Raw genomic sequence first — 63,490 nt, 5'->3', positions numbered from 1 at the left:
CGTGGGGATTTGAATGGAAAGAAAAGAACAAAGCATTATTTAATTCACATTTAATTCTCACTCATACAATTTTAAGAGCTGGTGTTATTTGCATAACAGGGGAAAAAGGACTCTGCCTTTTCAGTAGCTAGGCTAATATATGCATATGCTGAGGGACAAGCGTTCTCACATGGATCAGCACACAGAGAGATTGTGTTGCTCATGTATATTGCTTTTTATCTACAGATTACTACAGATCTAAAGAGCTCTACATTTTTGGTTTTCCACAGTGAACAAATACAAAACTATTTTGCCAAAGAAATTCTGTCTTAATAGAAAAAAAATCACTTTCAAATATTTAGCAACAGTTATTGAAATCATACAAAAAATAACATTTATAAAGGAAATTAAGATTAAATTTGTTTTGAAGATTAAAAGACTGAATGAAAACACAAGCACGCTTTTTCTGACATTAATTTTGTAACAAAAGGCCTGAAACAGTTAATATTTACAGTAAAATACTCAGATTAAGAACAGATATAAAGCATTTATATGACAAATTTGCAGCAGTATGCAAAGAGTCTTCACAGAAACATTAACCAAGACCCAGAGACACCCATGAGAGACACAGGGATGTCTCTGGGTTAGGGATTCAAAACCACAACAGAAACAATATGAAGGACTCAAAAAAGAAAGACCTAAGAAAAAACTTGTCAGTGTCAGAAAATACACAGTACCTGTTATATTAATCAGGCACACCCCCTCTCTTTTGCTGTATCCCCACCCCTATGAAAAAAATTTGGAGGCACCCCACCAGACACTGCAGATTAGGACTTTAGATTTAGGTAAAGTCAGTGGGTCAGTATATATTTGCGCTTTATATTTAACCCTCTCGAGGCAGGCGTTGCCGATTTGCAACAGTTAAAAACTAACAACCTGATTACCCCACATACATATTTTATGAGTTTTCTTTACTCAGAAGTACCACTGCAGGTCTTGGTTGTGCATTAACATCAAAAAGTTTAATTTGAGCCTGAGAGGGTTAAATCTCGAGGCAGCAAAGGGCTGCAAGTCAGACTCAAACTCGGGCTGCTACCTTCTGGCCATGTGGCACATGTGTGCCTGCTCACCTGCTGAACTAAACTGGTGCCAACATAAACGCTTTAATAGACTTTACATTCATGACAAAAAAACTTCAAACTTTCAAACCACTTTGTTGTTACTGAAAAGAAAGGGAACACATCTGAGATTTCTTCTTTCCATGTATTTAACTTATATTATAAATGCAGATGAACAGGCTGTAAAAAGATGATAAAATTCTGATCATTATCCACAGTGTCACCTGGATAATTCGGATTATTTGAACACTTATTCAAGTAAAAATGACAGACACTACTATTAGCTATATAAAAGAAAGGAAAATCAACAGCTTCAAAACTACAGACTTCCACTGACACCCCAGTTTTAAGCGTCATAGACAGCGTACTTTTTTCTTAGTATGTCTTTTGTCTTTATGAGAAAACATTACACCGTCACATGAGATATTTGATGACACAGAACTTAATCTTTTCAGATGGAGCCTGGGAAAAAAACAAAATAAATTGACTGATTAATTTTGGACTAAACTATGGCAAGAGTTGTTTTTGGGGGGTTTTTTGGTTTTTTTTTAAGTTTAGTTACAGGTTTGTATGTTTTTTATGTTTTTAAACAGAAATCCCACCAAGAGTTTCCTTATCATCAAAAATAAATCTTTCATTTGTGAAAGGGGGATGTTTTAATAACTTTTGATAAGTGAAAAAATAAAGATTTCATTAAGTCCTTGGTTTCTTTCTGTCATTGGCTCATTATTGCAATAGTGTTCATAGCACCAACAAAACAGGCAGAATTTTTTGCCCTTCTGTGAAGTGGCACAGATGATTTTACTAAATATATTAAAATTGCATTTCATTTGAAATATTTAGTAAAATCATCTGGGCATATCTCAGGATCTGCCATGTATTAAAATGGTATTTCATTTGAGGGGCAACACAGTGGTTCAACCTAACTACCCCACTGACTCCAAGCTCCTTTATCTCAGCCATATAATGTTTGTGTACTGTGTTAATGTGTTGTGTTAGAATAATCACCCAGTCGGTTATTCCAACAAACAGATTTTCCTTTGAATTTGTAGGCTTGGATTTTCTTGGAAATAACCTTACATTTACATCTAAATACAAAGTATTGTTGTGATAATTATAGTAAAACCTTCCAGAAAACAAGTTGAAAATCCAATAAAGTAATTACTTTTGTATTTTGAATACAGGTTACAAAGCAGAAGATCTCTTCTGAGCACTGAAAATCATCTCCTCAAGCCCCCATGGCTCTTTCTAAAATGTCCCATGCCCACCTCTTTCACTCAGAACTAATCCCACCTTTGATTTTAACTTCATGTTTCCCTTTTGATCTGGCCATCTGTCCAAGCCTAGAAGGACTGAGGTGGGGCTGACTGAGTGACTACTCAGCTTCCCACCTCTCTCTTTTTGTTCTGTGTTGTTGTTCAGCCCTTCTGCTCCCTACATGTACATGCACATCTTAGCATATGCACAATAACCTCATATTGTGTAGGCACATATATAGCCGCATGTGTGGTTTGATCTGGTGTCCTGGTGTACAAAGGGCAGGGAACAGCTAATCCAGTCATATCCGGCCTAGTCGGAGATCTGCTCACATAATGTGACTGGACTGGAGCTTAAAATGTCAGAATTTTCAAACATAGAGCACTGACAAATGAATGTGTAATGGACACTGAGAATACAGTTATGTTAAAAAATGCATAATTTAATATTTTTAACATTTCAAATATTAAAGTAATATACAATGCCAAATGATGTAAGAAGCTAAGATTTTATGGTATAATTCAAATATTTTAATTAGTTATAAATAATAAATAAACAACTGCTATTTGGAAGGTTCAATCCTGGCCTCCTCCAACTGAAGTGGCCCAGGTGAAAGACACTGAGCACAAATTACCCAATCAAGTTTTTAAATTAACCTAAGCCCACTAACTAAAAGCATTTTGACTGTGGGAGGGAGCCAGAGTACCGTGGGAGAACATGCAAACTCCACATAGAAAGGCCCCCGCCAGATGGTGGAGTCAAAACTCAGGAGGACCTTCTTGCTGTGAGACAACAGTGCTAACCACAGCACCACCGTGCTGCCAAGATTACACTGTCATTTACAAAAAATAATAACAGTTATTAAGTATATTAAGTCTATAATATAGACTGAAAGAACCACGTTTGCTGCAAACAAATCAGCAATGTGTTAGGAAAAGCACTGTAATGCAAGATTTCTATGAATGTGTGTGCAAACATCAAGTGATTTAAAACTGCAAGTGCTGCTAACCTACAGGCTCAGGGAGGAGCGGCCATCTGCTGCGATTGGTTGGGGTGAGAGAAGGAAGACAGGATAAAGACATGATGTGGAAGAGAGACAGAGGTTAATAACAGATATGATTCAATGCAGAGAGGTCTGTTAATACATGGTGATTGAAAAAGGTGACTGAAAAGGAAAAGGAAAAACTCCAGTCCCCCAGCAGCCTACGTCTATTGCAGCATAACTAAGGGAGGATTCAGGGTCACCTTATCCAGCCCTGACTATATGATTTAACAAAAAGTAATCTTAAAAGTAGAGATAGTGTCTGTCTCCCGAATCCAAACTGGAAGCTGGTTCCACAGAAGAGGGGCCTGAAAACTGAAGGCTCTGCCTCCCATTCTACTTTTAAATACTCTAGGAACAATAAGTAGGCCTGCAGAGCAAGAGCGAAGTGCTCTAATAGGGTGATATGGTACTACAAGGTCATTGAGATAAGATGGGGCCTGATTATTTAAGACCTTGTATGTGAGGAGCAGGATTTTGAATTCAATTCTGGATTTAACAGGAAGCCAATGAAGGGAAGCCAAAACAGGAGAAATATGCTCTCTCTTTCTAGTCCCTGTCAGGACTCTTGCTGCAGCATTTTGGATCAACTGAAGGGTTTTCAGGGAGTTTTTTGGACATCCTGATAATAATGAATTACAGTCGTCCAGCCTGGAAGTAATAAATGCATGAACTAGTTTTTCAGCGTCGCTCTGAGACAGGATGTTTCTAATTTTAGAGATGTTGTGCACATGGAAAAAAAACAGTCTTACATATTTGTTTAATATGTGCGTTGAAGCACATGTCTTGGTCAAAAATGAAGGTTCCTCACAGTGTTACTGAAAGCCAAGGTAATGCCATCCAGAGTAAGAATCTGGTTAGATACCATATTTCTAAGATTTTTTTGAACACAGGTTTGTTATATAAAATGTACGTTGAGTTGGTTCCTGGGAAAAAACAGGCTTAAAATTACTGACCAATTATAGTTTTTCTGTATTGCTAAAACAATTTGTGAAACATCCACCCATTTTCTCAAAACCTTAAACACGAATACAAAAATCTTAATGTACATTCAGAAAACCCCAGACTTTTCTTAAAATCAAACTATCAGTTATCCTGTGTTCAAAACCAAACAATGTGTTCACATCATACACACAGTAAGTGAAAATATATTCACCACAGAACATTTGTTAGACACTACATGAAATAATTGAAGACACAGCATTCAGAGCATGTAGTTAACAGGAAATAGTTTTTGTAAGTGTATTTAACAAAAAAAACAAAAAAACATGATTAGAGTAATACGAAGAGCTGAATGTAGATAACAACAAAACAAAACCCAAATGCAAAGCACCACATCATCATGTCTTTGCACAAATGACACTCAGGACCTGTTCCCTGACCTGAAGGCACGAGTAACAAAGCCTTTCATCCACCAGAAAAATCCTTAACGTGCAGGCAGCAAGCCAAGGGGATACCAGGATACCGACCACGTCCCCAACAGGTTTATTGCCTAATTACTTGGTGTAATATGAATGGCCATAAGGGAGGTTTTTATCAGTTTTTATCAGAAAAGCTGTAAAACTTATGAAAATAAACCTATGAATGTGCTTGTGTGTGGTGATCAGCAGTTTAAACAAGTTAAGAATTATAAATGGCTTCAAGCGCACATTCAGGTCTGTGAGACTCATTTAGACACACTGAGCCATGCCTCTGTGCTACATGCACACATTTCTGCATCTCTGCCATTCAAGGACACTTTGCATATAGTTTATGTAATATTCAGTACAGAACTGTAACTTTACTCTTTTTCAAGAAAGCGATTTTTAATTCAGTGTTTTTATATGAGCCTTATTTTTAATGGATTTCCTACTACTAGGGAGAACACACATTAGGTTTAAGGCCTGGACTAGTCTGAAATCTTTTGTCACCCACAATGGAAAGTGACTGAAAATAAAAATAGGAATCACTTTATTCTGCTCCTAATTTTTAAATCCTGCACTCAGCTTTGCAGTCTCCAATATCACTGAAATGCAGTTATGGCCTGGACCACTACACTTGCTGTCTTGGAATGTCTGATTCCAGTCAGTCTTTGCATGTGATTGGCTGCATGGTGTGCCGATCAAAATAAAGTCCCACACCTGCCCTGGTCTCCCTTACTCAATTTTCCCCCAGGGTGAAGGTATCTGTTGATAATAATGTGGACTCTGGGTCCTGTTGTTAAATGAAAAGAACAAATTACACTTCTATGAAACCTTCTGCTGTTGTGTTTGAAACCTGTTGTTTTATTTAAAGTTTCCATATTACCAGGCAAGAGAGTGCTAAGTGTAATGGATCTTCAGTTTAAAATCATCTGCAGTCTAGTGTTAAAATCTTTATGGACAACATTTCATTTCCAGATAATAATGATATTTAAATTAGTGCTGTCAGCGTTAATCTCGTTAAAATGACATTAATGCCATAACCGCATTAACGCCGCAGATCTCCGTCAGCGAGTTAGCGCGCCATGTCAACTCGTTAACGCGGTTAGGTCATTAACGGGTTAGCGTCGTGCTAACTCGCTAATGGAGAGTTGCCGCGTTAATGTGGTTATGGCATTAATGTCATTTTAAAGAGATTAACGCTGACAGCACTTATTTAAAGTAACTTTGGATTTTTCAAGGACTCTGTGTCTCACCCCTTGTTCTCTCATTCTGCCTCGCGTCCCTCACTCTCTCCTCCCTCTGTTCCCTGGCTGGGATTCATTATTTTGCGTCTCAGTGTCTGTGCGTTCCCCATGTTTCCTGTTTTACTTTGATAGTCTGCTGTCTGGTGTGCAGTATGTTCAGTTTTGCTTCCACCTGTCTCATCTGTTAGATTGTTGCCAGCTGTGTTCCCCAGGTGTTTCTTCTTTGCCCTGATTCCCTCTCATATTTTCTGTCTGCGTCTCTGTCCTATGATCTCTCTCATTCTCCGACTGTGTGTTCTGCCTGTTATTTTACTTTCTTTCACACTGGTCTTTGTATTATTACATCCAGCATCTTGATGCATGCTCAATCATCCAGGTAAGTAAATCCCAAAAAGTTGGTTCTGTTGTGCAATGACAGCTTACATGAAAAGGGAAAGACAGTCTCTGAATAGAGGAGGGAGCCTAAGGGTACACCTTTCGCCATCTTACAATGCTGTGATTGCAGCATTTCCCCAACTCTCTGTGAATGGTACTCATGGCCATCGATCAGTGAGCTTTGATCAGTGGTTGTTGATCAATGGTCATGACGATTTGCATATTAATGATCAAGGAACTGACCTCACAGCCCATTGTTCCTTCAGTGGGCTGGTTTCAGTCACTATGAAAATGTACTGTTTATAAGATTGGGCAAACCTGCAGTCAGCTGAGACTGAAGAAGTCACTTGGGTGATGATGAAACATTTCTCCCACTGAAAACACTACGTCCAGATGAACACAATAAACTTTTTTGAGTTAAGTTCTGCTATGAGTCTGCGTTCTGGGTCCTCCAATCCTGCCCACTTCATACAGTACATAACACTCAAGTCACTACTATGCAGACTCTGGCTCCAAAAGTGCAACATGGTAGCCCACACAAATGGAAAATTTTAATATTGTAAAAAAAAATGTAAATTGTAATAGGAAGAACTGGAGTTACGCCGTCACTCTTTTATATTGTCATTTGCTCATTCTTGAGGCAATGCACAAGTTAGCATGTCCTATAAAAGGACAGACAGGAATATTATACAGGTCTCTACTTTTAAAAAAAAGAAGTCTTTACTGCCATCTCAATCCATCCTAGAAAAAAAGAGGCATTTTAAAATAGAAGAAAATGAATATTTTAAGGTGCTTTTTTTGCTCTGTCCTCTCAACACTCTCCCACTCTGCAGCTGCTCGCCTGACACAAACCCCTTATGGCCTTTTAACCAAGAGTTAATTAGTCTTTTCTTTATCAATGAATGGGTTAATTGATTAATGAGAAATGGTAATGGATTTATCTGTAAACAGCCTCTCATTTGCTTTCAGCACGCTCTTCTCTTGTTGAGGTTTCCCAACACGTTAAACTTCAAGCTAAACAAAGAAGAGGGTTGTGTAGAATTTCTTGGCCCATTCTAATTAAAACTCAAGAATCCGTTTCTTTTTATTATTATTCATCTCACATCTCACTTCATTGATATTAGCCCTCTTTCACGGATTACACTCCTTCACTTGAGCCACTTTTCCCTTCATCTGTTATGCTCAGTGGCAGATGGAGTGACCTTATCCCACATTCAGAGCTCCCTTATGTCCTGACTGCTCTCAGAATAAGAGGTATTAAACACAACAAGAGAGAAAGATAGGGCTCTAATTTCAATCCCCTCCTCCTCTGCGTTTTTACATCATTATGGTATTAGCTGTGAGTGAGCGACAGAGACACCAATAAAAGGACAGAAGAATGAATGTGGGACTTCAAAGTGCAGCAGCAGAGGCAGAACTCGAGAGGAATAATCGGTCAGCTCAGCGTGGCTTAGCAGGGATTCCACAACTTATAGGAAAAACTTCAAACTAAAGAGGCGACGTGAACAGAAAGGAAACATGAAATGAGATGGAGTTTTCACTGCCGTTGTTTAAATATTGTTGACTAAAATGAATTACTTTGAAACTTTTAAGGTATAAATAATGAAAGAAAAAATACTAATATTATAATATAATATAGTATTTTTGTGTGCATTATTTATACCTGTATTTTTGGGTCTGTTAGAGGAGTTTCTTAGGACATTAGTTAGATGGGGAGAAGAGAAACGGTAGCAAGTAGCCAGTTAAAACAGATATGGGCTAATATGAGAGAAATATGGTCTCTTTTTCTAGTCCCTGTCAGTACTGTAACTACAGAATTCTGGATCAACTGAAGTCTTTTTAAGGAACTTGTAGAACAGCCTGAAAAACAATGAAGGGCAGTAGTCTGGGTTTGGTGTAATTAACTAGTTTTTCAGACAGGATGTTTCTCATTTTAGAGATATTGTGCAAATGCAAGAAAGTAGTCCTACATTTTTTTTTTCAACATTATGTTTATTAAAGTTTTACATATATACATATATAAAGTACATACACAAACAAATTTACACAATAAACGAAACACAAGGTACATTCAATGAAAGCACTTAAGTCCATGAGACCTCTGACAGATTTTAAAGAATAATTTTCAGATTGCAGCATATGGTTGTGGTCCTGTACCGGGAATAGCTAGGCTGTCCCTGTCTCACACAGTAAACCAGATAGATCTTTATTCCCAATATACTGGATGTAGCGCCCCCAAATTTTCTGGAAAATTTCTTGTTTATCTTTTAGAGTATATGTAATTTTCTCTAATGGTAAACATAAAGACAATTCTCTGAACCAATGTGAAATACTTGGTTTGCCAAGACTCCTCCACGTTAGAGCTATCACTCTCTTTGCTTGTAGTATTCCCATGTTTATGAAGATTTTTTCAAAATGATCTATGTTACACCCTACAGGATATAATCCCAGTAGGAAAAGTTTGGGATCCATCACAAGTTTAATTGACAAAATCTCCTTTATCATTGCTCCAACCTCTTCCCAAAACTCCTTTATTTTTGGACATGACCATAAACAGTGGAGCAATGTGCCCTTATCTTCTTCACATCTATTACAGATATATGGAATCTGCATATTAAATTTGTTAAGTTTTTCTGGTGTTATGTACACTCTCATCAACCAATTAAACTGTAGCAATTTTAGACGTGTGTTCCCTGTCTGTGTTTGGGCTAGCTTACATGCTCTACTCCATTGTTCCACTGTCAAGTCCTCCTGTAAGTCATACCTCCAAGCTTCAAGCTTAGCAGCAGATGAATCAGGAGAGGATGTCATCATCAAGTTATATAATTCAGATATCATCCCTCTACCACTGGGGTTTTTGGTTAGGATTTTCTCTAATGTGGACAGCGGGGGAATATGTGTAAAATCATTATGATAAGACCTGATAAAACTCCTAAACTGTAGGTATTTGAAAAAGTGCTTTCGGGGAATATTAAATTTAGAGATTAGTTGTTCAAAACTTAAAAGTCTTCCATCACCCCCGAAAGCATCCTTCACCAGTCCCAGCCCCGAGTCTGCCCACATTTTAAAACCACCGCCCGCCCTACCCGGGGCAAAATAATTGTTGCCCCAAATCGGGCTAAAAACGGAGAGGGGAGATTTTACATTTAAATATCTTTGAGTGACATGTAAGATATAAATCATGTTTTTAACTATAGGATTAAGCGTAATGTCTTTGAGTTTAGTAGTCCTACATTTAATATTTAATATTGAATATTGAAGGGCATATTCTGATCAGAAATAACTCAAAGATTCCTGACAGTCTTACTGGAGAGCAAAGTAATGCCATCTAGAGTAAGTATCTGGCTTGATTTTACGATAACCTCAGTTTTGTCTGACTTTAAAGGCAGAAAATGAGAGGTCATCCAGCTTTTTAACTCTTTAACCCCCTAGGACCTGGCGTCCACATATTGTATGTGGACATCAAATTTTGGGTTTCCTAGACCACAATACTAAATTTTGCTCTACCATGGCCTGATATCCTCTTCTCAGAAACTACATCAGGTAAAAAGATTTGTTTTTACATTCATCAGGTCCCAATCAGCCCAAATAGCAAAGAGAAATTAAAAATGAATGCCATGAAAGAGTTCAGGTCTTAGGAGGTTAAGACATGCCTGCAATTTAACTGTAGTTTAATTGGTGTTCATTGTTTAGTCTCATATATAAATAAAGCTGGGTATCATCTGTATATGAAAATGTATCCAGTCTTTTCTAATAAACTTGATGCATGCTCAATCATCATAAGTAAATCCCAAAAAGTTGATTGTGTTCATCTGGACGTAGCGTTTTCAGTGGGAGAAATGTTTCATTACTCATCCAAGTGACTTCTTCAGTCTCAGCTGACTGCAGGTTTCCTCAACATTATAAATAGATTAACTGCTGCCTAAGTGAAAACCCTTAGTGATCCCGTATGTGTTAGGAGTATCAGAACAGTTGAGACACATTTTTTCTAAGTGGCCTTCAAACCCCAAAACACGCTGCGTCAAAAATTGGTCCCTCCTGAGGATCGGGTCCCCGATTCCCCTGCAGTTTGAATCACTACATATACTTCTTATATTCCAGACAACATTTTTTCCGATGGAGCCCACTCCCAGTCTGGCATTATTTATGTACTTTATATACAGTATATACAAGTGCAGTTCAGCCTCCATAGAAAACTGAGACTATAAAATATATGTTATGATATCTGATATGATATATGATATTTTGTCAAGTTAAAAAGTTGTCTTGTGAACATATATAACATTTATCCTGAGTTTAAACAGAGTGAATCAAATTGTAATAAGATATTTAACAAAACTCTTCTCCAACTGTGTGGAGAACAGATGATGAAGTCAAACTGGAGCTGGTTATGTAGGAGGGGCCTCTATCCATTTTTCTCTGTGTTTCTTAGGAAAATAGCACTTATGATTATGGAAAAAGAATGGGATAATTGAGAGAGGTAATAGAAGAAAGAGGGGATACAGCTTTTGATTGTGAAGTGAATGATGTGAATAATAATTTGAGGTGAAAGGAATTAATTGGGCATAAGGCCAAGTAGAGGAGGGTGGAGGGTTTTTCATGATCGTCACTCTATTTCAGGGATTAAAGAGGGTGGGAAGGCATGACACAAACATGCACTTATCAATATTATAGTCATATAGAAACAATCACATGCACTGACAAGTGATACACGTATTTTAAATTAAAGTGATCACAGGTATGAAATAACACATTTGGGGTCATTAACTGTAATTTATGCAAAATATATTGTAAATGCTCTTCAAAGACTTAGATGTGGTTGGTTAGGGTCCACCTTACAATAAAAAGTGCCATGAGGCACCTGTTGTTGTGATTTGGCGCTGTATAAATTAAATAAAATTGAATTGAACTGAATTGAGTTCCCTTGCTCTCCAAGAAGCACAATTAGAAAGACATTTAAACATGAAAAATCTCCAAGTTAGGAGATATGTTGACTCCATCAGCTTCATTACCTGCGTAATCCAATACCCACCTCCTGTTTTTGACCAGCCACAGCTTTCAGCTGCAGCCTCGCCACTGCTGCTTCCAGCACAAGCTGTCCAAACCCCGCAAAGTATTTACCAGACAGTTGGAAAAGGTTTTTGAAGGTTTAACTCAATGTGTTGTGGTGATTAGACAGCAGTATTGCACTTATGCCACTGACAGCTCAAGGATAGCCTTCATGGAGTTGTTACAGGATTACACACTGAGGTGGGTACATTTTGGCGAGGCATGCCAACAGGTGTTATAATAAAATTTTCCTTGTATAATAAAAGTATTATTTCAAAAACAATATTTGGAATGTGCACTTTCATACTATGAACATTTTCCAAATTACAGGTCACTGAAGGGTTGAAATTTCTTTTGTGTTTTTTAAACCATCTTATTTTTTCAAACATTTGGAGCTCTCATGTCTTGTGAGGTATAGGTGCTAGCCACATGAAATTATTAAGAACAGAAAAACCCCAAATAGGATCACAAAGGATCATTTTTGTTTGCCCGTTGTTACCCTACTATTACCCCTTTATTACCGAGGTGTAAAAGAATTATTATAATAAAATTATTTGTTTTAATCATGAAATAGTGTCTCAAAGGCTAAATTAAAAAGACTACTTTTTCAGAAGCAATTTTCAAAGCTGGATTAAAGCCAGTAAACAGTTAAGCTAGTGTCCTGCACAGTGTTATCCCTATGGCAATTTTATTTCTGCATTTTTCTTACGTGTTTGTTTGTTTTTAAATAGCAACTATAGATGATAATATATAATATAAAGTGTACACAAAGCTCATTATTTTCTAGGTGATCAGAAAATACTAAGGGGTCCCTCTTGTGGTACTGGGTGATATTTGCTTCAGCTTCACTGTTGCTGGATGGCTGCTCAATGAAAACACAATTCCAAATTAATGGTCATGTTTCTGTTTTTCTGCCTCAACCATCACAATTTGATGAGCCATATTTGGGGGTAGCTTGGCCATCTAATTTGTAAAATTGATAAGGCTTATGTGTCTTGCTATAGAGAAGAGAATCTATTAGAGTTGTTCATAATAGTTTAAGTGTTCACACATAGTTAGATTGTAAACCAACATGCAGCAACACATAGTTGCTGTTTTGCTTGTGTGTGTTTATGGGAGTTATACATCTTTGCATTTTCTTTTTATTTGCTTTCTGCACAGCATTCCAACTTTTTTGGAAACTAGGTTGCAAAATACGGCACAAAGGTGTTACAGAGGGAGCAAACTACATACACAACGGACACAGAAACACACTCGTCCAATAGTTTTCAGCTCATTAGGAAAAGAGTAGCATGTCTAATCAGGTTTTGTATGGATGTTCCAGGGTTATTATGATTTACCTTGAGTGGTTATTCATCACATAGAAAGTGAGGAAAGAGGAAGATGATACTGGAAGGATGGATGACCGTCCACCACAACAGTGTCATTCATGTTGCATTTGCAGCATGTAGAAGAAGAAAAAAAAAACTCAGTAAATTACAGGCAGACAGATTAATATTACCATGGCAAATTATACTCGATGGTTAAGATAAAGCCATTTTAACCATCATAAATGGAAAAACTGATATATGGAGTATATTTGATATATATAGGCCACCCCTAATGCAAACACCACACAGAAAGGCCCTGACAAGATGGCACTAAACACACTAAACATTCCCTAAATTGAAAAACCTGGCTTCAGACCGAGGGAATATGACAGAACATTTTGTTGCCTTTAGCTTTTTATATTCCCCAAATTAGAATTATGATTTGCCTTATTGTGAGACACGTAGATATAAATATATAATAACTATTGTCAAAACAGTGATCAGTTGTTAGACTTAGCAAAGCCTAACTAAAGGCAGATGAAAAACACGTCACCAAGTTACGCTTGTTAATTAAAGTTGGTCACCAACTAAAACAAGGCATCATGAGGAGCACAATTACCAGTTTTCAGAGTGGCTTTCACTAGCTTTCAGACTTAATAGTAATTTATAAGTACAAATAAGCAGGTGTTTTGTTGTTTTAGAATTAATAAAAACATCTTCCATCCTCCCCCTGAAAGAGCTCGTTACTTTTTCCATGTGTTTATGTGTACACAAACACCAGTACAAACATAAATGGTGACACTGCTCTGTGTCTATCACATAAGTAAAAAGAAAAATCATTAGTAATATTAACTTTACAAGACTTTAATATATAGTTATTCAAGCCAATTCAATTCGCTTTAGTTCAATTCAGTTTAATTTATATAGCGCCAAATCACAACAGCAGTTGCCACATGGCCCTTTAGACTGTACCTACAACAATAAAAGGAAAACAGAGAAACCCCAACAATCAGATGACCCCTCGTATGAGCAACAGTAACAGCAAGAAACCTCTGGAAGAACCAGGCTGAGGGAGGGGCGGCCATTGCTGCATAAAATAATTATAAAAAATATTATTTAAAACAAATGGTACATTAACATTTAATTAAACTTCAGTAAATATTGTTTTTCTTTCTGTTAACAACAATGAAATGATAAAATGTATATAAATTATTGCTAATATTATTTTTTATATTTATATGATTATTTAAATATATATTAAAAATATATATATTATTATTATTATATTATTTTGTGTGAAGTGTTTTGAGTGGTCAGTAAGGCTAAAAAGTTATCATCATTTTACTAAACCACATTTAATTTAGCTATGAATGTATTTTATTTAACAATGGTTGTTATTAAGCCTTCTAATGGACTGGCAGAATGCACCTGCCTTATGCTCTACGACCATTGTTGAAATGAAATTATTTGCTTTATATTAACTAAAATGCCATATAACCATATAGTGTAGGATTAAGTTGACGGCCCTGGGGGAAAAAAAGGCATTAGACCATGTGTCCTTGGGGGGTAGAATGCTGTAGACCAGAGGTAGGCAACTCCAGGCCTCGAGTGCCGGTGTCCTGCAAGTTTTAGATGTGTCCTTGATCCAACGCAGCTGATTCAAATGGCTAAATTTTCTCCTCAACATGTCATGAAGTTCTCCAGAGGCCTGGTAATGAACTAATCATTTGGTTCAGGTGTGCTGACCCAGGGTGATATCTAAAACCTGCAGGACACCGGCACTCGAGGCCTGGAGTTGCTTATCCCTGCTGTAGACTCTCGCTCATGCTTGCCTGGGAAAAAGTAGATAACAGGGGACCATCTTCTAGTGGAAAGTTACTGAGATGCTGTTGTTCAAACTAGAATGAGAGAGCGTCTGTAATAAAACTGTTAGGGGTACACCACCATTTTGAGATCCGCGGCAATGTGTCATGCAGGACGCATCTCCCTTCTAGAAGTAATTGTTTAAGAGAGTAAAGCATGAAATCGTTTACTGAGCAGTGTTTTGTCTTCCATCAGATGCCTCTGAGGAATCAAAAGAACTCGTTCAAGTGTTGATATTTAACAATTGGGGGCTCACTCCGGGATTCCAATAGGAAGCTAAGGAAGACAGATTGGGCGGTCTGGGGGCTTGATCAGCAAGGCGAACAGAGACCCGGGTCATTTTAAAATAAAGGTAAGCACCACCTGTTAAATCAAAGTGTGCATATTGGATATTATCTAAATTGTCTGTTCGCTAAGTTGATCGAATACTCAGTGTCAATTTGCTGCAGTAGACAAAGAGCCGGTGTGTGATCCGTCCCAGTGTGTTAGAGCAACGAAATTGTGGGTGTAATAAGTAAATAAGCCGAGTAAACTAATTGGCTGCTGTGGATAGCGACTGAAAAGTGTAAGAGTAATTATCCTTAGGCGTGATTGATCCACTTACTTTCATCTCAACAATTTCATCTCAACACCATAGATAGACTCCAGTCCCAGGATGACCCTGAACTGGATAACTGATTAATTTCAAATCACTTCACTTCAATTAGGATTTATTTGTATAGTACCAATTCACAACAGCAGTTTCCTCAAAGCACTTTATATGTTAAGGTAAAGACTCTACAATATTAGAGACAAAACCCCAAAAATTAGAGATACAAGCACAAAACTCAAACTATGAGAGAAGAAAAAAATGGCATATAATAGTAGAGCACTGCTTGATTGTTGGAATCACTATAAGATCAGCGGGTGTTTATGTGAGCACTACTTCAGTCATAGTCAGAATTTCAGTCGTGCCAGTGAAGTTGGAAACAGTACTCCCTGAGGACTGTAGTCTCATTCAGCAAGATAATGCAAGCTGACGCACAAGTTCCTTCAAAACTTTCATCATCTGGTCTCTAATGTCTCCACATCTCTATGAACCCAAGAATTATTCCTTGTACTTACTAAAAATGTTGTCAAATTTCTGAACTTGGCGGTAAAACACCATCAGTGTGGGTTTTGTTGAAAAAACATGGCAGTAAAAATAGCTTGCTGCTTCCTGCTCTGGTTATCAACCAGATCATCCCTTCTAAGACTTTCCCAGTAGGCCTCAGTGTGTTGCTTCCCTTTGTTCCATCTTGAAGTAGTGCCATTAATCTTTTGCAATAACACTTGAGAGCGTTTATTTTTCTATGCAAGCTACGATTGTATTTGTCTTTTCAAGTGCTTGAAGAAGACATTCACCACGTCAAACAATATAGCGCCACTACAAATCAAACCTTCTTCACAATGCCATTCTTTTGATGTTAAATTTCAGCTGCTTGTAGTCTTTGGGAAGCCTTTGGTACATCTGATTAGGAGATTAGAAAAAACCCTGAAAATTGGTCTGAGAAATATAAGAAAAGCAGCTTTGTGAGGTGTTTACAGATTTCAATTGTGGTTCCTAAGAGAGGGCAGGGTGTGTGGTCGAGCTCCTCAAGTGCTACTTTACAGCCTCGCTCACATGTTTGGCAGGATTGGAGCTCTGATCTGCTCACATCAGTGTACCAACAAAGTCTTTTCCTTGGAGCCACATTTTAAATGTGAAATGAATCTGCTTTGAGCTGTGAATCTGCTATTAAAGGAACTCTGGAGGTTTGGATGGCTCAGATGATAACAGAGTTTCTGGATTACAATGCAACACCAAACGATTTTCCATAATTGTGTGAAAGCTCACAGCAGCAGAACTTTTCCCATGATCCAGCTGCACTCGGTCCTGCCCCACTGTGTGTAAAAAGTTACAAACAGCCCCCTTTTATTGTCCCAGCCAAAGAAAATCCTGTAACGTTGACTCAAAACAGATTCTTCCTCCATCATACAGAACTGTTGTTAAAAACTATAAAATGAATTGGAAGTTATGGATGAAATGAAATATTCAGTTACAGTGAACATTTGCATGTTCACTGTAACTGAATGTGTCAGTGGTTTCACGAATGGTCAAATGGTCCATCACAATGAATTTTGGGACGGCATTTTCTCCTCCCTTTTCATAAACGATGGTTCAGTGTATCCTATGCTAACGGAAGCAATAAAGGAAGCGTTGAAGTGCTTCCTTTTTGCCCTAAATATTTGGAGAACTGAACAACTCTTACCACCATGCAGATACAGTCGGGTCACATCTCTCAGTCAGGAATCTTCCGAAGCAAAATGAACTTTTGGAACGCTCCCAATGGGAGCAATCTTTGTGTTATTTTTACTGTCATATTACAAAAAATATAGTATATGATTTTGAACTAAATGGAACTTATTACCTGTTTAATGGTCACAGAACCTGTACAACTAATAACATCAATGTTGCCATCTGTTAGAGGAGTGCATACATTTTCTGATGCTGATAATATTACCACGCCTTACAGGGTTTTTTATTTTCAAGGTATCAATTTTTTGCAGTCACTTATGTAAAAATTACATTGTTTTACTTACAGTGTGGCATTACCGTAAAATTAATTAATTACAAGTAAAATACTAGTAAAGTACTTAAGTATAAAATAAGTATAAAACTGCTTATAGAATGGGTTTATGTGTTTTCTGTAAACAGCTGCCAGGTACCTGAATCAGAAATATAAACAAATCTTTATAAACAAAAAGTTTTAACTAATGCAAAACTTCTATTAAGCCTTACATTTTATTGCTATATTCCTGCTGTAGCTCACCAGCAGGAATACTGGAAACAAAGAAATTATGTTAACACCCCATACTGCAAACATAGCAGCTATTCTCTTAGTGATTAACTTAGTTTGAGGTAAAATATTTAATACAGTTTTCAGAAAAATGACTGTGAATAAATTGGATCACTTTGATTCAAAATACATAGGAGATCTTTTAAAATAGAAGAAACTATTGACCTGTTGTGATAAGACCAATCACTGTATAAAACATGGACGACCTAACAGCTCTCCCAAAATGAAGCAAAACCGTTTCTGTCGCGCCCAGGTGTCTGGCTGCAGTATAGGTCATAAACCCTGACTCCTCCATGTTAGTGAATGGGACTGGGGTCGCTAAAACAAGTTCTTTACAAATAATTTTTTTTGCAGATATGCTTTCTCCCATTATTAGTACTCATGCTGATTTGTGTTCAAGGGGTCTCCTTTCTCATAAGTTTGATTGTAATTACTACCATAATGCTGTAAAACCGGGGTGCAACCTCATCATAACAGCTTTGACTGGCAACTGCAGACCGCCGTCCACATTTGAAAATTTACGCAATAATTTGCGCACCTACATCACTATGTACGGCTCATTGTGGGTTCGCTTTTCATGGTGCCTTTAGGTGCACCTCGTAAATTCTGCAATTTATACTCCCAAAGACACAAGGTTGTTTAATTTCCCTTGGTTGGGATAAGAAAAATACTGTATATCTGTAATCACTTTGTTGTTGATGCCAGGTTTCATATAATTCAGTGCTAAAATCACACTCATACAAATAATACACACAAAATACAAACTGATAAACGGTTATATTTACACATTTCAAAGAATATAACAACCAAGTTGTTATCAACAGTCATCAGATATCAACCCTATGGTTGTTCAAGCTGTCTTTGTGTGGATCATTGATCATTTTCAAGTTTTATGGTTGCAAAATTTTGACATTACATCCTAGAAATCACAAGAACTCCCACATTCACTGCTAAATCAGTACATACTTCATAATTCATTTAAAAAAATGAATTCACTGGTTTCATGCAAACACTGCCATATTCTTCTTAAAAATGTTTTTGTGTACATCTGTGATCATTTTCACATGATATGGCTGCAGAAGTGTGAAATTATTACATACAGAAATCAAAGTGTCATCCCATTCCGTGTAGGCAGGAGGAAAAAAAAAAAAAAAAAAAAAAAAAAAAAATTCCCAGCACTGCCACTGGATACTTTTGGGATTTTACATCGTGTTTCACATCTTATTGAGGGGCAAATTAAAAGGTCAAAGGTCTCTCTCTCTCTCTCTCACTTTCAGTGCTGCTAAATTTGAATTTAATTCCTCATTACACTCGTTTTGTCCTGCTGTGTGTCTGTGTCCAGATCCTGGAATGTCTCAATCTTTGTGTTGACTGTCAGGTCTACTTTATTTATAGCTTGTGTTTACATTTCAGGTCTCCAAAAAAAGAAGTGAAGCTCATCATTGTAAAATCAGTTATTTGGTGGTCACCATATATCATATAGTACTTTAACCATTTTCCCCTCCCAAAGGGAGGGCATTAATATTTTATAGACCAAATAACAATGAATTTTGGAAAAACCCAGAAGAACCATTGATGAGTCTTTTCACTCCTACAAATACAGAAGTTCTAAAACAACAAATTTTCTCCTTTAAGGGCAGAAAAAAAAAATAAAAAAAATTCCACAACATATTATACAAGCATGGCTAAGGAATTACATACTTACTCAGCATCTGTTTTTGTATTTAATATTAACTACGGAACAGATGACTTAACAGCCTTAGTTATCTTCATTGGCCGAGGGCTGGAAATAAGAGATGTAATAAGCAGTTTAATTGATGTAAACTTTATTTACAGAATAACATAAAAATCACAGGCTCATGCCATGCTCCTACAGCCTACAAACACAGAGTGCTTCCTTCTGCTGAACAACAGTTTGGACAATGCACTTTACAGTGGCAACCACGTTCACCCTGCAGTCTGGCTTCATGGCTGCGGTTTGTTAAGTGAAGGTTAATGGAGAGTTTTACATACATTATTTACAGCTGAGTGTAAACCCACAGCACAGCGCAACACAACTGCACACATGTAAGAAAAATTCTCAGCGGTCACTTCCTTCCTTCAACAAAATAAGCCTGTTTTTTTAAACTGCACCATTAATTGTACACCAGCTCCAACCCATTTCAGGGGGAAAACAGTAGCTTCTAGACTCTGAAGCAAGACTACAAAAACAGATGGAGTTACTAAAACAATGGATCTGATTCATTTAGTTTACAAAACCACTAATAAGTGGACTGGAGGAGTCTACTTTAGAGATCCAGACAAAAGGAGACCGTTATGAGATCAGCCCGTCCTTCAGTGCAAGCTGATGAGAGTTTGAAACATTTTCCCACTGTTTTCTGATGGGTCAACCATTGCATACACTAAAATGAGAAAATAACCTGCAGATTAATAGAGAACATCTAGTAGTTAAAACCCTATACCGAAGTGTGGACCAGCCAATGTTTTTGGTTACACTTTTGCTCTTCCTGTGATAACAAAGCTCAAGAAAAAGCTACAAAACAAACCAGATACTTTCTGAAAGCCCATCATCTGAGTATCTGGTTAAAGAAGATGCAGATAATCCATCAGAATCTGAATAAATGCAACTCAACTTACAATATTTTCAAGTCTGAAATTGACAAAAAAAAAAAACAAAAAACAAACAAACTTTAGACACGTTAATTAAAGTAGGTGCTGGAGTTTTACAGTGTCACTTAGAGATGCCAACCATGGGCCAGAGGACAGAAAGCCTTTATTATTATTACTTTGACTTCATGCAGCTATACAGTTGAAATTTAGTTAATGACCGTTAATGTGAAACAATGGTTTTAAGTACATTAATTTTTTGAAGGTTATCCTTTCAGCTGAATATAACATTAATTCCTATTTATAATCAATATGACCTGGACTCATTACTGAAGCTAAACTCTTGAGCAGTGCAGCAGTAAATCAGCCTGTCCCAGCAAATTTCACTCTCCCAGTAATGACATCTCCTATTCAGAGGTGGAGAATGAAACCTGACAACTGGATTCACATCAGAATATAACATGTTACTAAGGCAGAAAAGGGGAAAAACTAAAGGCTTTTGCAAATAAAATTTAAGAGCATCTTCTCAGATTTCCTGCTGAGGTAAATTTAATTCAGTGTGTTGAACACATTCTTTAAAATCATACTGAACTGATGCAAAGCTGAAATCACAGAAACTATGTATGACCAATAGGGGGCACTCACCTCATGTCACGCACCTCATTTTGGGCGTCTACCTGAATATTGCTACTGTTGTGTCCTTGACATTTTCCCCTGCAGCCAACAGAAGTGTTGAACTGTTCAATATATACAAAACAAAAAAACGAGCAGACAAGTGGCTGAGGAAGCTTCATAATACAGAGTGTACATAGAGGGCAAAGACAGAACAAAGTACATAATCCTAATTCTCTAACAACTACAACACCACCGGTGCCCCTCCTCTCATATTGCTGAAGGGCTTCAGCTTTTCACTCTGATGAACAATAACTCACATTCTGATAACAGTAGCTGAAAACACCTGTATGGTTTCTACAGGGTGCGTTTTATTTCTAACAACATACAGGCACAGTGGGTGGAGTCAGGTTCAAATCTGAGGCGGGGTCCTGTGTCCTTCCCTTTCCCTCCAGCAGAACATCAATATAAAGACAGCATGAGTTAAAAAGGTGGATGGTCCATTTCTTACTAGAGGACTCCACAAGGTTAATGGATGAGATGTGGTGCTCCTGCTTCACTGCCGCTTACTCTTTATCCTCTCTAGGCGTTTCTTCAGGTCATCCAGGTTGGCAGCTGGTGAAGCTGAGCGGGTGTTGGTGTGTGTCGGGGAGTGAACGTTGTGCTCCTGCATGTACAGCTCCCGCGACTCTTTCAGCTGTGACAGCTTGCTTTGCAGCATATCGGTGGATGATGCCACTGACGGCTTTGAGGACAGCAGGGAGGAGATGGTGGGTCGCTGCTGAGCCTCGTCCTCACTTCCCCCAACACTCTGTTGCTGGTGGAGGGAGACAGAGGGCGAAAAGACACGTTAGCTTAGGCTGCATACCACTACTAACAAACACTCATCCTGGAATTAGGGCTGTGCGATATGACCAAAATCTCATATTTAAGACATCTATCGTCCGATAACGATATAAATCACAAAAATGTGACATTTTCTGTAAATTCTGTGAATCTCGGGCAGCTCGACTTGCGTGAAGTGTTTCCTGCTGCACGTTGTATAGCTGGAGTCGAGTGTTTTAACCGATACATTTTTAGACAAGTTGTTACGGCCGCCGTTTTCTTTGTGAGTATTTATTACACGGCGTGCTGCGGGGAAAAGCCTGTTCTAACGTTTGAGTCTAAGGTTTATTTTTTAGCACCTGGCGGCTCTTTTTTAATTCTCATCCGTAAACAGTCTGCATGCTCTTTCACGTGATTCAGTTTATTTTGAAAAGTCTCAACAGGATCTTGAGCTTTATTGTGAAAGGTTTATGTGGAAAATAAACAAGTGGACAAGCCATTGTTGTATCGTCGTTGCTAATGACAACGCATAAAAACAGGCGCTTGTCCGTCTGTACTTCTCTCGTATAAAAGAGAGGACTTTAAGAAATTAATATAGCCACTACACTACTTTGATAAGCAGCTGTAGCTCATCAGTGCATTGTGACTTTACTAAATGAATAATACCAACTGACCCTGGAAGTGTTTTCCAGGCCTTGTCTTTGTCTGAGAATCTTCAGTCTTTCATAGTAAACAGCTGGCTTCAGCTCCTCGTTGCTGCTCAGACTGGAGTCAACACCATGCTGAGGGATCACTGCAGAGAAGCATACACACAGATGTTACTACACATTCCTGATTGATAATAACCAAAGAGCACCATGACAACATGGGGTACAGCTGTACCTGCTGTGGTCTGGATTCGAGTTTTCCCCTCTCTCTCAGACTCAATCATGCGAAGGCCTCGCTCCACGTAACTCTGGAAGAACTGGGATGTGTTTTTGAGGAACGGTTCCAGGTCTGCATCTGAGTACTTCTGTTTGTACTCATATAACTCTGTCAAACCCTGAAAAGGAGAGTGTTCATGCTTCACTTTGTTGTCCAGGGTCAAAAGTATCATAAAACGTATTTCAAAATTAATTACACTGCTGCTTTGATTTTCAAACAGGAGCGATGCTGACCTCTTTAGTGTTCTCCTTGGAGCCGATCTTCTTGAAGATTTCAGACAGAATGTCACTGACCTTTGCCTTTGACATCCGATCGTCCTGCAAAAGAAACATCAGGATAGTGTAACTCAGTAGTAGTTGACAGTTCAATTATTTAACCCTCTGGACTCAATGGATTTGCTACATCATGCTTTTTCCTGAACACTGCCGTCACATTTAGTGCAGGAAGAAATGGTAAAAAACTGGATCGTCTAAGAAAAGCACCGGGGAGGAGAAGAGAGAAAAAACCCCGGAGGAATAAAACACATATTCACACAAGAAAAAGTAGAATTTTATTTAACTTGTAAATCAGCATTCTGCTCAACATAAACTCACAACTCTGATGGAACATTCTCCATTTATAGAATCATTGCCGAGTTTTATGCGTTACTTACTATACGCAGTCCCCCCTTCTCGTTGCTTCGGTCACTCTTGAGTCCCGCCAGGTTTCCAGAGTGTTTGACTACCCGCCTCAGATGGGCCTCCAACTCAGACTCGTTACGATTCTCAATCATCGACAGGTGGTCAAGGATCTGATCATCATTAATACAAAGCAATAGGAAAGAGTCATCAATAAATGAACATTTTAAATACTCATTTAAAAAGAGTCCAATTCAAAACTTTATCAAAAGCATTAAGCATGAATGAATGGTAAAATAATGTGACCTGGACCTATGTATGGGTTACTAAACAGGTATTGCAGTTTTCTTATATAACTTCTATAAGAGCTTTTCTTGTTTTAGTGTCCATTCAAAGCTCTTTAGACAACAAGTTGCACTGAACCATACATTTAGATGGCACTCTAAAGGGAGCATGCAAACTCCACAAATGGAACCCAAGCAAACCAAGGGATTCAAAACAGCAACTTTTATTTTTGCTGTGAAGCGCTAGTATTAACCACTCAGCTACTGTGTGTGTTACCTTTGCCCCGGTGAGCTTGCAGAGTGTGTGTAGCAGCGTCTTGAGGGTCCTGTGTGGGACATCGCTCTTGAGCTGCTTAAGTTTCTCTTTGGGAAAAACTTTCATGAAGTTGTGGACATCCAGCAGGATCCGGTCCAGGTTTATGTTGTTGATGGTCTCTGGGAGGAAGCGGATAACCCTCCACAAACACTGAATGTAAATAAACATGAGTTAGAAGTCCAGTTTAAAGCATTTTTAGTGGACAGCAGGTTTGGCACTAACATCAGGTTCCCTTACTTTCATGACCAGCTCTGAGACCATGGGGGAACCAGCTGTCGAGACCAGTGTGTCCTGAAGCAACACCAGCAGAGCACTGCCAAGGGACGGGAAGGAAAGAAGTAAAGTTTATTTGTCAAGTCAATTTCACAGAAAAACAGTCACAAAGCACCCGTACACAAAACAAGTTAAATAAACAGGAACATTAAGGACTATAACAGCCAGTAAACACAATATCAACTGGTAGTTTAAAAACAAACAAATAGTAATTCAATAAAAAATAAAAAATAAAAAAAAAATCTCAGGAGAAAGTGATGCTAGAATGTGTTAATAGTCCAGCACTAAAATAATCTAAATGAATGACATAAATGCGTTGAATAAGGAGACCAGTTGTAGCAATTTAAAAATGTTCCTTAAATGAAAGAAACAGGAACAAGACAAAAGGTTTTACATGTTGAAGTCCAAAGAAGCAAATATTAAATTAAGTCAAGACAGGTCGAGCCGAGATAATCGATTGCTATGAACTGGTGGTAGTGTCCACTTGGTAGGGCTGCTCGATTATGGCAAAAATGATAATCACGATCATTTTCACTGAAATTGAGATCTCGATTATTTGACAATATTTATTTAACAATAACAATGTATTGAAAAATGACTTTAAAGATTGTCAAAAAATAATATAAAATAGTGTGCAAATACTGATAACAGTGCAAATGTTTGCAATATAAAAAATAAATGAAAAATGTAAACATCTATGTTTAGTAAACTTTGCAGTGTTGCTCTGTGGTGCAGCTACGACACTGTAGCAAAGTTTACACACTATGTCTACTTGATCCACGTCTGACTCTGCGGACCCATAATGTTTCCACACCACTGAAGTTTTTTTTTACCTCTCTTTTCAACCAGCGGCAGTCACTCTCCTCTCCAGATAACTTCTGCTTAGCTTTCCGAGCTTCCCTCGGGTCCTCTTAATCAGCGGTCCCCAACCCCCGGGCCTCGGACCGGTACCGGTCCGTAAGTCGTTTGGTACCGGGCCGCGAGAGTTGAGGCTCAGGTGTGAAATGTATAGTTTTCAGGGTTTTTAAATCAGTTTTCAGTGTTATTTTGTTATCGTTTATTCGGTTTTCCTGGGTCTTTTCACGTGTGTTATGAATAAATCTTCTTTTTTTCGGTACCGGTACTAGTTTTATTTTGTTGTATTTATCCGCGACACCTTAAAGGCCGGTCCATGAAAATATTGTCGGGCATAAACTGGTCCGTGGCTCAAAAAAGGTTGGAGACCGCTGCTCTTAATTGTTGTGACACGTGTTCGAAATGCAGAGAGGTGCGCTCGATTTGCCACACGGAGCAGCGCAAGAGTAAAGCACAAGGGAGGGGCTAATAATCGGCTCAGTCATTTTTAATGATCGTTGAAAGCCCAGATCGTAATCGTGATTAAAATTTGATTCATTGAGCAGCCCTACCACTTGGGACAGCCAGGTATCCCAGAATGCATTTCAAATCACAAGCAGAGAAGCATCTGAACCAACACGTTGTTCGTGGATACTGAAGACTCCAGCCTGTCCAGAAATTATTACATCATCTGTTTTTAAAGAAATGTTTATTCAGCGATAATCTAAGCACCAGCTCTCTGTTAGAATTTTCTGAGTTTACTAAAATAAAAATGAAATCAGAACAACATCTGATTTGTGTGGTGTGTGCTTTTTTTAAAAAAATTTTAATGTTGGCGTTTTGGTCATGTTACGTTTAACTGTCAAAGACTTGTTAGAAACTATGAAACACATCAGATTTCTGGATGCTAGCAGTAATTTCCGTAATAGTCTATTTCAGTATTGTGGTGTACAGTTACCACTATGTCGTTGGAAAGTCCACACGAGTCCAGATTTCTGAGGACACACTCACGTGGGCGTTATCTATGATACTCCTAAACTACAAGTTAACTTAAGTCAACCAAGTCAGACAATTCTGTTGTAATGAAAAACAAACACTCATCCCACCCGCAAGTTAGCGCAGTGCCAGCTGTTTAATTCACAGCAGCTTCTGCAGTAACCATGGTAACCATGGACACTGAGCACGTGGATCGATGCAGTTCAGACTTTGGGTAATACCCCAAAATCTGTCTCTTTGAAACTAAAAAAGGCTCATTTATCAGCTGTGCAGCTGGTTTTCCAGCAGGGTCCTGCTGAAAAACTGCAAGATAAAGGGAAACATGTTGATGATGAATTATTTATGTAAATAAAATGGAAGGACTGTGGCGCTTTCTGCTGATCGTAAACTGAAACACTGAATGTAACTGGCTCCCAACCAGGTTGTGTGTTCAGAATAGGTTATTATGGTGATTCAGCCGCCCACCTTAGTAACACAAAACTGACCTCTCTGGACTTAAAGCCGTAAAAGAAAGAATGAAATAATAATACAGATACACACACAGAAGTTAGCTGAAGTTATCGCAGTGAGGAGTTTCTTCTTACTGACCTGATCATGTTGGTCTGGTCAGACTTCTCCAGGACTCTGATTACAAGCAGGTTGACAGACCTGATGACCTGTGTTCCATCTTCTACATCCTCCACTCTGCTGTCCAGCATCAACGTTATCAGACCATGCATCAGGTCCTTCAACACACCCATAGATGCCTCTCTGGCCAGGGACTCCATAGAGAACAGCTAGTAGAAAGGAACAAGAGGAGGTCCATAAAGACATCAGCATCCTCCTCTCAAATCAAGCTAACAGATGTGATTACTGTGTAGGTACAACTCACAGACAGCATGTTTCCTATGATGCAGCTATACAACTTTATGATATCCTTCTTATCCACCCGATCGTCAGCCATGTGCGTGCTGTTGATGAGCCTCAGCTGCATGATGGTTGCAATAAGAAACTGATCAATGTGTCCCGACATCACTTCCGCTTTGTCCTCCTGTCGCAGTACCTCATCAATCTGCAGAGGAAAGTAAAATCCTTCAGATTTAGAGAGAAATGCTATTTGGGAACACTGAGCATGGGTTCAGGGATACCATTATACTTTTATTCACCAACATTTATGCATCAAGTTGTGACAGGAGTATCTTTGTAGTGCTTGTGTCAATAAACAAATAAATACATCCTGACTATCATGTGAAAATATCCATTCCTGAAAAGGGGGGGAAAGAAAGACCTGTGCCATGTTTTCCTAGCAGTGCAAAGTCACCGTGTTTTTTAAAGAAACTCTTCTGCTTCATTAATGATTACTGCGAGTGGTGGTTGACAGTTTACTAAATATTTCATATCCAATCAGTTGAAAATGTGCTCTGTGCAAAATATGTTTGTTTACCTGTGCCAGCGCCTGGATGCTGGTGTTGATGTCACCACTCGCAACCTGAGAGATGACAAAGTTGATGGTGGAAGCCGTGCTGTTGTGCAGTTCATCAAAGTGTGGCGAGACCGAACGCATCCTTTGAACACAAAATTGCAAAGAAGCATTAAACCTCAACAAATGTTCACTTCTTTCTTGTTTGTGTTGCTTGTGTGTGCGCTTAATTATCAGGACTGAGGTTGTTTACTTGGGTTCAGGGATCATGATGGGCTCCAGCAGCTCATCCAGCTTGTGTTGGACAAGGTCCGGCAGCTCGCACACTCTACCCTGGTCCATCTCAATCATATCCAGGTCTAGCTGGAACTCCTTGGGGATGGATGGATGCAGGGACTCTGTGTGCTGTGCATTCTGACGGGCTTGGCTAGATAGATTGAGGGAGGGATTGGAAGACAGGTGGTGGGAAAAGAAGACAAGACACTAAATTTAGTTGAGCATAATAATCCATCAGTGCTGCTTAGCTCCAGTCCTCACACAACTTCAAGCTTTGAGAGATAATGTGGATATAAGTGAATATCCTCAGCCTAAAGAAGGGTTTATCCAATTTAATATGATTAATAAATGAGTTTGAAACTCTCAAATGTCACATTTCTATGAATCACTGCATTCCAACACAGGACTTGTATGTGTGAGAATTGTCTGATCAACCAAATTTCACTGGGACTGTCTGAACAGAAACAGAGCAGCACTGATTTTAAAGACATTGAGTTTGTATCCTTCAGCGAGATGGGGAAAAAGTCATGTGGACAACCAGATAAAAGGCTACTGTTCATTACATTGATAACAAATAACAGGTTGATGAAAGTGATTTATCCAGCTGGTAACGTATTTCAGCAGCATAGCCTCAGCTATTTGCATAAAGGACCTATGACATTGATTTTGTAAAAAGAAAAACTTTGTACTTTTATAACAAGACTGAAATTTTAAGGAACCTTTTGTTTTGGCCAGAATGAGGGAACGAATCCAGATACCTCAGAAAGGTGTAATGTCACTCTTGAGTTAGCACATTCCAGACAGAATGAGGAAAAACAGGATTTAGTAAGTTGGAGCCATTCAGGCATCACTAGCAATGCAGTATAGTGCTTTTGCTATAGATGGATAGAGCCTGATAAATACAAATACAGCAGTGGTAGTACAGATGAAACATTTACAGTTTTGCTTTTTACTGTTTATGTTCGGTTATCTTGGATTACTGACTCAGGGTATGTTGGTGTGCTCTGATTTTCCGAGTGGGAAATCTGAGTTAAGGGTGGAGTTCCACAAAAAAACCCAAAAAACCAACAAAAAAAACCAAACAAAAAAACCCAAAGATTTCCAACTAATGAACTCATTACGACTTATTTAGGAACGCACCAACGTGCAACTTTGGTGGGCAGACAGCATGCTATAAAATTAGAAAGTACCCAGCAAATTCTAAAACTCATGTCATGAACTTTGAAGTAACCCCATAATTTGGTGAAATCTATTTTCACAGCAGTCCAAAGACCCTGAAAATTTAGGTTAGGCTGCAATAACATATTGTTAAGTGCCGGTGCAACACGCCCATCACAATATTCTTTAAACATTGGCCCTTCTTTTAGTGAAAAATAAAGAACAGCACACACTGAAATTTTACCATAATCCACTGACAAAAGTGAAAAAGACAAACATGTCAGCAAAGCTCATTGGCTTAACCAGTGTACTACGGTGGGTGATGTACATCAGCAAGAAGGCTGCAAGAGTGATTCACACCTCTGGGTCAAAAATCAAAAATCCAGATCACCATAATACAGAGGAGGGGAAAAGATACATTTTCATGCTTCTGTTTGAAGAAACAGCAACCACAATATTTGGCAAAAATAACCCTCTAAAAGTAGAGAAATGAGAGAGAAAGAACAGAAATAACAAGTTTACATTGAACACACTGAACAAGAATACAGTGAGACGAGTTCTTACAATGGCTACAGACAGAAAAGAGGGGAAGGAGGAGGAGTTGGTACTCACATCCTATACGTGCGATACATTATTCTGCTCCAGAAAGGAAGGCAGGCAGAAAAAAGGAGGAAATCACAGAGGAAGAAAGAGGAAGGGTTAAGAGAAAGGCAAGCAGTCGGCCAGTGAAAGGTGATTTTAGTTGAACTAAGTTGAAGACTAGACAAGTAACCTTATGAGAGGAACCCAACATGCAATGACTCAGAATATCAAGACAAGAAGGGGACAGACAAAGTTGTGAGTAAACATTCAAACTGATGTATGACTGCATTAGAGTCATCCCAACCAAAACACAATGGACCAAATGTTTAACATGCTCACAGGAAACATTTGGAATAGATTGCCTTGAAATGCCATGTTACAATTCATAATGCAAACTATTTACGGCAGATATTACAACAATCTAAATCCCTCTAAGATTTTTATTTATTCTTTTTTTTTTTTTCTTTCCTCATAAAACACGATGATTAACTTGGCTACTGTAGAAACCATATTGAATGTTTTTTTTAGCTTAACCTCCTAGGACCTGGCGTCCACATGTGGACATCACATTTTGGGTTATTTAGACCAAAATACTCAATTTTGCTCTACAAGGGCCTGATATCGTGTCACAAATTTAGAGGATCATCATTTAGCCTGGAGAAATAGTTTGCTGCTTTATAAGAAAGCCCTCCGCAAAGCCAGAACATCTTACTATTCATCACTGATTGAAGAAAATAAGAACAACCCCAGGTTTCTCTTCAGCACTGTAGCCAGGCTGACAAAAAGTCAGAGCTCTTTTGAGCCAACAATCCCTTTAACGTTAACTAGTAATGACTTCATGAACTTCTTCACAAATAAAATTTTTATCATTAGAGGAAAAATTACCAATAATCATCCCACAGATGTAATATTATCTACAGCTACTCTTAGTACCATTGATGTTAAGTTAGACTCTTTTTCTCCAATTGATCTTTCTGAGTAACTTCAATAATTACTTCCTCCAAACCATCAACGTGTCTTTTAGACCCCATTCCTACAAAACTGCTCAAAGAAGTCCTGCCATTAATTAATTCTTCAATCTCTAATAATCGGCTATGTACCACAGGCCTTCAAGCTGGCTGTAGTTAAACCTTTACTCAAAAAGCCATCTCTAGACCCAGCAGTCTTAGCTAATTATAGGCCAATCTCCAATCTTCCTTTCATATCAAAAATCCTTGAAAGAGTGGTTGTCAAACAGCTAACAGATCATCTGCAGAGGAATGGCTTATTTGAAGAGTTTCAGAGCTCATGACAGCACAGAAACAGCTTTAGTGAAGGTTACAAATGATCTTCTTATGGCCTCTGACAGTGGACTCATCTCTGTGCTTGTCCTGCTAGACCACACTGCAGCGTTCGATACTGTCGACCATAATATCCTATTAGAGCGATTAGAACATGCTGTAGGTATTATAGGTACTGCACTGCAGTGGTTTGTATCATATCTATCTAATAGACTCCAATTTGTTCATGTAAATGGAGAGTCCTCTTCACACACTGAGGTTAATTATGGAGTTCCACAGGGTTCAGTGCTAGGACCAATTCTGTTTACATTATACATGCTTCCCTTAGGCAGCATCATTAGAAGACATAGCATACATTTTCACTGCTATGCAGATGACACCCAGCTCTATCTGTCCATGAAGCCAGATAACACACACCAATTAGTTAAACTGCAGGAATGTCTTAAAGACATAAAGACCTGGATGACTGCTAACTTTCTGCTTCTTAATTCAGATAAAACTGAGGTTATTGTACTCGGCCCTGAAAATCTTAGAAATATGGTATCTAACCAGATTCTTACTCTGGATGGTATTACCTTGGCCTCCAGTAACACTGTGAGGAACCTTGGAGTCATTTTTGACCAGGACATGTCCTTCAAAGCACATATTAAACAAATATGTAAGACTGCTTTCTTCCATTTGCGCAACATCTCTAAAATTAGAAACATCCTGTCTCAGAGTGACGCTGAAAAACTAGTTCATGCATTTATTACTTCCAGGCTGGACGACTGTAATTCATTATTATCAGGATGTCCAAAAACTCACTGAAAAGCCTTCAGTTAATCCAAAATGCTGCAGCAAGAGTCCTGACAGGGACTAGAAAGAGAGAGCATATTTCTCCTGTATTGGCTTCCCTTCATTGGCTTCTTGTTAAATCCAGAATTGAATTCAAAATCCTGCTCCTCACATACAAGGTCTTAAATAATCAGGCCCCATCTTATCTTAATGACCTTGTAGTACCATATCACCCTATTAGAGCACTTCGCTCTCGCTCTGCAGGCCTACTTGTTGTTCCTAGAGTATTTAAAAGTAGAATGGGAGGCAGAGCCTTCAGTTTTCAGGCCCCTCTTCTGTGGAACCAGCTTCCAGTTTGGATTCGGGAGACAGACACTATCTCTACTTTTAATATTAGGCTTAAAACTTTCCTTTTTGCTAAAGCATATAGTTAGGGCTGGACCAGGTGATCCTGAATCCTCCCTTAGTTATGCTGCAATAGACGTAGGCTACCGGGGGATTCCCATGATGCATTAAGTTTTTCCTTTCCAGTCACCTTTCTCACTCACTATGTGTTAATAGACCTCTCTGCACTGAATCATATCTGTTATTAACCTCTGTCTCTCTTCCACAGCATGTCTTTTATCCTGTCTTCCTTCTCTCACCCCAACCGGTCGCAGCAGATGGCCGCCCCTCCCTGAGCCTGGTTCTGCCGGAGGTTTCTTCCTGTTAAAAGGGAGTTTTTCCTTCCCACTGTCGCCAAAGTGCTTGCTCATAGGGGGTCATATGATTGTTGGGTTTTTCTCTGTATCTATGAAGCGCCTTGAGGCGACTTATGTTGTGATTTGGCGCTATATAAATAAAATTGAATTGAATATCCACTTACGAGGACATTATACTGCTACTGTTCTATCGAAATTTTAAACAAATATCCTCATATGTGGCTCTCATTTTTCTTAGAAACAAAAATCAGGTAAAAAAAAAAAAAAAAAAAATTTAATCTGGTAATTCTTTGTTTTTACATTCATCGGGCCCCAATATGCCCAAATATCAAAGACAAATTAAAAATGCATGCCGTGGAAGAGTTCGGGTCTTAGGAGGTTAATGTTATACTGGTCATACTGGTCTTCCATTTAGTTTACTGTGAAGCTGAAGCTGCTCCCTTGTGCACTGGTCCACAAAACTACATGCTACAATAATTCACTGTGCATAATGAAAGGGTCAATGTTGAGCCAGTAACTCTCAAACTATGACAGCTTTATCAAACCGATTCAATTTTACTTATAACGCACCGAATCACAACAACAGTTACCTAATGGCACTTTAGTGGCACAGAAAATAAAATGCTGCCAGCAAAGAGGTGTAGTGGCAGCATTGTCACCTACTAGCAAGATGGTTCCTGGTTTGAATCTGCCAGCTGACTGCATCCTGTTTTTGTCTGCATGTTCTCCCTGTGCCTACGTAGGTTCTCTCCAGGTACTCCAGTCCAGTCTTTCCCCACTATGACTCTAAGATGTATAGTAGTTTCAAACTGCTCTCCTGGATTACTAATATTTTTTCTGGGGCAAATTAACTGTATCAGCTGACATGAAGCTTACTTTTACACTGAAGAGTCAGTAAAGTTTTAGCATCGAGTTGTTAATGTGTTGGGATTCGTGCAGGCACAACCAAGAAACCGTCAACCTCATTACAACAAGGGTCATTTTTACAAGACCAGTGCCTTAAGTGATTTGTATCATGCTTTAAACTATATGTGAAAACTTCTAGTATTTCTGCCCTACTGTAACCAGTCGCTAAACTTGAAGAATAGCCGTTTCAAAGGCCTGCTGTGCACTGTCACCAAGCAGTAATCACACAATGATTTTTCCCCCTCATCAATATTCTTATCTCTTGGTGAGGGTCCTTTTTATTTTTTTATTTAGTTGAGACAAACTCATAATCAGAGGGGACATACTTAAGCTTATTAGGGTCTTCCTGTGCAGGCTTGCGGAGGAAGGTGGCATTGGAGTTTGTTGGGTGCTCCTTCTGAGACCGATCTGTTGCAGTCTGTTTGGCCACAGCTGTGGGTGCCTTCTTTGCTGATCGCTTTATTCTCTCTTCTAGCATACTCATATCCTTCTCTGACAACTGGAGGCACAGGGATAGAAGCATGTCAAAGAGTGCAGAGTACAATTTCATGTGAAGTCTTACCAAAACATGACCAGGACCAGTGCTCATCTTACATTTCCTATAAGTTTGTAGACCTGATCCCCGCAGACGTTGTAGACAGCCACCACAGTGTTGAGGGCAGCATTGCGTACAGATGTGTCTCTGTCACCAATGTGCACAGCAATTTCTTTCAGAGACTTAGCTGGAGTAGGCTGGCATACATTCATCCCATAGCCCTCTATCAAACAACCTAACTCCTCCAGACATTCTGAGAAAAACAAAAACACAACACAATTACAATGTGTTACAGTATTTCCCCTGCATTTCTCTACATACAGCTTCACATAAATGTGAAGGCCATACAGTCGATAAATTGTCTATTTCTCTCTCTCTCTCCTTCCTGCAATCACCCACTTAAATGTCTTCTGTGGTTTCCCTAAGCCATTTGGTGTTTCAGTTGTCCATTCTCACTTGAATTCCCCCCCGGTTCCAGTCTAATGGCCTCCTCAGTACCTTATAGTACCTTATTAACCTAACAGCAATTTTGCACTTGGACTGCAGACTTACTTGTGTTTCATAGAAGTAGAATGGGAGGCAAAATCTTCAGCTATTTACTAAGGAACCAGTTCCTAGTTTGGATTTAAGAGACATACATGCTCTACTTTTAAGATTAGGCCTAAAACTTTTCTTTCTGATAAAGCTTATATGCTTATGTTACAATAGGCTTAGGCTTCCCATAATGCACTGAGCATTTCTTTTTCCTCCCTGTAGGTTTATACACCACTACTACATTTAATTAGTAAACTCTGGCCCTTTCTCCCATAGTGAGTCTTCGGTCCAGTTTCTGTTTGCCCTCGTCTTTCTCCTAACACCCAACCTATCGCTACAGATGTCTTCCTGAATTGCTGGAGCTGACAGAGCTTGAAAAGAACATTTTCCTTCCCCAAATCAAAATCCTGCCACACAGCTTTCATTTCTAATGCAATTTTTGTTTTATAGCTATAAAAAAAAAAATTGGCACAAACAGAAGAGGACTGATAGTCATGTGGTGCAGCAAAGACTAACCAAAGAAAACCTACCAGCTCTCTGTTTGGAGTTTTTGGATTTGGTTCCATCCATGAGGAAAGGGAAGACCTTGGATGCTGGATAAACCTTGCATAGCATGGCCAGGATAGCCCGAACATCTTTGCGAACCACATCTTTTGATTCTCCAACCTAAATATGAGGGAAGATGCTCAGCGGATGGAGTGAGGAAGAAAATAAATGAAGAGGTCCCATTCGGATATGTACTCACCTTAAGTATGAGGTAGGGGACGAAGGAGTTGGCTTCATACTCCGTCAGGTGGTAGTTCTCTCTATTCAGCATGGCAAACAGCAATTTTAGATACTCAAGCACCTTCATCAGGACTGTGGTGTTGGTATCAAAAAACCGCAGGGTGAACCACTTCAGAATCAGGTCCAGACAGCTGATGGTGGCTTCACTCTCACTCTCCAACCTCTGTTAAACAGACTTCATTAGTGAAACGCAAACAAAACGCACTGCAGTAGGAAGAGGACCAGCCAATACCTCAATCATGACTCCAATGGCCTTGACATGTCTTTGGAAGTCGAAGTGAAACAGCTCATCTTGCAGCCACTTTGCAAAACAGGTGGACATTTGAGTTTTCAACTGCTCCACATATTCATCTCGAGGGGTGATGAAGTTCCACTTCAGAATCTACAACAAAAACGTTTTCTTTTTACTTAAGCAGACATGTCATATTTCACCAAAAAATAAAATAAAATACATTTTGCACATCTAATTTTATCACAATGCAACACTATGAAAATGCCTTTAAATGGTTTAACTGGTATTCAACAGTCCTACAGAGGCTACATGTATTCTACCATTTCATTCATTTTGCATCATCATGATGAGAATGATTACAATCTCCCTTTCTCTGACATACATTAAACTGGAGGTGTTGTGTTCACACAAAAAAAAGAGTAACAATTTCTTAACTACAAGTGTGTAGTTTACACAGCATCTTAATTATAGTATCTCGTAATTAAGATACTGTAATTGGAGCTGATGCTGCTTTTTTTCAGTACAATACGTTACAACAGCTCTTTATTATTCCATTTAAGAGCTATATACGTGTGCAGCAAATGGGTTTCTGTATTATAAGTGAACCACAATCTGTAGCATTTAAAGTGGTACTGGTGGTAATTAATAGGGAACATAGAACAAAAAGGTGCAAATGATTTTGGACATACATGAAAAATAGAGCTGCAATGAGTCATCAAGTATTTTGAAGCATCTGATTATAAAAACTTCGAATAAACCGCGGCTGTGCAGCGTGCTGCTGTCACGATGGAAATGGGAACTCAAGTGTTTCACCCACATTTGCAACTAAAAACGGGGCTGTAATACAAACTTATTTAGGAGCATTGTGTAAATAAAAGGTGTGACATTAAGGCCACACAGGCCCCAGTTTTAAACAGAAACCCTGATAAGACAACAGCAGCAGTGATGATGACGCTGGCGTAGTTTAACATGGAGCCAGAGTCTGTTTACACACCGCGAAGAGCAAAGAGGCCGAGCAGTTACAGACAGACTGAGCTCAGGTAGAATGAAAAAAACAAAACCAAAACGTGTTTGTAGTATCCAACACAGCGGCGCTGTTCCTGTAACCACCTTGTATAACTACTGGGTAGGTGTGTAGCAGTAAAACTGGGCCAGTAAAACTGAGCCACTGACCTGAGGGTTATTATACCGAACAGTGAATTATTGTTAATATTAATTAATTAATAGCTACACCTTCATAACATCTTGTTTTCAGCAGCACAGAAACTTCAGAATGCTGTTATTATTGCTTCTCACCACATTCTCCTTTAAAGGCTTACAGACAAACTCAGTTATTCATAAATAAAGGTGGTTTTTTGGAAAAATGAAACAAATGGGGGGGGGGGGGGAGAAGAGAAAAACGGTCTAAAATGGAAACCAATGAGCAGTTGAATTTGAAAGACATTTTTCTCTCTAATATTCATTATTGCCCATTAATAAGACAAAAGTATTTGTATATATTTTTAGAGCTGCTTTTAATTCTCAAGTCTTCTTCTCTCCTGTACTTTCTCCTCAAAGTAATAAAAGTTTGGGTACAAACCTGATCTTATGCTGCATAGAGATTTCTTATCTGCGATGGTTTTCTTCCATTTCTCCAATTTGGTTAAATTGGAGCGTCTAAAAATTAGCTATACATGAGGATATGAGTATGTGCTTGCCTGTCTTTGTATGGACCCTGCAATGGACTGGTGACCTGCCCAGAGTGCACGCCGCCTATTGCCCTATGACGGCTCCTCTGGAAGTTTCATTTGTGCCAAAATTATATTCACGTGTACATCATCTATAGAGACAACACACTGGTCTTTGTCTATTAAACTTTGACGTCAGCTGTACAACCAGCATATTTTGATCACCAGATTGTGTATGTTTCATTTCAAAGTCGAAGCCTTTGTCTGTGCCAATAAAACTTGTGTTCTTTTATAGGACTTCTATTCTTTTGATGTGTTGTTGAGTATGTTAGCTTCCTGTCACTTCATGTTAGGTTGGTTCTCTGTTTCATTGTGGTGTTTAGCGCACTGCACACAGAACAATATCTAATGTTTAATTTAAATTTCAGCTTATAAATAAATAAATAAATAATAACCTTAGTTCTTAAATTTCATATTTTTAGACTTCACGAGTCTAAAACAAAGTCCAGCAGCCCAAAGGACACACCTACAATTAGAAAGTCCACAAAGACATGCCCTATTGCTGTTTTTCCATCTACTGGTACCTTCAATTGCTTCTCCTCTTTGATCCTCTGTTCCTTCGCATTGGCGATGAGGATGAAGAGTGGCCCAGACTTATCTTCATCATCCTTCAGACCTTTAGACACAGGCTTCTTACCAGCAGCACCCTGAGGGAAGCAACAGCAAATTCATAGTGAGAACAGCTGAATTAAACATTGTTCTGCCTGTGGATGTGTGAGCATAGTAATGTTTTCTAATGTCAAATGAAGAGAGGAAGAGCTTGTAAGTAACACACTGCAGAAAGAAGAAATATAGGAGGTGTTATGCAAGGCAGGTTGCAACGCTGAAGTCTGACACACACATTCATGCAGTTAAGTGAAACCTGAATCCTGTGTGAACTATCAATTTTGTTTTTGCAACCAAGTTAGTGCATTTTTGACACAACCACGGCGAGAGAGAGAGAGAGGCTGAAAAGAGTTAAAAAGAGCCCAGTGAGAAACTCTGCTCCTGATGTACTGGGAGCGAGCAGGGACAGTTCAAATGAAGTTCTGAGCCGACTTTCATCACTAAACACCACTTGAACATCTACCTGTTGATTTCCACCAGCAGCCTTCCCTTTGCTGGAAGGCTTTTTACTACCATTATTGTCCTTGTCCTTGGAAGAAGGGGGAGGGATGGGTTCCTCAGGTGGGGAGGGAGGCTGGGTGAGTAGAAAAACCATATTGTGTTTACAACTTCTTAGTCCTGAATTAACTGATAAGAAAATAGTGTAAAAGAAAAAAAAAAAAAAAAAAAAAAAACCCAGTCGCAAATGTGCATGGCATGGCAAACCATACTGTACTGACTTAATTTATAAAGCACCTTGTATCTGCTGAGTGCAGTACACAAAATAAATAATGTTCACTCACACACACGTGAGAAGCATAAATACCTTCTTAGCAGCCATTCCACCTCGGACTTTCTTAACTTCTGGTTTACTATCAGCGACGTCTTCACTTGGTAGTTGAGACCTGGAGGCTGCAGAGGACAGATTCAAATTAATAGAATGGTCTGGCCATTTTAGCTCATACCTGCAAGCCTAACAGGAAATGACAAACTTCTCTCCAATGAAATCCTGAGTTCTATTGTTAGACCAGTTGAAGAGGGTTCATTGTGAAGGAGAGGAGATCAAAAAAAAGGCATCACTCTTAAACATGAACAAGTACACTTAAAACAAAACAGGGGATTTAAAAGCTAAAAAGGGTTCCATCATTATTTAGTTACACATGAGAAAAAGTCCAATACAGTCTTAACAACAGCAACCTTCAACCGCTAAGCTTCACCTTTATCATCAGGATAAAGACTGGCTGTATTGGTGGAATTTACTTTTTTTTAACCATTCCTGTAATATTAAATGCAATCCATTGTTTAGATAAATTTGAGTACCACCGAAATGTTCTGAACACGTACTCGGGACTATGCTAAAATATTAAAAATACCTGAAGCAGCTCTATTTGGCTCTGCAGATCCTTTCCCTCCCCCCGTTTTGGCTGGCGCCGCAGGTTTAGCTGGCATCACTGCTCTGGCCTTTTCCAACATGGATACCACCTGATCCTTAGAGGCAGGCTGAGGGGAGATGAGAGTAAGATGACATTAATCCCTACTCACTATTTGTGGTCAAGAAGCAAAAATATCCCGTAGGTTCGTACTTTGAGTTTGCCTGTCGCTTTGGTCATCTTGTCGTAGCCAAGATGCATCATAAAGGTAGGAAGGGCATCCTGAGCCTTTTTGCGCACATCTCCATTTCTGTCCTCCAGACAGGCGTAAAGCTGAGGAATGCACAGCATCAGATCCCCTGGAACAGTCCTCTGTGTGGGCAACTTCTCTGCTAACCAGCCGAGCACCTGGGGAATGCAGAGAGGTTTCCAGCAAAACATGAGTCTCTTACTTACATCCCGTTGTGCTGCAATTCATGCAATAAGGAACACCAACAACTAAAATTTCAAATCCATCTCTAGAAAACAGAACAGTCAAAGTTATGTTCTGTGAGACCACACAGCAAAAAGAATAGGGGTGTGTGTGTGTGTGTGTGTGTGTACCTCTTGTCGCAGAAAGGGATTCTCTCTCTTCAGTTCCTCAGAAAGATCTTCTCCCTCCAGCCAGTCCTTCATCCCAGTCTGCTCCACCCAGGCCTGAAGTGTGGTCATGGCAGTCGCCCTCACATTTGGCTGCAGAAATAATTGCCAGCACAATTCAATCTAGGTCTATATATCTTACTATTGTTTTCATTAACATGTTTCCTTCATGGCACTTTCATATTTTTATGAAATTTTCATGTAAAAATCTCAAAAGCAGGAAAGCTCTGGAATGGAGGGTTTTTAAAAAAAAAAAGAAGAAAAAAAGTTTGCAACAAGATGATCATGAATACTATCATCGGTGGGCTGAGTACCTTGCTGTCTCCTAGAACGGTTATTATGGGAATTCCCAGAGCTTTGACGTGCTGCTTAAGTCCAGGTCCCAAGGCTGTAGCCAGTTGCTGCAGAATAGAAAGAGTCTGCTGCACCTGAAAAACACAAAGTAAAACCCTTATTAACATTTACTGCCTATTTAGTTTAAGTATTACTACATAGTTACCTCACATAATATCGCTCCACACTAAACTGTTACAGTTTTTAATTTTTGAGACAGACACAAACACATTAGATTTCATCTAAGGAAATCAACTGGACTTCTTTAAGTTTCACAGAGACATTTCACCTGTCATCCAAGAGGCTCCTTCAGTTCAAAATCCAAATGGAGTTCCAGGTATTTAAATCCTAGTGGTGTTAATGTGCCTCATCACGTCATGAATAAAGGCATGGATCATTATCACCAGATGTTTCGGATCAAACCACTAAGAGCTTGCCTCACCCCATCATCTCACCTATTGGGGTCACCTTACAGATGTGAGTGGCGGTTGAGGCGCCATGGAAGGGATCTCAAATCTGCATTGTAGGTGGCTAATAGTCAGTGTCGTAAGCTACCCCCTCTGTTCAACGACAGTTGACACAGATGGCCTTTATTACCTGTCTTCCAAACCATCTGCCTTTTCATTTCAAAATGTGAACATTAGCATCCTAAAAGTGCCCCTTGGCCGCTCCTTGTTGTCACAGCTGGGAAGGGGTTAAAGGATCTTAACATTCAGCCTTGTGTGAGTAAAAACGATCCAATTAAGTACTCCAATTCTTAATCAAAGATGAATCGAAATATACGTTTGACCAATATGTTAGAAGGAGAAATCTGAGTAGTAAAAATGATTGAATGTTTTTTTTCACCAGACCATCGATATGCATGATTTTAAATGAAGGCAGGAGCACTAATGCTTGAACACAAAGCGATAATTTTTATCTCCATACTTTCCTCACCAAAGATAAGAACCAAATAGGTTAAGTAGATAAATACAGTACAGGTGATTTCCCCCCCCTCTCCCCTCTCAAATCACGCACGCACACGAGATCTGTAGGTCAGGTGAAGAGCACCATCTTACGCACCAGGATCTTGTTGGAGTCACTGAGACGTCCCTTCAGGGCCAGAGGCAGCTCTCCAATGTTGGCCATGATGAACTTGGCCTCTGAAATGATGGCTGCAACCTCATCCAGACCTTCCTTTCTGATCTTCCAGTTCTTATCTCCAATTTTAGACACAAGGTCAGTCGTGATCTTGTCACTTAGAGACAGAAGGAAAAAGAGCTACATTAAAGAAAGAAGGGGGATAGCAAACATGACATATTACAGATTTAAGGCCCAACATCCTACTGATGGCTTAATTAGCCAGATAAATGTCTAAACAGCAACAGTCTAGAAGCTCTTAAGATGGGTAACAACCCTGTGTGGACCTAAGAATTTGAAAATGTCGCCATCGGAGAAGCCATGCTCCAGCTGCCGCACATGGATGCATGGTTAAATAAATTTCAAGGAAACAATCAGGTTACCTGACATCTGTTCGGGGCAGCAGGTCCATGATATTTTGTCCTCCACCTCCAGCATCTTCATCCTGCTCCTCAACTTCAGCACCCTCCTCCTCTGCCGCCACTTTTTTGGTGAACCTGATAGGGGGTGGTGGAGATTGACCTTGCATCTAAAACAGGAGACAGGATAAAGAGACACTAGTTGTGATTATTTTTCCCGTTGTTGTTATTATACTACTACAATAATTAAACCGGTCACACTTGCTAAACTGAGCACATAGTTAAATTTAGAGAAATCTCTGGAAGTGCTACCTTCTCGAACTCTGCATCTATCTGTGCAAGGAGAGCCGGCTTCTCATCTTCAAAGAACATGCGTAGTGGAGCTCCCATGTAGAGGTACATGACTCCCAGCAAAGTGATGGCTGCTGTCCTAACAGCGGGGTTGGTTGCTCCCAGAGCTGTCTTCACATTGTTGATGAAACCCTTCACATTGATACTGGAGAGTAGGGAGGTCAAATGTTAACAGAGGTCTTTAGGACAACTTCCAGGGTGAAAATGGCATAGATACATGAGGCCAGGAAAACAACTGATGTCATGGTGCCCATCTCAATCTTCTATATGCGATCTAGTTGCAATATGAAAAAGCAAGAACTGCAATCAGGCATTTATAATAACTGGCAAGGAGTCTTTGCTGTAGAAAAACTTTGGCCCACTCTGTTTTTGTAGAATTGTTTTTCCTTTTATTCATTTACTGGTGTTATTGTTGCCTAACAGGAATAGGTGGGATTTCTCCAGGTATTCCCCCTCCTAACAGCACCAAAGACATGCAGTTAGTACGGTTAGGTTAGTTCGTGATTTTAAAATTGTCTATAGATGTGAATATAAGTGTGAATGGTGAATGGACCTCCCCAGGATTTACCCTGCCTCTCGTCCTGTGGCAGTTGGGAACAAAAACATAACCTCCCTGGCAAAATGTTAAATGAAGATGTTTTAAAGAAGCCCCCCCCCCCCCCAAATCAAAATCAGTTGGAAATTATGTTACAAATAAAGTGATGTGTGATGGACAGGAAGTTACCCTGCAAAGCCAAACTCCTTCATAGCATTAGACAGCCAGTTCAGAGTCTCTGCCTGGTTTTTGGGATTTTTCTGGGAAAAAGCCATAGAAACAACCTGACAAAGAAAAATCATAAGTCATTAATACTGTGCATTCTCAGTTCAATTTTATTAACAACAGTTGTATCAAGGCGCTGTTGCTACAGTAGTATCTGTTGATGTTTCTGTCATTTTCTGCACATATAAAAAGACCTTTTCAATCTTTAACAATCCAGAAAAATTGATCCTTACCTGTTCTGCAGTCCATGGCAGTGAGCAGGCCTCTCCAATAGCAGTCAGTCCTTCTTTAGCATTTCCACCACACTTGACATCTCCAACCTTGTCCACCAAGCCATCCAAAACAACAGAGGCTGAGGTCTTGGAAAATTGTCCCCTTTGAGCAATGAGAGCCACAATCCGCAGTTTCAACTGCATCACCTGAACAAGAAAAGGGTAAGTAATCAGACATGGCTGATCTGTCCTATAACAGGTGCTTTATTTTGCCATTTACACACTGGCTTTCAAAGAATGCCAATGGTTTTAAGTGCAGTGCCAAAACTTTGGTTCCCTCTACAGCAGCTTTTCATTGACTTTTTTTTTTTAATTCTCATCAAATCCTTCAGTAAAATTTGTATAGGAGCACTGTCAACTGGAAGAGACACTCCCATTAGTTAATTGTGCAATGTAGTTGTTAATTGTTGAGCAGGTGTTAATGATGTTTCATTAACATCATCTTGTCAATGATTACCTGGAAGTTCGTCTCCTTCCACCCTGGTTTCTTGGCCAACATCCTGACTAAGGCCTGGCAGGGCATTGCAGCTTTATCCATCGTCTCAACAGCCTAGAAGGATACACAAATTTAATGAAAAATGGCAGTTATTTGCAATCACTGCTGGATATTATGAGTCAATCAGCTTTTGTTCTGTGATGAAGTTGTTTATGACACAGCTGATGAGGACAGAACAGGAAGACTTTACCCTCTGGAACTCCTCCATACTGGCCAGTCTGTCCTTCCAGTTGGCCGAGTCCAGCTGTTCAAGACAGGAGGCAGGAAGTACACCTGCAGCCAAGTCCTGACACACCTCAGCCTGATATAACAACACACAAGCACACAATAAGAAATTCCAAAGCAATAGCCTGATAATGTTGTATCCCACAGGGATAAAATATTACTATGATAACATGAGTTAATGCTGCTAGGCACTCTTTGTCAGTAGTGAGGACTGGATACTGATTAACTAAGATAACCAACTTTAAGACAATATTCATATAATCCCAAGTGAAAACATGGAATTGTTTTAGTTACTTTAATCAGCTGTTTAAATCTGTTATTTTCAACTGTGCTTACTAGCATGTTGTTTTACAGTATAGTAGGCTGTTGCATTCACATCATTGTCTTTGTTTTTAAGTTGTAAAGCCTGTCAAGAAATGAAGTACGTGGGAATGTAAAGTCTTGCGTTGTGTGTACATTTCATTGGGCAGGTACACTGTCAACTGTGCACTGTAGTAGGATAGTACAAGTATATACACATTTTTTCCCCCTGCTGATGGCTTAAAGACTTTCTGCAGCTCTGTCCAGCTTTCTTAGAATAGCTGCCTCTCTTTTCAATGAGTTTCACACTGGACTGGGAGACAGCAAGTGTTCTAGCATGTATTGATATGCCGGACATTTGTTGCAGAGGACCAGCATGCAGTCAAGTAATGACTTACTGAAAGTTCAGACTCCGTGAATTCTTTACTGTCGGAGGACTTCTTGGATTTGGCACCAGCTGCAGAGGTTGGCTTCCCTTTCTTAGGTGGCACTGCTGACACCTGGATAAAGTTTCAAGTAGAACTATAGACTGGTAAAGATGCCAACCATCCTATTTATCAATAACAAAGCTGATATACAATAAGGCAACAATATTTCTCCTTCGACTAATTTGACTTTTCTGTACATGCATTGCTCCCAGCACACCTTATTGGCAGAAGTCTGGCTCTTCGATGGAACAGAGGATTTGGATACAGATTCAGCAGGGACGACGGCTTTAGCTGCACATTTCTTCTCAACTGTGCCGCCTCCTCCTGCACCCTTCCTACCTCCTGAGAGCTCCACATTATCAGCACACTCCTTAATCTGCAACAAAAACAAAGTGAACAGTTCATGACAACAACAAAAAATTGAACCGAATTCACATCTGAATTCACATCTTCCTGATCCTCACCTTATCCAATTTCAGTTTATCCAAGTCAGCCAGGAAAGGGTTCACAGCTTTCTCTCCCACCAGTTTCATGGCAGTCCCCAGAGCTTCAAAAGCAGCATCACGGACCTCTGGGGCAGAGTCATTTACTTGCTGTGAGAAAAACATAGGTATACTTAGAATTAGTTGGCCAGACCTGCAGTGCTTTTTCAAATTTTTCCATTCCATATTTAGTGGTGACTAGAACAAAATTCAATAGGCGATACAAATTTTGGTGTCTGTTAAGTTACATACAGGTGACATATATTGAACATAAAACAAATGCAAACATAGAACTTAACATCACTGTATCTGTGAATGTTACAGCAAACATTTGTTAAGGAGGTGTCCGAGTTCATACAGATATACACAAATAGGGCTGCAACGATCCTCACCATTATCGATGACATTGACTATACAAATTCATCGAATTTTATTGTTATATACTAATACCATGTACACGTATTTTTGTAACAGCAATACACTTCAGGAAACTATGGGTGCAGTTTCGCCTATATTGTCTGCCAAGATTGCACTCAGTACTAACAAAGAAGAATGTTGCAATTCAAGTCATTCAAGTCCAAAGAATAGACTGAAATGATACAAAAGTGGAGAACTGCCAGGTTTTTTTTTTGTTTCGTTTTTTTTTTTTTTTTTAAAGAAAGGAGAAGGAAACAAAAGGGGGGGGGGGGGGGGGGGGTCAACAATGTAAAGCAGTTCTGCAGCAATGGAGGTTGATCAAGCCTTGAAAGCTGGTGCTACTAATTCCTACAGGTGTTCCAACTTTTGGGATTACTTACAACCCACTCTGTCTGCATAAAAGCAGTGCTGGAACACACTGTGGTACCATACCCTCGTGAGCATCAGTGGAGCAGTATTGTGCTGCAGGAGTAATGTACTGCTACAAAAATTGAGAGAAAAAGGCAATTAACAATAGAATTGATTGAAGAGAGACAGACCATTATAACACTTATAAATGCAGGTCTTTCCTACAGACAAATTGCAAAGAAAGTCAAAGTGTCAGTGATTCCAAAGGGCACACAGAAACTGGGGCAAACTCTGACAGGAAAAGGTCTGGCAGACCCAAAGCCACCACTGAACCAGAGGACAAGTTTCTGTGTGATAAGCAGCTCACAGGACAACAGCTTCAAGCACAGCTTAATAGTGGTGGTAGTAAGCAAGTCTGAGTTTCAAAGACAAGACTTTGAGCTGCAGATTTGACAGGATGAGTTGCAGCAATAAAGGCATTGCTAAGATGTCAGAATAAGGCAAAGAGGCTTTGCTGGGCCATGAAACACCATCATTGGACTACTGAAGTCTGGAAGAAGGTATTACGGACTGATTAATCAAAATCTGAAATCTTTGGTTCATCACGCAGGATCTTTGTATGCCGCTAAGTAGGCGAGAGGATGGTTCCACAGTGTGTGGCATCAACTGTCAAACATGGAGGAGGAAGTGTGACCGTCTGGGGCTGTTTTGCTGGATCCAGGATCACTGACTTGTACAGAGTGGGAGGCTCCCTGAACCAAAATGGCTACCACAGCATTGCAATACCCTCTGATATGTGCCTAGTTGGTCAGGGGTTCAAACCTGAAGCTTGTTTGGGATGAACTGGACAGAACAGTGAAAGCAAAGCAACCTGCAAGTGCCACACATTTATGAGAACTTCTCCAACAGATATGGGAAGAACTTTCTGAAGAATATTTGATTTCTATTGTAGAAAGAATGCCACGGGTATGTTCAGCCGTTATATCTGCCAAAGGTGGCTATTTTGAGTCAAAAGTTTAGAATACATTTTGGTCTATAAATTGATTTCACAATTTATTTTTTCACTCCAATTGCTTACTTGTACCATGATTTTTTTTTTTCAGAGTGCAATTTGACATTAAACTGCAGAAAAAGATTTTTATTGAAAAAAAAAAAAAAAAAAAACCCTCAAGGTTCTGGAGAAATCCTGATTGAGGTTGTAATTCATGCATGAAAGGGTTAATTATAGGTTCATCCTAAAAGGCATTACACTGTAATGCTGCAGTTCTTAAGTCACCTTGATGAGAGCAGCACAGAAAGGCTTGAGGATGCTCTTGGGCAATGTGGCTTGTGTGCAGTGTCTGAAGGAGCGGGCGAGAAAAAGAGAGGCCTGCTGCTTGATTGAAGGGTTCTTATTGTCCATCACAGCCAGGATTTCCTCTGACAGGTTCTGGAAAGTTGTCTGGAGGGGGGAGAAGTCTGCAGTCAGTGAAATTCTCTACAATTAACAGGAGTTTAAGTTCTAAGTTTATAACTACGGGGAAAATGCATATAATATAAAGAACACCATCAACTGCCAGTGCTACCTCTCAGCTATAAGTCAACACACTTATGTTTTCAATTTCGAAATCTTATGCCGTCTTGATCTCAAGTTATGGAATTCACAAGTTTTTATGAAAACTTGACCTCAGAAGGTCACTGAGATTCAAACTCATCCAAGATTCTTAGTGGATGCACTTCGGTATCAATTTGAAGCTCCTACGTCACCTCGTTCTTGCATTCACAAACTTAGTTGTTCACAGCACCGGCCTAGTGGGGGTGGTGACAATAACCAAACAGCCTTTTATGGCCGACGGCTAAAAACTGAACATGCTGATCTATGCTGTTAAGTGAAAGTACACATAAGGACTAGAGGTTTTTCAGTCAGATTTACATGCTGAAGTCTGTTGTCAATGAGATGTAAAGAATTTACTCACAGTGAGAAAGATGGCATCAATTGCCTCCTGCAGGGATTGGACAACCTGTGGCTTTTTTTCCTTGAACTTCTCTAGAATGGTTGGAACCACCTTAAAAGACACATCTCACATTAGAAAGTAACAAACTGGGCCAGCCTATTCGATGACATTTACAAACAGGTGATATAAGATGCAAACAAACAGATCAGTTTAAAAGTGCAAAACTTATGACTGCTGTGCAGCATCCAACACTAGAGAAAACTATGATACCTCAATCTGTTATACAGCTTTGCATCATGTTTGTTTGTTTTTATTCCTAATGAATAAAAGGAATTTAAAAAAAATTGGAAATAAAACACTTTTGTTTTTTGTTTTATTTCCTAAAGTTGCTGTGCTGATCATTTCAGCCTACAGCATACGTTTAGTGTTTCAAGGTTAAAGAGAACATTTTCTCTTCTCAAAAATGTGCTGTTATTTAGATCAAGAAACGGCACTTCAACTTACTTGTCCTGCATATGTTCCAAATTTCTTCCTCAGTCCAGTAGCCAGTCCTGCCAGACATTTAGCTGCCATTGAAACCAGCATCACGTTAGCATCTTTCCCTACGACCTAGAACACAGTAAACTTGTCAAGAGACAATCGTGAAACCCAAACCTGTGAGAAAAAATGCTTTTTGAAGCCATTCAAGAGTACTTTGAACCTTTACCTTCTTTAGGGCTCTGACAAGGTCTCCATAGTCTCCGTTCTCTAGTTTGGGGTTCTTGGTCAAAGCCTCGACAGCCTCCAGTGCCTCTTTTCGTTCCTGCCACTTCTTAGCTTCCTACAATAGACAGAACAAACACACGTTATTAAACAGCATTTAAACTCCACGATTGTACCATCACCTGAACTGAATATTTATTTTAATATGCTAATAATTACAACTAACAAAAACAGGCCTGTTGGTACACAAAAACAGAAAAACCAAGGCAGACGGGGGAGCTCAATAACCATGTCCCAATTTATGAGCTGTGTCCTTCAAAGGATGCATTTGAAGGTCAATTACGTCACTTCTATGTTAGAGAAGCAAGTTGTTATATTTGTCTTTCTTCTTATTGGGTTGTCTTGGTTATATTCTTTAGAAAATGCCCCAGTTCAACTACTGCAGCTTGTAACCTTGTCATATAAAAACAGTTTTAACAAGTTGTTCCTAGGGCTGTTCAATATCACGATATATATCAGATGATGATATGACAACATCTATCTTTTCACATTACACTATCGTTTGTTTCGTGGTGTCGCAAAATAAACTGTTTACGGCAATATTTTTTCATCGTTTTGATGGTCACTGTAGAATTTCTTAAAGTTCTCTCTTTCTCTTATATTTAGTATAACCACACTACGGACGGACAAGCGCCTGTTTTTATGAGTTGTCGTTAGCAACAACGAAGGTAAAACCATCGCGTGGCTCCGTTGTCTGCTTGTTTATTTTCCACATAAACCTTTCACAATAAAGCTGAAGATCCTGTTGAGATTTTTCAAAATAAACCGAATCATATGAAAAGGTATGTGGAGTGTTTACGGACGAGGAGCTAAAAAGAGCAGTCAGGTGCTAAAAAATAAACCTTAGAACAGAGTTTTCCCTGCATCACGCCATGTAATAAATACTAAGAGAAATTTGTGGCCGTTTCAACTTATGTAACACTGGACTCCAGGTACACGACGCCAGCTGAAAACACTTCACTCAAGTCAAGTGACCGGAAATTCAAAGAATTAACAGAAAATGTAAAATTTTTGTGATATATATTGTTGTCGGGGACAATAAATGTCTTATATCGCAATATGAGATTTTGGTCATATTGCACAGCCCTAGTTGTTCCTGTGGCTCTTTTCCATGTTGTATATAAACACCCCCCTAGGTGGAGTATAAAACATATTGGGAACTCTTCCAGAGGTCCAACTACTCTTTTCCAGCTTGGATCAGTTGAAAGCAAATGGTAGGGTCAAATTTTGCCATTATCAACATGAATGACTGATCCATTCATTGTACAATTCAGGTTGCTGGTGTTATAGCTGTATTGATGTGGGGGGTACTGTCTTTGGGCTTTGTAGGACCAAAAGAAGATCATTTAAATGCTACAGCCTACCTGAGTATTATTGCTGACCATGTCCATTACCTTATTTTGATGTTTGGGAAGGTTTTTGAACTGAAAGCTGCGTAAACTTACAATTTTCTCATAGAAGTCTTTGGGCATCTTTGATAGAATTTCCACAGGCTCCAGCAGCTCATAAGGATCCACTGCCACCACCAATTCCTCCCCATCATCTCCTGATTGATTGGGGGGAAGAAAAAGTCAATATCACACTATGACTGACTTATCTCCTCTTTATCTAACAACACGTCAAAGAAGCAATTCTCTACTCTATAAACCTACCGTCTGACTGTTCTCCTCCTTGAGCCTGTTGCTCCTGAAACTTTGCTTTCAGGTCCTGCTGGGAGCGCAGGAAGCGCGTCTGTTTGGGAGGAGATGAAGGTAGCTTCACCCATTCCTCCTCTAGTTCTTTGAGCTGCAGGGAAAAAAAAAAAAAAGACAGGTTTATTCAGTTTATCATGCCTTGAAATGAACAAAAATGAATGAAACGTGTGCAAAATGTGTGTAATAATGGGCCCCACCTGTACAGAATTAATGTTCTGAAGTGAAGGTCTCAAAGCATCTCTGATCCACTTGTAGATCTCTACTGCAAGCAGCTTGGCTTCATCTCTCACAGCTTTCTCTCTAGACTCAAACTGTTTGGGTAAAATCTTCACTACTGGCTTCAATGTTACTATTTTAGACCCAAATTCACTGTGAAAAGACAATTACATGACATTTGATTATTGTCATTTACAGAACTGACACTTACATAGACTGACTTACAGCAATTTGATTCCAGTGGTTAGAAATGAGCAATTTGATCAAACTTAGTCAATGCTTTTTGTTTATTTGGTCTTGTGTGGCAGCTAGAGCTTTATCCTGACAGGCAACATTAACATGACATACTACATTTGCTGTGTCTATACATTAAAGGATTCTCAGTATAGTTACACTAACCTGAGAGCCTTTCTTAAAGTCTCGATGCATGCCACCACTATCTTGGGGTTCTTGTTGTCGAGTCCTTTGAGCAGCTCGTCCTGAACCACTTCAGCCTTCTCTATCTCAATGTACATAAAACAGATGTCCATACCCAGCTCTTTGGCCCGTGCTTTTGGCTGGTTGAACACTTTGGTCACCACACCAGACACTACCTCACCTGTCGTCCTATAGAGTGACAAAGACAAAAAAACAAACAAACAAAAAATGATATAGGCATATACATAGATAGATATACAAGTTCATGATAGCATGTGGCCATAATTACCTCTCCATAAGGAGTAGTGTGTGGCCCAAACACAAAATGGCACGCTTTCATCAGTGCTACTACTGCTTAATAAAGAGTTTCACTGCCTTACTGCTACCTTCATTATTCTTTAATAACTTGACTCAAACTTTTGAATACCAAAAAAGGATCTTCGCAGCCGCCAGTGCTACCCCTCAGCTTCCACGTAGGTTACGTTTTTGTGTTACGTTTGTTTGTTTTTAAAAACACATTTTTTCACCAGGTGCTCAAAATTATAACGACATAGCAGGAACATAAAAATATGTCCCCCGAACACACCATAAGGAAAAGAGTAGTACTGCAGCTATTGATTATTTTAATCAATTAATCTATTGATTATCCAATCAATTAACTGAGTAATCCAATAAAAATAAATATGTGTCATATTAATGAGCAATAATAACTATTCAAAAGAGAAAAAAAAATCTAAATATTTGCTCATTGTTTTCTATTTTATAAATTGCAATGTTTTTTAATTTCATCCTTCAGCAAGTGTGTGTGTGTGTGTGTGTGTGTTTGTTTAACTTTGTAATTTTTGTAACTGTGTCACACTTGCTGCTGCCTCTCCTGGCCAGGTCTCCCTTAAAAAAAAAGTTTTTTTTTAATCTCAATAGGATCTTCCTAGTTAAATAAAATAAAAATAATTAAACACGCATGCTGTACATGTTCAATGAAATTGTTAAAAGCCTCATTTTATCCTGACATTCATGCCTATGATGAATGTATATAAACATCTGACTACAAATGTACTTACACCTTTTCATCATCAGAAATTTTCACAAAATCATGTGGTACAATTTCTAGGGCTATATCACTCACTACAGATAGGACTGCAGTTAGCGATGTGAGGGATTAGCCAAACAAACAATGACACTTTACTAATCAACACCAGCAATACAGTTTCTTAAAAACAACTATTAATTGTCATTAGCGCACCACAATAATGGCCTGTATTTATATAGCGCTTTACTAGTCCCTAAGGACCCCAAAGCGCTTTACATATCCAGTCATCCACCCATTCACACACACATTCACACACTGGTGATGGCAAGCTACATTGTAGCCACAGCCACCCTGGGGCGCACTGACAGAGGCGAGGCTCTGTCAGTGCAGACTGTTGCCCTCAAATCATATTAATGCCTTAAATCAATGCTGTAAAAATCTGACCCTCAAATAATGTGTTTAATTGCTTACAGCAAAAAATAATACCCAGCAGATTTCTGTATTGAATTTCAGCATTAATGTACTCTGTTCTGTGGTCACAAACACCATTTTTCTGGCAAAACAAAAGTAAAAACCTTGTACTGTTTCTGCAGTTCAAGATAAATGCAGGCTACTGGCAACAAATTAAGTCTGCATTCTGATGAACAATTATATTTTCATCAGATTAACAGAAACTCTACAGACTAGGTCCAAAGCTGCTGTTAGCAAGGGAAAAACTAATAACCATTAAGCACCACCAATTTAACTGGCACCATCTTTGAGTCCAGTTTACCTTTATACATTAATTGAATCACAAGGCAAACCACTGTTGTTGCAGTGCAACTCAACACACAACAGACTATGTAAAACCAAGAAAGCCTGTTCTTTGTTTAGAGGCACAGTTTTGGGTTTTTCCAGACTTTTAAAAGAAATTGCAGGAGAAACTCTTGTTGTTACTGTTACTTACTTTCCAGCAAAGTGGGCATTCTCAATGAAGGCAAGGGCTGCCTCCAGACCTTTGAGCTGAGCCACTGCATTCGAGTCTGTGACAAACTTCTTAATCAGTCCCAGGTACTTCCCCCATTCTGGACTCTTTTCATCTTCTATCTTCTGGAACAATTTCAGTGCTTCTTCATAACCATTCAGGCGGGCTTTCCAAATCTGAATCAAACACACTGAGAATTAGTGTTGTCACCATATTTTACTTCCAACTTTCATACATTGTTTGGACAATAATGCTAAATGATGCAAAAGGATAAAAGATACTCAAGACAACTTATATTGACAAAACATTTGTTTTGCAATCCCAAGATCAAATAGTCTTAAAACATCACACATTGATCTCACATGTTGCTTTTGGTTTTATTTAAAAAAAAGAAAAAGAAAAAAAAAAGCCAAATTAGATAAATCATGCATCACCAGTCAGCCTAAAACTAAAAATACAACATGAATCCTTGAAGTCTGACATGTCTTATCAATTTAAATGCTAAAACATTCTAAATGATAGTAATTCTAAGGAGGCAGACAGGATTCTCCAGAATCCCAAAAAGTTGATTCGTATGCAGCATTTTCAGTGGGAGAAACATTTGTCACTCATTCGACTGACTTCTTCAGTCTCATGCATCACAAGACTTCATGTAACTCAGCATGAATTCCATTATGCTGGGAGATGAAGGAATGGCGATGCCAATGCTTAGCTTGAGGCTTCATAAGAGGGCTTCACTAAGCAGTGTGTGATGCAAAGTGGCTCCATCCATATTTGCTACTACTGCTTGGTTTTTGTCAATTCACTCTTGTAAAAGGGGGGGGGGGGGGGGGGGGGGAGCAAGAAAGTACAGCTTGTGTTGATGTAGTGATATGGTATAAAATCATGATTAAAAACCATTCAAATATTCCTATTCAGTCATGCTTTCACAAACAACAAACTAAATGGACATACACAGTGTTTCAAGTTTCTGCGCAGGTGAACTGCCTTAAGAAAAATCTCAGACATCAATTAGAAAGTGTATATCCTTGTATGCTCCATATGCCTATTAAATCTACTGTAGGCACAGTGATTGCTGGCTTTTCAGTCAAACTTATTTGTGAGCTAAAAGAGAATAACAAAGGAAAAGGGTGCAGTTTCGTTTTAGCTTTAGAAACTTGGATTGCTCACATTCTCTGTACAGTCTACAACACCACAATGGCATTCCTGCCCATGTTAAACACAAAAGCACTAATCACATTGAGTTCAGGGTGTGGTTCATTTAAAAGCCTTTTGTTTGGTATAGAAAAAAAAAAAACAAACAAAATAAAAAAGAAAAATTGTGGCTCTCATGCTCAGGAGGGGGGGACTTCTATATAAAACATATTCCAGCTGATTATGCTAACCATGTCCAGTGGTTCGTTTGCCTGAGTAGCTGTATCATCTTCCAGTGGCTACAACCAGAATAAAACGGAGGCTTAATCTCAGCATAGTCCAGATTTCAGATCTAACAAGGTGAACCATTTTAATTATATGATCATTTTTTCCCCACATCAGTCAATACTTATTTATTGCATTTCAAGTCGTTCAAGTCCAATGAATAACTTGAAATAGTACAAAGTGGTGAACTGCCAGAGGTTATTAAAAAAATAAAAAAATAAAAAAAAATAAGGTAAGGTTACCCAAAACTGAAAAATAATGTACATTTCAGAAATGTGTTAAAGAACACAAACTAGAAAACGAAATTCTTTGGTTCTTTCCAAAGAAATAAAAGCCCCTTTAACATTTGTAGCTACTCTGATCGAACCACCACACATCGCCACAACTCGACAGGTTTTCCAGTACAAAATAATACTGCCTTGAGTACGTGACTGTCGACATAGCAACATGTCGGAACGTCCTGCGACATAATTAATATGCAACACGAATGCTACAACAAAGGTGGACTACGAGGCAAGAATATAGCTGCTGCTTGGTCTGTGACTTTTCGTTAGACTCAAGGACCATATTATTGTTTGGGGGGTTTTTTTGTAGTCATTTCCCTGTTGCTGGGTTACCAAAGTGAGCGTTTTGATTTTCATGAACAAGATGATCTCATGACTCATCGTGTGACGCTACTGACCAGCCAATCGGTGGCATCCAGTCTGACGACGTCAGATTTTAGTACCCGCTTGGATCACTTGGAACCTCGGGCAAGCAGGTACTAAAATAAGTACCTTGTACCAGGTACAATAACCTAATGAGAAAACTGTTGAACCATACGGAGTCCATTCAAGTAGGTACTATTGTAAAACAGGCTATAGTAGCTATTAATACACAAAAAACCCACTTAAAAAAAAAAAAAAAACAAACACACACACACACACACACACACACACACACACACCTAAAGTACTGGGGCGTACAGCTGCAGTACCCCAAACAGCTCCTCTAAGCTGCGTGTGTCAACCCAACCTGAATTAGAAACAACATTGCAGATGTAGAAGCAGAGCAACTGTGGACAGAAGTTTCAGCAGAGTGGAGGTAGTTCATAAGAGATTACAGGATGACTCCAACCTCAGCAACAGGACCACTCTCAGCACTGAGCAAATGTGTTTCATCTTGAGTGACAAAACGTTTCTTCCGCTGAAAACGCCAATTCCAGATGAACAGTAAACTTTTTATAATTTCCTTACATGGATCAAGACAAATTGTGAAATAACTTTTATTAAAAATCAAATATCAAGTAAAAGAGCTGTGTAGAAACATTTACAAATATTTTTGAAGGAAAAAAATAAATACATTCACAGAGGACAAGCATAAATGAGAGGCTCACCTTGTGTTCACATTTCTGGTCAATGGGGAGCTTCATCCACTCGCTCTCGTCCCCCATGGTGGCTGCCTGGGGACTCAGCTTCCCCAAAGGTACACTGCTGAGGTGTGGGACACACACACATATCATTTACACGGCATGTCCAAGAAAAAAAAAATGAAAGTCCTTGTTATCCAGATATCCTAATTAATCTGGGAAGCCTCTAACTTTGTAAGCTAACCAGCAGTTATGATAAGTGGGACTTTTACACCATCAACATCAAACCAACACCAAAGTGCACCAGTTATAATAATACGTATAAGAGTTTCTTGTGCACACTGGAAGCCTAAAGCGGTTTACTTGCGCCATCATCTGAAGACTCTTGGCTGGCTCTTTGAATTTCTTGATAATACTTCACACTCCAGTTGTTCACACTTGGAAATGCTGTGATAACCTTGTAGATACATGTTCTGCTTTGTGAGCATGAACTCTTTTTCTAAAATCTAAACTAATTTCTTTTAGATTTTTCTCAAGTGAGAGCTCAAATTCTTGCTGAAGTTTTTATACAATGTATACATTGGAAGAAACCCCTCAGTTTTAACTCAAATTTACAAGCTTAGAGCATTACGAAGGTAAAGCACATCACTGACCAGTTGATTGTGGCAATGCTTAATTTAAAAAAAAAAAAAAAAAAAAAGTCAGCTATGTGGTGGGGGGGAGGGGGGAGTCAAACCCAGAAGAAAGCTAGAAGTTTAGAAATTCAATGAATCCACCTCCAATGCATCTGGCCTTGCTTGTATTCAACCTGGTCTCCTGCACACACACAATTCATCCATCTTCCCTCTCTCCATTACATCAGCCAGATCTCTTCCTATACCAATAATCCTGGTATAAATTTTTTTATGTGACAAAAATATCATAGCAAGCTATACTCTACCAATGCCATCTGTTTACATTCCTTTGCACATACACAAAACAAGCCTGGGCATCTCTGACAAGTCAGTCAGCCTCAAATTACAATTTAATACCTTTATTAAAAAATAAATATATTTTAAAAAACGAGGTGGGGTGGGGCAGGGCCTATTTTAGCAACCTCTAAAAAGCAAAAACTAAACAAATGACTCAACCAAACATCTTAGATGAAGTCCATATGACAGAAAAAGCAAACAGTGGTTCAGAAACAATGTGGTACATAGTGGGAAAGTGAGGCTTTAAGCAACTGGTTAAAAATTTATTATGACCATCTGCTAATGTATCTAGAGTGGATAATGTTCTACAGTTCGATCGCCTCATCTTCCCACTGTACAGTCAACAGAAATAGATGTAGCAGGATTCTGAGAAAGAAAAAGAAAAAGGAAAGGAGGAGGAGCAGCAAGTACAGCGTAGTGTTCTATGCTAATGGCAGCTAATGGTAACTGTCATTTGATAGCAACTAAAGTTGGGAAAAAGAGACTTACAGTACATTTGCCCATTGATAATTAATTTAGCAATTGAGGTCACGCCCAAACAGACACCATTATCATGGTCCAGATCAGTTGAGGCACTTGGTTTTGGGTTAAGAAGTGAATGTACATAATGTGGCTATTTCTTTGGCTAGATGAAGCACCAAACTCCACTGGGAAACGCCCAGAGATTCAATTTAATTTCAATGCAATTTTATTTATATAGTACCAAATGATGGAAAATGTATGCTATGCCATCTAATGCTAAGGGGAAGCATGCATAATTTAAGTTTAATTAGTCCTAACACAGAATCTTGTGGAACTCCTTCAATAACCTAAGTGTGCGAAGAGGACTCACCATTTACATGAACAAATTGGAGTCAATTAGGTAGATGTGATTCAAACCACTACAGTGCAGTATCTTTAATACCTATAGCATGCTCTAATTACTGTAATAAAATAACAGTCAACCGTATGAAATGCTGCACTGAGGTCTAGCAGGACAAGCACAGAGATGAGCCCACTGTCAGATGCAAAAAGAAAATAATTTGGAACCTTCACTAATATGATTTCTGTAGTGTGATGAGCTCTGAAACCTGACTGAAACTCTTCAAATAAACCATTCCTCTGCAAGTGATCAGTTAGCAGTTTTGCAACAACACTTTCAAGAATTTTTTAGATAAAAAGGTTGGAAATTAGCTTTCTCTGAAAGGTAGATGGGCTCTCTCTAGATTATAATGTTGATAATGCATGATGCATGCACAGTTAAGCTGCATGATCCATTATTGAAGAATACGATAAATGGTTCAAAATGCTTTTATTAGTTATTGACATTTTCCATTAAAGGATTCTCAAAGTTAACTTACAACGTCCCTGCTGTTAAGAAATTCATGAAGTCATCGCTAGCTATGGTTAAAAGAATGATGGCTCAACAGAGCTCTGACTTTTTGTTAACTTGGCTTAGCTACCATGGCATCACTCATTGGTTTCTTAAGGCCTTAACCCTGGACTACCAAGCAGGATTTGGGCTTATCCAGGTAAATACTAGGGTTTGGAACACACACACACACACACACACACACACACACACACACACACTTTGTGTGGCGATATGCCAAAACAGGGACACCAGATATGAACATTTTGAATAAATTAAAATACTCTGGGAGCACTATAAACTGGAGGGCGCATCTCACCTTTGTGCCAACAGTTGCAAACTGACTTGGACTGATCACTGATCACACTTGAACCAATGTAAAATTTTTGAAAAGCTGAGTTTGGAAAGCCAAGACAGCCAGACAGTGGAAGTGGACAGTATATCTTTTGTTTTAACATTGTTATATCCAGGGGCAGCACAAAAGTGATCCCATTAAATAGATTTTTAGTTTTAGTCCCCTTGCTTTCCACTCTGTTATCCAACTAATGACAGAACTAATAACTAACTAATGCAAGCCTACACCAAACAACCAACCTGGTGACGTAATGTTCTACACTGAGAGAAGATGGCGCTAAAATGTTTTTAAAACTTTAAGCACTTATTTCTTAAATCCAGACACAGACAGTGTTAGATTTGTCCGTTTTTGAGAGCAGGGCTCTATGATGCAAGTTAGGCTTAATATGTGTAGCATTTCATGTCCCCTTTCAAGCTCGGGTCCTCTACCCAAATCCTGGAATCTTGAGGGTCCCGCGTAGCATCATTGCTGTTCCTAGGACTGCGCTCCTCTGGACAGAGATCTTGGGTGTTGTTTCTGGGATCTGCTGGAGACACTTGTCCAGCTTGGGGTCACTGCGGTGATTACCAATGGGAGCACTGCTGCCTTCACATCTTCTCAAGCTCTTCTCTCAGCCTGTGGTACTTTTTTCAAGCTTCTCATGATCCTTTGTTGCTTTCACTTAGTATAGCAACATCAATTACAGTTGCCTTCCTTGGTTTATCCACAAATATTATGTCCGGTTGGTTAGCCAACATCAGTTTGTCTGTATTTGGAAGTCCCACAGAACCTTAGCTCGGTCATTCTCAACAACCCTAAAGAGCATGTCCCAGTTTAACATCACGACTTCCAGGTCATACTCGACACAGTCGTTTCCGCAACACTGCTTTTCTCCCGAGGTCCCCAAAACTGTTGAAAGGAATGGCTTATTCAAAGGCTCTGGAGGTCTCTACATACACACATAAAGTTCTGTCAAAAAGTTCACTGAACTCTGATATGCACTGAATGTTTTTGTTCATCAAGTGGTTGTTGGCTTCATTTGTATTGGTGATGCAAAGGCACGTCACAGTACAGATGCTGTGCAAGAACTCCTTGCTGGCAAGATTACGCTGTACTTTGCTTAATTCAGCAGGAAACCGTTATCGTGCGACACATGCAATAGAAATTAATGGGTTTCAGAGCCTATGTGAAAAGGCCTTCAGGCTACTGAATTTGGGGTGAAACCCTCCATGCAGTGTAATGAGCTTCATTGTCTTGATGTCAGTGGCATCCATCTCCTCCTTTGACCAGCTTATTATCCCAGCAGGGTGTCTAATCACTGGCAGAGCGTAGGTGTTGATTGCCTAGATCTTGTTCTTCCCATTCAGCTGACTCCTTAGGACTTGCTTTACTCTCCGCAGGTATTTAGTGATTGTGGCTTTCCTAGCAGCCTCTTCACAATTCCTATTTGGCTGTGGGATTCAGAGGTCATTGTAGCTGCCCTCAATGTCTCTAATGCTGTAGCCATTTCCTTCTGGTAGTACAGTCGCTTCAGTTCTGACTGCTCCCTCTCCAAATTCACAGCCTTTGCCATGACATAAAATCATATTCTGTACAGTATATAGCCAAAGTTTTAACAATGTGAGTATATGACTAAAACCTTTGCTAGCTTTGAGGCATCCACTGGTGACACTTGGGCACTCTCTGACAACATTTCCTCCTCTGATTCAAACCATCACAAATTCCACCACCAAAATATCACTATTACATTTACAATGGAACTGAATGCAAAAATCCTAATTAATCATGTTTGTAGGATCTATTTAATAACTGTTCTCTGAAAAATGTGTCCTGTTAAAGGGAAATTCATATAAATACATATGCAACAAGGCCAACCAAATAAAATATCTACCATTTCCACACTTTTCAGTCCAAACCACTTTGCACCACTTTCTTATATCCTGACAGTAGCTTTTTAATGCTGAAAGAGAGCTTTACTGTAGCACAATCTGGCTGATGAAAACCACAAACTACTTTAATGGAGTTGCAATATTCATGCTGACTTTAATATACCACACATTGGCATACAAGAAAAAACAAGGGCAATGGCACACTTGAGCATGTGACACAGTTATCTTCTAAATTCAATACAGGGATGTGTCAGGATCTGAGAGTAAATAACGTTTTGTGTTATGCACATCGTACAAGTCAGGTGTAAGAGATTCTAGGTTTAAACAGTTGAAGCGCTTGATATAAAGCAGGTGTCCTCTGGATGAATCAATTAGGCTGTTGGATAAATCTATAAATCTGGCTTTGAAACTCCTTTACCTTTAGTACCTACTCGGATCGACTCAGATCAACTGGTTTGCAATCAAGTACCATCGAATATCTGTGGTTGTCGTCATAGCCATGCTGCAGAGTGTCCAGTGATGTAATTAATATGCGACACGAACACTACAACAAAGATGGAGTTCAAGGCAAGAACATACCTGCTGCTTAGTCTGTAGCTTTTCATCGGACTCTGGGACCATGGCATTGTTTTTTGTAGCCATTTCCCTTGTTGTCGGGTTTCAAAGACTGCAGTTTTGATTTTCGTGAATGAGACGCTCTCATGACTCGGCCAATCAGTGGCATGCAGTCTGACATCACATTTTAGTACCTGCTCAAATCACTTGGAACTGCAGCCGAGCAGGTACTAGGACCTAATGGAAAACCCTAAAAACCGTGGAGAGTCGATCCAAGTTGGTACTAATGGAAAACGAGCTTAACGCTGTGAAAGGTAGAGATCCAAAACACAGAGAACCGGTCAGGGAGAGAGATGAGTTAGAGAAAGAATTGACAACTACCCAACAGGAAAGAATGGAAAAAGAAGACATCCACGAAGGAAACAGCTGTAAACAGCATGTAAAAACTGATGAAGTTCTTAAATTCAGTCTCACATTTGATTGCTTTTCTCAGGTCAGAGTAATGTAAATTTGTGACTTTAGTGAAATAGCCTTAGAAACAAATTACAACTCAATACGTGTGATCAATAAGCTCTCCTACTCAAAAAAAAAGCAGCACTACACCTCTAGCTCTCAGTATTACAGAATGCAAACTTAAATACAACCAAATGAGCACAGCTAACCTTTATCAACTAGACTCCCCTTTAAATACACCCAACCAGTCATTATCACTTTGGTTATCAACCGTGCCGTCAATTAACCACATCACCGATTGTTTGCTTTCCCGGTTTGACTGGGAGTGGCCAGCATAACATAACTAGCGGTCGTTAGTTGCTAACGTTAGTTACCGAGGGCCATTAACTAGCTAACTTAGCAACAACAGTGACAGTTGCTACGTTACCCCGTTAACCGCTCATTCAGGTCCAACCCGCATCAACACAGACGGCTATCGCTAATGACAAATAAACATTGTTAAACATGTCGTGCAAAATTGTATTATGCATAAGTTATTTTCAAAGTCAAACCTCGCCGTTAATTTATTGTCGGTTGGTAATAGCTGTTAGCTGGTTAGAAAGAAGGCTACAAGCTAACCTTCCATCCCCGCCAACATAACCAGGCCTAACAGCGCAGTTCGCAGCTACACACATTACATCACAACTAGCTCCGATTCAAACCTGATTTGTAGTTGCTTAAAATAATAATAATATTTAAAATCTTCAACATAATACCTGTTTGCGTCTTTTAAAAAATACGATGCTGCTTCCCCAATTCGATGAGGATGATAAAGATCACTGAAGCGGGGTCCAGCCGAGTTTTATACAAGTGCTTCCCTGCCTCGAAGGAGATTCAACACTATTTCCGGTACAGAATAAAACAGACAGTTGCGCTGTTTCTTATCTAATTCAAATTATAAATATAATTTACAGAAATTGCGTATTCGTTAAAAGAAAAACTTCGAAAAAGTATTTCTGGGCTGGGATATGAAAATATTTGTTTGTCTGTCTGTGGAATATGCGTGTGTTGAACTCTTATTTTAAACACAAATGAACGCCCACTTCCGATTTCGCTAAATACGTCCAACTTCTTTCAGCTTTTTCAAATTTCTCCAGAGCCGGACAAACGGAGGCGGAGCGGAGAGCGGGACACCACCCCGACGACGTCACTCCAGTGCTGAATCACTTTTAATATTTAGTCCGACTGCATAAGCAACCTGTCATGGACAGTGAAGAAGCAGCACACAAACAAAATGCTACCTTTATACAGTGAAATTTTACTTATGTGACTACTTATTCATCTAATGGGCTTCTTTGTTTTTCACTAGACGGAGACAGATGTGGAGAGAGATTGGTTGCGTTTGAAATATGCTCCGCCTTCAATGTGTGAAATTCCTTAGCTGATTGGAACAACGCGTGCATTGCTTTCTCAGAAGAGATTTCATTGGCTACTCTGAAATTAAGTCTATCTCAAAACTACGATTGTCTATGTAAACACTACTTGTTTGTTTCGTGTACGCCCTTTAAACTTTAGTGATGAGCGATGTTATGCCAAAAACCGATTTCCGATGTTTTTATGTGTATTTTGTATTTCGAATATTTTTACTCATATTAGTAAATAGACAGTAGTGAACATGATTTATGATTGGGTTATATATAGAAGAAAGAAATAACCTGTTGTTGAAGTATCTTTATAACTCTGCGTATTTGTACCCACATTGTCCTCTGCAGTCCTTTTTGGTCACTTTAAGTAAGTTTGTAGAACTGTGGTGTTATGTTTGTTACAATTTCTGCTACCCTCTTGGCTTGATCCATTGACTGATCTCTTTCGAAAATGTCAACGACACATTGTATCCGGGTAAATAAAGGATATATAAAAGTCTCTCCAAAGCTCAGTGCAGAATTTGATGGCCACCATAAAATGATTGTGTCGTGTCAAGGTAGGTAAAGGTAGGTATCTCTGAAGGAATTAGGTTCCCCTGCATGTGGAGTACGCGCTGGGCAGGGGAAAGCGGATCCAGTTGACTTCGCCTCCATTTCAACTAACCACACGTGGAAGTCGTGACGTTTTAGTTTAGTGAGAAAGTAAAAGATGAATGTCGTTAATTTACCGTTCAGTTTGTGGGTTACAACAGAAATTATACATTTATTGTTCTCAGGTATTATCGGACTGGATTATTTCAACAAACCGACGACATTTTGCCTGGTAATATGTATCCTTCTGTAACTTGATTGTATAAAGAGCTAAAACCTCCAAAATTTCAGTAGTAATAAGTCATTATAAGAAGTGTTTGCGAACTAAAAATCAAGAATGACGGATACTGTTTGTCCGTGATTTGGACAGTCCAGCGCATGCTCCCGACACAGGGGTAACTGTCGGGATCCCTACCTTGGCAAGACACCGGTCTGGACCCGTTCATTGTGGGTTGTTGCTGTTGTTGACAACAATAACAGCCGCATTATGCCCGCTACTGTCCAAAAAGTATTGCATTTTCACTCTGATAAACAGTTTGATTAAATTCTCACACCAGATGAAAATTTATACTTATACAATTTATATTTTTTATACTTCAAAGAAGTAATGCAGTAATGTAGACCAGCAACTAACAGCAGTAAAAATATCACTTACAGAAAACTCACCAGAGTATTGCTGTCAACAGACAGCAGTGAGCTTAGGTGACTTATTGATCTCTATCAAAATGTTACACAAGGTTTTATAGTTCCCTCCACAGTAAGACAGATGTGGGCACTTGACAGCAGACACTAGTGGCCTGCACTCACCAGGAATCAACCTTGGCGAGTTTTTGTGACGAAAATGTAAAATAACGCAAAATATACAATAGACACATAGTCCTGTTATTTCTGTCATTCCTACTGCCCTCTGCCTAGGTAAAGAGTAGAGATAATTTCATTTCATTTGTTCATATGTTTTAATTACATGAGTACACACATTTCAATATCAGCTGGACATAG

General features: G+C 39.1%; 1 protein-coding gene across 5 annotated transcripts; it reads right to left on the bottom strand.

Annotated features, from left to right (window-relative positions):
- Positions 1-19,307: 19,307 nt before the first annotated feature.
- Positions 19,308-61,408, bottom strand: ckap5 (cytoskeleton associated protein 5). 5 transcript variants are annotated; one of them, XM_085283213.1, is made up of 45 exons: positions 61,253-61,408; positions 54,972-55,068; positions 52,160-52,353; positions 50,166-50,372; positions 49,748-49,919; positions 49,509-49,641; positions 49,302-49,402; positions 47,801-47,914; positions 47,599-47,703; positions 47,116-47,205; positions 46,437-46,601; positions 44,378-44,506; positions 44,131-44,289; positions 43,884-43,985; positions 43,151-43,261; positions 42,922-43,014; positions 42,426-42,611; positions 42,157-42,251; positions 41,394-41,577; positions 41,106-41,251; positions 40,666-40,840; positions 39,585-39,698; positions 39,235-39,363; positions 38,845-39,039; positions 38,635-38,761; positions 38,088-38,173; positions 37,746-37,856; positions 37,201-37,323; positions 34,950-35,099; positions 34,677-34,880; positions 34,462-34,597; positions 33,457-33,650; positions 33,189-33,361; positions 29,232-29,255; positions 27,439-27,612; positions 27,210-27,330; positions 26,658-26,837; positions 26,375-26,562; positions 23,921-23,996; positions 23,645-23,833; positions 23,119-23,256; positions 22,700-22,783; positions 22,425-22,584; positions 22,217-22,335; positions 19,308-21,534 (listed from the first exon to the last, which is right to left on the bottom strand). In XM_085283213.1, the coding sequence occupies exons 2-45, from the start codon at positions 55,026-55,028 to the stop codon at positions 21,274-21,276; spliced, it is 6,174 nt and encodes a 2,057-aa protein (XP_085139339.1). In that variant the 5' UTR covers positions 55,029-55,068; positions 61,253-61,408; the 3' UTR covers positions 19,308-21,273. The 5 variants fall into 5 exon arrangements, with proteins under 5 accessions (XP_085139339.1, XP_085139340.1, XP_085139342.1 ...); XM_085283214.1 differs by having other exon boundaries at positions 54,972-55,065; XM_085283216.1 differs by lacking the exon at positions 37,746-37,856.
- Between the last annotated feature and the right edge of the window lie 2,082 nt (positions 61,409-63,490).

This window comes from Mchenga conophoros, linkage group LG7, assembly GCF_057382185.1.
Source record: "Mchenga conophoros isolate Kocher_MC1m ecotype Shallow Benthic linkage group LG7, M_conophoros_male_GT1.1, whole genome shotgun sequence".
In the NCBI taxonomy this organism is placed as follows: domain Eukaryota; kingdom Metazoa; phylum Chordata; class Actinopteri; order Cichliformes; family Cichlidae; genus Mchenga; species Mchenga conophoros.
The sequence above is the reverse complement of the archived record's forward strand: the minus strand, read 5'-3'. Positions and strand labels throughout refer to the sequence as shown.

Bases quoted from the DNA above. Each gene is read 5' to 3' on its own strand.
- ckap5 (XM_085283213.1), bottom strand. From the start codon at position 55,028: ATGGGGGACGAGAGCGAGTGGATGAAGCTCCCCATTGACCAGAAATGT. The intron at 49,403-49,508 runs GTAGGTTTATAG...CCAATCAATCAG, and splicing joins AGGAGGAGAACAGTCAGACG to GAGATGATGGGGAGGAATTG. The intron at 37,857-38,087 runs GTATTTATGCTT...CTACTCACCCAG, and splicing joins GTGGAATGGCTGCTAAGAAG to CCTCCCTCCCCACCTGAGGA.